Source organism: Pistacia vera, unplaced genomic scaffold (genome assembly GCF_008641045.1).
Source record: "Pistacia vera cultivar Batoury unplaced genomic scaffold, PisVer_v2 Contig246, whole genome shotgun sequence".
Classification (NCBI taxonomy): domain Eukaryota; kingdom Viridiplantae; phylum Streptophyta; class Magnoliopsida; order Sapindales; family Anacardiaceae; genus Pistacia; species Pistacia vera.
Genome location: NW_022196053.1, coordinates 341,555 through 410,758, shown reverse-complemented (window position 1 = coordinate 410,758; position 69,204 = coordinate 341,555). Strand labels below are relative to the sequence as shown.

General features: G+C 37.0%; 7 protein-coding genes and 1 non-coding gene across 9 annotated transcripts; 1 reads left to right on the top strand and 7 right to left on the bottom strand.

Moving 5' to 3' along the window:
• Nucleotides 1–12,389: 12,389 nt before the first annotated feature.
• Nucleotides 12,390–13,502, bottom strand: LOC116131881 (disease resistance protein RPM1-like). Its single transcript, XM_031417542.1, has one exon. The coding sequence runs from the start codon at nucleotides 13,500–13,502 to the stop codon at nucleotides 12,390–12,392; it is 1,113 nt and encodes a 370-aa protein (XP_031273402.1).
• A 7,918-nt stretch (nucleotides 13,503–21,420) lies between these two features.
• Nucleotides 21,421–24,231, bottom strand: LOC116131879 (disease resistance protein RPM1-like). Its single transcript, XM_031417541.1, has one exon. The coding sequence runs from the start codon at nucleotides 24,229–24,231 to the stop codon at nucleotides 21,421–21,423; it is 2,811 nt and encodes a 936-aa protein (XP_031273401.1).
• Nucleotides 24,232–33,122: 8,891 nt separating this feature from the next.
• LOC116131878 (disease resistance protein RPM1-like) lies at nucleotides 33,123–35,936 on the bottom strand. The gene has a single exon (XM_031417540.1). It carries the CDS (start codon nucleotides 35,934–35,936, stop codon nucleotides 33,123–33,125), a length of 2,814 nt encoding a protein of 937 aa, XP_031273400.1.
• A 5,178-nt stretch (nucleotides 35,937–41,114) lies between these two features.
• LOC116131877 lies at nucleotides 41,115–41,753 on the top strand. The gene is made up of 2 exons (XM_031417539.1): nucleotides 41,115–41,194; nucleotides 41,287–41,753. The coding sequence occupies exons 1-2, from the start codon at nucleotides 41,115–41,117 to the stop codon at nucleotides 41,651–41,653; spliced, it is 447 nt and encodes a 148-aa protein (XP_031273399.1). The 3' UTR covers nucleotides 41,654–41,753.
• Nucleotides 41,754–46,988: 5,235 nt separating this feature from the next.
• LOC116131997 lies at nucleotides 46,989–47,094 on the bottom strand. The gene has a single exon (XR_004128344.1). It is a non-coding gene; the product is annotated as a small nucleolar RNA R71 (small nucleolar RNA).
• A 13,461-nt stretch (nucleotides 47,095–60,555) lies between these two features.
• LOC116131876 (probable chaperone protein ClpB 1) lies at nucleotides 60,556–61,048 on the bottom strand. The gene is made up of 2 exons (XM_031417538.1): nucleotides 60,837–61,048; nucleotides 60,556–60,724 (listed from the first exon to the last, which is right to left on the bottom strand). The coding sequence occupies exons 1-2, from the start codon at nucleotides 61,046–61,048 to the stop codon at nucleotides 60,556–60,558; spliced, it is 381 nt and encodes a 126-aa protein (XP_031273398.1).
• Nucleotides 61,049–61,239: 191 nt separating this feature from the next.
• On the bottom strand, nucleotides 61,240–63,566 carry LOC116131875 (chaperone protein ClpB-like). Its single transcript, XM_031417537.1, is given in 9 exon segments — nucleotides 61,240–61,283; nucleotides 61,286–61,334; nucleotides 61,417–61,619; nucleotides 61,622–61,634; nucleotides 61,727–61,831; nucleotides 62,050–62,121; nucleotides 62,211–62,311; nucleotides 63,244–63,301; nucleotides 63,435–63,566. Coding segments are annotated over 9 exon segments (777 nt in total).
• On the bottom strand, nucleotides 63,328–67,952 carry LOC116131979 (type I inositol polyphosphate 5-phosphatase 8-like). Of its 2 annotated transcripts, none has more exons than XM_031417667.1 (10): nucleotides 67,834–67,952; nucleotides 67,624–67,708; nucleotides 67,459–67,527; nucleotides 67,077–67,182; nucleotides 66,726–66,830; nucleotides 65,866–66,340; nucleotides 65,577–65,773; nucleotides 65,374–65,482; nucleotides 65,073–65,221; nucleotides 63,328–64,106 (listed from the first exon to the last, which is right to left on the bottom strand). In XM_031417667.1, exons 1-10 carry the CDS (start codon nucleotides 67,834–67,836, stop codon nucleotides 63,827–63,829), a joined length of 1,578 nt encoding a protein of 525 aa, XP_031273527.1. In that variant the 5' UTR covers nucleotides 67,837–67,952; the 3' UTR covers nucleotides 63,328–63,826. The 2 variants fall into 2 exon arrangements, with proteins under 2 accessions (XP_031273527.1, XP_031273528.1); XM_031417668.1 differs by having other exon boundaries at nucleotides 67,077–67,164.
• Nucleotides 67,953–69,204: the final 1,252 nt, after the last annotated feature.

Genomic DNA, 69,204 nt, shown 5'->3' with positions numbered 1-69,204 from the left:
CCAAAGAAGCTAAGTTAATTGATTACTATACTGGATGATATTTGAATGTGATCTAAGAAATAGCACTGCTTCTTCTTTGTTTATAAAAGCCTTTCAATTCAATAAAAAAAAAAAAAGTTAAAACTTAGTACATTGTCAGAATAAAAAGAAAAGATAACAAAATAAATAAATAAATGCGAGAAAACAGCAGAAAACTGACCCTTTTAAATTTTCTGAGCCATTAACCAAAATTCAGACTATTAACTTAGAAATATTGAATGGTTCAGAATTGTAGTTGAGACAGAATCCAGTTGTATAAGCAACATGAAGCAGGAGGGGACTTCCTTTGGCCTTTATGTACCCGTTTTCAGAAGGTGGTAATTGGTTGGGAACTTGGAAGGGAATTTCCGGTCATTACAAAAGGCAAAAGTACCATGAAGATGTTCAAAATTGGACGGATAATTTGAACGAAATGGGAGAAATTTTTGAGGCTTTGGTGAAAACAGAACAGAGGAAAACGGTTACCCTGTTTTTTAGTGGCAAAGCTTTCCCCAAAAGGTGTATACTTTATTGGAGAAGTTTCAGTTTCAGCATGGAGATGAAGGTTTGAAATTTTCAACTACTTCATCCAATGTACATTTCAAATGTGCACGCCTTGATAATGTTAACATAATATCAATATTAATTGGAAAGCACAATATGATTTATTAAATTATTTAAAAATTTTCTATCATATATAATTATTTTCAGTCATCAGGTTTGCTCAACACAATTTTAAAAAAGCATATATCCCTATGTCCTAAACTAAAAACAGAATTAAAATTCTAATCCAATCTAAAATATATCCTACCTAATCTATTTCTACAAACCTATAATAGATGATCCAATAACTAACTTGCAGTCAGTTTTGAAACAAATTCATCGTAAAAATCTTATTAAACTACAGTGATTTGTTATGTGAACATATAGCTGTCAAATTCATATTTCTTTGGTAGCGATAAATAAGCATATGGTTAACAAAAATAGTTTAAATATCTGCCATGAATTAAACTACCAAGAAGCTAGTTAATTGATTACCTGTACTGGATGATTTGAATGTGATCTGAGAATAGCACCCTGCTTCTTCTTTGTTATAAAAGCTTCAATTCAATAAAAAAAAAAAAAAAAAGTTAAAAACTTAGTTACATTGTCAGAATAAAGAAAAGATAACAAAAAATAAATAAATTGCAGACAAACGCAGAAAACGGAACCTTCTAAATTTTCTGAGCCATTAAACAAAATTCAGACTATTAACTTAGAATATTGAATGGTTCAGAATGTAGTTGAGACAAGAATCCAAGTTGTATAAGCAACATGAAGCAGGAGGGACTTCCTTGGCCTTTATGTACCAGTTTTCAGAAGGTGGTAATGGTTGGACTTGGAAGGGAAATTTCCGGTCATTACAAAAGGCAAAAGTACCATGAAGATGTTCAAAATGGGACTGGATAAGTTAATAACGAAATGGGAGAAATTTTTGAGGCCTTGTGAAAAAGAAACGAGGAAAACAGGGTACCCTGTTTTTTAGTGGCAAAGCTTTCCCCAAAAGTGTATACTTTTTTGGAAGAAGTTTCAATTTCGCATGGAGAATGAAGGTTTGAAATTATCAACTACTTCTCCAAGTACATTTCAAATGGCACGCTTGATTAATGTTTAACACATATCAATATAATTGGAAAGCACCAATATGATTTTAAATTATTTAAATTTTCTATCAAATATTGAATTATTTTTCATGTCATCAAGGTTTGCTCAATACAATTTTATACAAAGCAATATCCCTAGGTCCTAAACTGAAAACAGAATTAAAACTCTAATCCAACCTAAATTAATTTCTACTTGATTCTATTTCTACAAACCTATAATAGAATGATCCAATAACTAACTTGCAGTTAGTTTTGAAACAAATTCAGTAAAATATCTTATTCAAAACTACAATGATTATTTGTTATGAAATATATAGTTTTCAAAATCATATTCTTTGGTGTGATAAATAAGCATATTAGTTTGACAATAAATTAAGTTTAATAACTGCTTCATGAATTATAATACCAAAGAAGCTAAGTTAATGATTACCTATTATTGGAGATCTATTTGAATGTGATCTAAGAAAAAACACCTGCTTTTCTTTGTTTATAGAGGCCTATCAATCAATAAAAAAATAAAAAATTAAAACTTAATTACATTTTGTCAAAATTAAGAAAAGATAACAAAACCAAGAAAAAAAAAAAAATTGCAGAACAGAAGAAATCTGGCACCTTCAAAATTTTTTGGGTCTCCAAACAAAATTCAAACTATCAATTGTTTAGCTTTTAGAAATATTGAATAGTTCAGAATTTAGTTGGACAAGAAGCCAAGTTGTATAGCGACATCAGAGGGGACATCCTTGGCCTTAACATATTAGTTTTTAGAAGGTGGGAATTGCTTGGATTGGAAGGAAAAGAATTTCTTATTTACTTTTGGCAATTTGAAGTAAAGTACCTATGCTTTGTTTAATTGCAATCAAACACTATCTTATTGATACCTGTTACTGGATGATATTTGAATGTGATCTGAGAAATAGCACTGCTTCTTCTTTGTTTATAAAAGCCTTCAATTCAATAAAAAAAAAAAAAAAAAGTAAAACTTAGTTACATGTCAGAATAAAAGAAAAGTAACAAATAAATAAATAATTAAGCAGAAACAGCAGAAAACTGACACCTTCTAAATTTTCTGAGCCATTAAACAAAATTCAGACTATTAACTTAGAAATATGAATGGTTCAGAATTGTAGTTAGTGAGAAAAGAATCCAAGTTGTTAAGCAACATGAAGCAGGAGGGGACTTCTTTGGCCTTTATGTACCAGTTTTCAGAAGTGTGGTAATGGTTGGAATTGGAAGGGAAATTTTTTTTTCTTTATTCATCTTTTGGCTATTTGAAGTAAAGTATCTGCTTTCTTAATTGCCAACCAAACTCTTAACTTTGGGTTTGTTTTATCCTTGCTTGATTCTCACTCTTTCATTTGAATTAGTCCGGAGAAATGATTGTGATTAACAACAGAGGAATTTATCTACAAACATTACAACTTAATACATTTGTCATTTAAATTTTAAAAACTTTTAAACTACTAGAAAACTTAATTGATATATTAGAAGTAGATAACTTGTCTTTAGTATTCAATGTCCATCTTTAAGCATATTTAAAAGCAAGTGTTTTAAGGGCAATGTTCCATGGAACAGAGGCAAAGCAGGTCAATGTTCTTAATGGAAACTGGAGAAAGAAAAGAATTAAAGTCTTCAAGTCTTCAGATTTAAAAAATAAAACACAAACCAAATTGCTTAAAAAAAATTTACAAAGGCAAAAGTACCATGAAGATGTTCAAAATTGCACTGGATAATTAATAACGAAAGATGTGGATGGAGAGAAATTTTTAGGCCTTTGTGAAACAGACGAGAGGAAAACAGGGTACCCGTGTTTTTAGTGGCAAAGCTTTCCCAAAAGGGTATACTTTTTTGGAAGAGTTTCAGTTTCAGCATGGAGAATGAAGTTTGAAATTATCAACTAACTTCATCCAATGTACATTTCAATGTGCACGCCTTGATTATGTTTAACACAATATCAATATTAATGGTGGAAAGCACCATATGATTTATTAAATTTATTTAAAAATTTTCATCAATTATGAATTTATTTTTCTGTCATCAAGGTTTGCTCAACAATTTTAAAAAAGCATATATCCTATGTCTAAACTAAAAACAGAATTAAAATTCTAATCCAATCTAAATTAATTCTACCTAATCTATTTCTACAAACCTATAATAGAAGCATCCAATAACTAACTGCAGTCAGTTTTGAAACAAATTCATCGTAAAATATCTATTCAAAACTACAGTGATTTTGTTATGAAAACATATAGTGTCAAAATTCATATTTCTTTGGTAGGATAAATAAGCATATTGGTTTAACAATAAATTAAGTTTAAATATCTGCTTCATGAATTATAACTACAAAGAAGCTAGTTTAATTGATTACCTGTTACTGGATGATATTTGAATGTGATCTGAGAAATAGCACCTGCTTCTTCTTTGTTTAAAAACCTTTCAATTCAATAAAAAAAAAAAAAAAAGTTAAACTTAGTTACATTGTCAGAATAAAAGAAAAGTAAACAAAATAAATAAATAAATTGCAGAAACAGAGCAGAAAACTGAACACCTTCTAAATTTCTGAGCCATTAAACAAAATTCAGACTATTAACTTAGAAATATTGAATGGTTCAGAATGTAGTTGAGACAAGAATCCAAGTTGTATAAGCAACATGAAGAGGAGGGGCTTCCTTTGGCCTTTATGTACCAGTTTTCAGAAGTGGTAATTGGTTGGAACTGGAAGGGAAATTTTTTTTTCTTTATTCATCTTTTGGCTATTTGAAGTAAAGTATCTAGCTTTTTAATTGCAACCAGACCTCTTAACTTGAGTTGTTTTTATGCCTTGCTTGATTCTCACTCGTTCATTTGTATTAGTCCAGAGAAATGGTTGTGTAAATAAACAGAGGAGTTAATTTATCTACACATTACAAGTTAATACATTGTCATTATAAATTTTAAAAACTCTTTCAACCACTAGGAAACTTAATTGATAATATTAGAAGTGGATAACTTGTCATTGTTTGTCAATGCCATCTTACAATATAATAAAAGCAAGTGTTTTAAGGGCAATGTTCCTGGAAACAGAGGCAATGGAAACTAGAGAAAGAAAAGAATTTAAAGTCTTCAGATTTAAAAAATAAAAACAAAAACAAATGCTAAAATTTGTTAATCAGTAGTTTAAGTAGTAAAATTTTCCCATTTCGGTCATTACAAAAGGCAAAAGTACCATAAGATGTTCAAAATTGGACTGGATAATTTAATAATGAATGGGAGAAATTTTTGAGCCTTTGGAAACAGAACAGAGGAAAACAGGGTACCCTTTTTTTCATGGCAAAGCTTTTCCCCAAAAGGTGTATACTTTACTGGAAGAAGTTCAGTTTACAGGGATGGAGAATGAGGTTTGAAATTATCCCATACGTCATCCAATGTACATTTCAAATGTGATGGTTGTTGATTAATGTTTAACAAAATATCAGTACCAAGGGCTGGACAGAAGAAACTGTAAGAGGGTAAAGTTCAATTCTGTGGCCACCAGTAATCTTAACGGATCCTCAACGAAGGAAAACTTTCACCACTTGTCTACACTAATATACTCAACCGTTCAAGGTTTTCCATATTCTCGACAATAGAAAACAGATCCTTCACATCTCTATATCCAAGCCTAATGCCCTACTTTCTCAACTGCTTTAGCATACTAAGCTCATTAAGTACTTCAAAACTTGCATGCACTTGAAGTAGTTTCTGCAACTCCGTTAAAGCCCCAAAACCCTCTTGTATTTTTGCTCTACTTCCATAAGGACCAAATGAGCTTAGGATGCTAATTCAAGCTCAATATCAGTGAATTACTGTTATTACAAAATGGTGCCAAAAGTGGTTGGGTATGGATCATATGACAGTGCTTCATGAATAGGATACTGTCTCCTCTTTCTTCTTCTCCTTTTTCTCCTCCGTTGGATAGAGTGTATCTATTATACTTAATTTTCTTGTACAATTGTCTTAAGTGAATTTTTTTTTTGTGCATTCTTCATCGACAGTGATCCAAGCCTGGAAATCGAATAACCTTTTTACAGCTTCAGTATGGCTTGTCGTTGTGAGCAAAGGTTATACTTTTGGGTGATATGTAGTTATAGAAGAGAAGCCTCGGCTATCTAAGATTTTACAATTAGGAAATCATCCTTATGGAACAAATTAATTTTGAAGTTTAATTAGGTATAAAGCTATTTGACGTATATGCAGGTTCACAGAAAAAACCAACCAAATCCATGGAAACAGGGGAGCTGTTTTTGATTGGCAGAGTTGTATTCTCAAAAAGGCCTATACTTTCTTCAGCTTCCAATTGAAGTAGCCATCAATAAGCATCTATTGAAAGTACTAAACAATCCAACAAAAAGAAAAAAATGCATCTGACATAGAAATTCAAATTAAGAATGCTTTACTCTGATATATCCAATAACCTTTTTTCTTGCTCACTCCATCTTAATTCATAAGATGTATATTTTGAACACTGCATAAGGCTACTTGATGCTCACTCATGCATTCGCTTGCACCTGATAATGATTTACGGGATTTTATTAATATCAATATACATTGATGATTAACTCGAGGAAATATTAATGTTATTGCCTAATTGCCCATGAGATTGATTGGAACATGAAATTTTGTTCATTAATAAAGTTTCTTTTCTACAAATTGTTCATCTACGACAATCAATAATGAAAGAATATCATATATTGTGAAGAGTAATTCACCTAAAGAGCTCTACAATGATCTATCAAATTAATTATCAGAAAACCTGTAAAATTTCCATTAACTTAAACCAAAACAAAGTATATTCAATCCATCATAAGGAACCTGCAAATCAAAGCACGCTGCCAAAGAGAAAATTGGTGTCCCTCCCTCTCAGTCCCTAAATTAACATCTTCTATAGTTTCCAGGAAAACAGGGTGATGATGATGATGATGATAATACTAAATGTTCAACCCCGTTACTACAAATTGATTCTGCTTCGTTTGTTTCCTCCACTGATGACTTTAGCTTCTCCATTAGAACCTGCATGATCACCATTAATTAAAGCTTTAAGTTCATCACTAAAATATTAACTAATTAATACTAACAAAGGTTTGTTAATCATGTCGAGCATTAGTCACCACAAGTTTTCAATTATCAGACTAAAGATTCAAAAGCAGATAAACATACCAGAAATGAAAAGGAAACTCAGTAATTGAAGGTTTAATAATTGAATACCTCCATTGCACAAAGAGAATGTGAAACTTCCATCATTTGTTCCTCAATCTTAGCTTTCTTATNTGCAACCACTGAACGGTTGGATGGTCCACTTACCAACAAATCAATCAATTGGTCTATCGTAGATTCAATGCCCACAACTTCAGCATCTGGGATGAAAAAGGAACCAACTCGAGAGTCATGCGGTATAACATCTTCTTGATCTATGCGCTTGAAGTTGTAGTCTCCAACTCTTCTCCGTATATCAGCTAGTGATAGTTTGATATCTTTAATATCAGTGGCGATTCCATGTCGTAGTTTTAGAATCTTTATGAAGTAGCATGCTTGATGAATGTAACCAACGAGACCTCTGCCATGAAGAAGTCTCGCCGCGTTCATTGTGTACTCATCAATGACATCTTCAATCCGGAAAGCTTCTTCCCTCAATTGTTTCACCCAAGTTTTGATGCCTTCATTGCTCCCTGCTACTCCTCCTTCTTGTGTAGCTCTTGTATCAGCATCCTTGAGTAAAGATCTGATGCTCTCCAGTTCACGTTGGATGTCTTCAACTCCTTTTTTTGCATTTCCCAACAACTTGATTCTTGGACAAGCAAAGAACTCAAGATTTGTAGTACAGAGTTCACTGCACCCTCTGCCATATCTCTTATCTCACCTTTTTCTTGTTACTCACTGCATTGATATCAAAAGTTTCTAAAATTTCAGCCCCACTAGTATTATTATTATTATTATTTTGCCTTTTCTGTTTTAATTCATAACATATCTTGTAATTGGGAAAGCATAATATGATTTATTAAATTTATTTAAATTTTTTCTATCAATATATGATTTTTTTTTCATATCATCAAGGTTCGCTTAATACAATTTTAACAAAGCATATATCCCTATGTCTTAAATTAAAAATAGAATTAAACATCTAATCCAACCTACATTAATTTCTAGCTAATCTATTTCCAGAATACTTATAATAGAATGCATTCAGTAACTAACTTATTCAAAACTACAATGATTTTGTTATGAGATATATAGTTGTCGGAATTCATATTTCTTGTAGTGATAAATAAGCACATCAGTTTAACAATAAATTATAACTACCAAAGAAGCTAAGTTTAATTGATTACCTATTACTGGATGATATTTGAATGTGATCTAAGAAATAGCACCTGCTTCTTCTTTGTTTATAAAAGCCTTTCAATTCAATAAAAAAAAAAAAGTTAAAACTTAGTTACATTGTCAGAATAAAAGAAAAGATAACAAAATAAATAAATAAATTGCAGAAACAGCAGAAAACTGACAATCACAGGTCAACACGTTGTCGTATGTGAGATGCATACGATACATTTACATATACAAGATCAAAATAAAGCATTAGGATATGGATTTCTAGTGAAAATTAGTTTTAATTGTTCTGGGAAGAAATTTTTTGTTTTGATTGGTTTTGTGGAATTAGGTGTTTAAATAGGCAGGAAACGGTTACCTTTCTGTTAACAATAGGGGCATTTTAGTCTTTTCCTATTCTTGTGCCAAATTTGACAAAATCTTGAGTTATTTACACTTTGGTTCTTAAGGTTTGGAGTATATTGTACTTACCTCAAATACTATGGGGTATGAACAATTTAGTCCAGTCATGTAAAATTTTTCAATTAAAAGTCGATAATACCCCTATTGCCTTATTAATATATAATTAGGAACGAATGAAATATAAAAAAGAAAGTAAAAAGTCAAATGTTTTAAATTTATGTTACTTGTGTTTTAACTTTGATGATTTATTGAATTTATAATTGTAAAGAGTCATTTTTAACTTTTTTACTCTCTTCGTTTCACAATCATGCACACTTTTTAATAAAACAATTTTCTCTCTCTTCTTATTGACTTCTTCCTTTGAAATTGCAGGTTGGAAATTTTTGGTTTTCTCGCTATATACAATTGTGAAAATGTTATTGAATTTAAAGAAAAAGAAAGAGGAGATGAGGGCCAGAGAAAAAATGGAAGAGAAGAGACAGGAACCATCGTCGAGAAAGAGAGAGAGGGTTGAATTGATTAAACGTCTTTTATTTTAAAAAAGATAATAGTCTTAAAACGACTATTATTGTAAAACGAAAGAAGTATATTTTATTCATTTTAAAAAATATATGAATAAGATAACAGGGATATTATAGACTTTTATTAAAAACATTCACCTGATTGTTCTAAACAGTTTGTATATATACTCAAGACCTAAAGGATGAAAGTTTAAATAACACGTAAATCTCTCAATTGAGTTCTAGGGGTATTTTTGGGCTTTACTCCTTTGTCACCGTCACTAACAGATGCCATAAATTATAAGGGCTCAATAACGTTAAGGGGGCGTTTGGTTGGTGGTAATGTGTAATGTCAGATTATTGGGATAATGTCATCTTATATTACTTGATTACCACATTTGGTTGTCAAGTAATATAAGATTCCGGTAATCTTCAAATACCAATAGTAGTTACTATTGGTAATATTGGAGGTAATATAATTACCTCTATTTTCTTAGGTATTCTGAGATTACCAGGGTTATCTTTTTTTGTTACAGTTTTATCCCTTATTAATGAAAATTTTGGACAATAATGCCCTCATTTTAAAATAAATTTACATTAATATCCTATTTCAATTTTACCATTGTTTAACTAAAATTTTAGACAATAATGTCCTTACATTTAAAACAATTTACAGACCCTAAACTGCCACCCAGCCACCACCGCCGACAGCGGCCAACCATCACGAACCGTCACCAAAAACTCGCCGGAGTCCCTAAAAAAGAACGAGTTTGGGTGGTAGGCTTCGATATGGCCGTTTCCGGCCATATCAGGCCAGATCTGGCCGTTAATGGCCAGATCCTGGCCATTATTGGCCAGATCTCGCCGTTAACGACCACGGACCTGGCTGTTAACAGCCAAATCTCGCCCAGATCTAGCCGATAATGGCCAAATCTGGCAAACGGCCATATCGAAGCCTCTTGGTCACGGTGAGTTGCTGATGGGGACTTTCGGAGACTTTCGACGGTGATCTGCGGTGGCGGCAGGAGGTGGGGGTGATTTCGTAATAAATTAAAGTTTTATATAAGCAGGGGTGTTTTAACTAAATCTGAAATATTGGGGGTTAAAAGAAATTATTCAAAAATTAATAATAAAAATAATATTATATTAATATTTGTAAAGGGGACAATTTAGTAATTTAAATAACATACCCACCAATTTATTCCCCATAACCAACCATATTAATATAACATACCCACCAACTAACCAAACACATTTTCTTAAAGATTCCCAGTAATCTTTCAATGTAATCTATCTTTCCAGTAATCCAACATTCCTAGTAATCTAACATTCTTGAACCAAACGCCCCCTAAGAGTATCTTTTGTCATTTTTCAGTAACTCAGGGGATATTTGTTATTAGATTAAATATCAGGGACGACTCAATGGATGCATATTTCTACGTCAGCTGTAGATATCTCCTCTTCGTTGTATTTACGGCAAGTGATAGTTTGATGTCTTTGATCTCAGTGGCGATTTCATGTCGCAGTTTTAGAATCTCTTTGAAGTAGCACGCTTTATGAAAGTAACCAACGAGACCTCTGCCATGAGGAAGTATCGCTGCCTTCATTCTGTACTCATCGATGACATCTTCAATCTGGAAAGCTTCTTCCCTCAATTGATATGGTCGACTTGATTCAGACCTCCAGATGATAAGAGTACAGATATGGGAAATATCTTAGCTAATTCATTTATTCCCTAATATATATGGGGATACATTTCCAATCTGAAATTCAGACTAAAAGTTGTTTGGATTGAAGTTTTGGTTTCTGTGCATGCAAATTGCTAATCTCCCCATGAATCCAAGATAAATTCCGTGATGCTTCAAATCATTAAATTTACTGCTTGAGAAAGATAACACCAGGTACACGTCTCTCACATCTGGTAAGCCATCTCAAACGGGAAGATGTTACAAAAGCAGCACATATGAAGGGCAGTAACATGTTATGTTGAATTCGTATTTTGGGTGGTTAGTAGTTTAGCTAGAATAAACGGGGATTTAGTCAGTGTTAGATCCTTACTCTTAAGGCTAGGATATCTATTTGTTTGTTTTATTAGTTAAAGGCAGTGCATAGAAATGAGCTGCTGTACATGAATAAAACCATCTGAATTTTCCAAAGTTTACACTTGTGTGTGAAGAGGCAGGTTTCCCTCAACAGAATCCAACCGTTCCGTTTAAACATCTCAATATAGGTCGCAAGATAAAGACCAAGATAGGTTGCAAGGCGAAGACCACGTTCGTACCAAAAGATGTTCAAAATGAAATATGTGGATGAGAGAAATATGTGAGGAATTTGTTAAAGGGGAATAGAGGAAAACAGGGGACTCTGTTCTTGATTAGCCAAGCTTTCCACCAAGGTTTAAACCAACAAAAGGAAAATGGAATAGGCAAAACGCATAACATGAAACAAATAAATCAAGTACATGCAGGTTCATGGAATAAAACTGTGTTGGGACTTTTCAATGGAAGTTTATTGGTGGCTACTTACAATTGAAGTTCAAGAAAGTACTTGATTTACCATGTTTCCATTTATTTGGTCATGGTAGATATAAATTAACAAACAAAACAACCATTACATTAACATGAGCAAATCAAATGTATTTTACATATTACACAAGGAAATTGATGAACAATTGCAACTAATACTTCATCTCTACTAGTGTTACCCGTACAATACAACAATCACACATTGCTAGATACCGCCACCAAGACTACAAATTTACAAGAAAGAAGTACATAAAATCTTAGAATGACCTGGTTTATTCAAGTGGAGGAGGATTTAATCATGATCTTCTCACAATCCAAGATACATCTTCTGTTCATGATAATAGAAAAAACACAAGTCTTAGTTATTTATAGGATAACAAAAAACTCATACTTCACTTGATATTATGTTCTAAAGCGTTAATATGTGTAAGAATTTCATTAGCTAGTCGCACGTATCCAGCGGCAGTGGGTGGTTTCCGTAACCGGAGATTTTTTTGGCATGTTATGGTAACAAAATTGATATTAAAACGAGCGTCTCTAAACGATCTATCTATTTATATAATTTTAAACTAGAAAAATGATTGCGTTTGGCCGAGATCTGACCAAGAAAGTGTGGCCACACGAAATATCTCCGTCATATCCTGGCCAAACGTTGCATATATTGCTAAAATTAATTGTAGATATAGATAGATCGTTCAAATTGAATTATTTTGATACGAATATTGTTACCTAATATCGCCAAAACAAATTTTGGTGATGGTATCCTTGGCTACCGGTACCAGATTCCGACAACTGAAGCTTAATCAATTAATTAAGGTAATTTAAAAAAAAAAATGTTTTAAATAAAATAAATTATAAGATTTTTCCTTTTGCAATTTGACAGAAGATATAAAATCAAGATCACTGTAAGTTTTATATAATTTAAATAGAATACCTGTTGTTCACAGATGAAATGACTTGTTACTTCACACCCATTTTTCAATAAATTGCTCAAAATTCACGGGTGAGAGAGACAAGAAATACTTAGTAGTGACATGAAATAACTCTCCTTCCTTTTTGAAAGTGACACGGACCTCCGGTATATGTTGGGTAACTTTCTTCCACTTCTTGTCTTTTATCATATAACAAATTTCTTTCAACATAAGACAAAACTTAAGAATCCTTAGGTTTCTCAGATGTTCAATTCCAATTGGAATCTCTTTCAATCGAGGGTATGGTCCAATAAGTAACTCTTCAAGGTTAGGCTTTGCACCTTTGTCTATTATCATCAATTCCACTTCTTTAAAGTCAACGAGGAGCAAAATTTTTAGTTTTGGAAACCAACCTTCTTTGAAATGTAATTGCTCACCATGGCATGTCTCGCATAGCCTAAGCTCCAATAAATTAGGTAGGCCTTGAAGGACTATCATGGGATCATCAGTTAATCCTGACAAATCCAAACCAATTCTGACAATATATTCAAGTTTAAAAATCCAATATGGTAGCTTCTTCATATTTCCTGTTAAGTAGAGGCGCTGAAGACCATGAGGAGGAGAAATCGATTCTATATCAAGAATTTCTTCTCTACTTGTCAACAGTATAGTCAGAGATACAAGTTTTTCCAAATTTCCAATGCAAGCACATAGATCCTTCTTGTTTCCATTTGTGAGCCTAATTCCTAACTTTCTCAATTGCCTTAGCTTTGTAAGCTCTTTGAGTTCCTTAAAGTCAACTTCCACCAAAATTAGCCTTTGCAACTCCATTAAAGAACTAAACCCCGCATGTATTTTCACATCTCCTTCATAATTACGATTCAAGCTCGAACTGTATGCTGCTAGATAACGCAATTTCTTAAGATTCTTGATCTCAAGAGGAAGCTCAGTGACAAGAGAACACTTCAAATTCAATGTCTCCAAGTTGAGAAGCTTACCAAGGGACTTGGGAAGTGCATTTATTTTTGTATTTTTCACACTTAAGTAGTGCAAACGGAAGAGGTTCCCCACTCTTTCAGGAAGATGCTTTATAGGACTATCTTCAAAATCAAGTACTTTTATAAGTTTGAAATCCACAACAAGTGTAGTCAAGAAAGAGTTTGGCATCCTATCAACATTGAAAAGAGAAACAAAACGTATCTTTGAGTCCGTGATGCTCTCAAGAACACCATCAGTACTTCCTCGTATTGAAATGTGCCGAATTTTACTAGAGATATTTGAGTGTTCTCTGTTCACAAAATGAGAGAAGTGTTAGAATTTGAGGTTGGCCTAACTCCTCACCCAATAAGGCCTTGTTGAATGGGAGGATTACCCCCTCTTATAACCTAATAGGCTTGAGCGTGCCTAGTCAATGTGGGACTCCAACACTTCCCCTCACGGTCAAGCTCATATGTTGGGTCATGCTTGGTATTGGAGGTAGTTGTTGGCTCTAACTCCTCACCCGCTGGTCAAGCACTCAGCTCAACTAAACCTGGGCTCTGATACCATGTTAGAATTTGAGGTGGGCCTAATTCCTCATCCAATAAGGCCTTATTGGGTGAGGAGTCAGGCCCACCTCAAATTCTATCATGGTATGGGAGGATTACCCCTCTCTTATAAACCAGTAGGCTTGAGCGTGCTTAGTCGATATGGGACTCCAACACTCCCCCTCACGGTCAAGCCCATATGTTGGGTTATGCCTGTTGATGGAGGTAGTTGCTGGCTCTAACTCCTCACCTGCTGGTCAAGCACTCAGCTCAACTGAACCTGAGCTCTGATACCATGATAAAATTTGAGATGAGCTTGACTCCTCACTTAATAAGGCCTTATTGGGTCCTTATTGGGTGAGGAGTCAGGCCCACCTCAAATTCTATCATGGTTTTAGAGCCTAGGTTCAGTTGAGCTGAGCGCTTGACCAGCGGGTGAGGAGTTAGAGCCAACAACTATCTCCAATAACAGGCATGACCCAACATATGGGCTTGACCGTGAGGTGGAGTATTGGAGTCCCACATCGATTAGGCACGCTCAAGCCTATTGGGTTATAAGAGGGGGTAATCCTCCCATTCAACAAGGCCTTATTGGATGATATTTGAATGTGATCTAAGAAAAAACACCTGCTTCTTCTTTGTTTATAGAGGCCTATCAATTCAATAAAAAAAAAAAAAAAAAGTTAAAACTTAATTACATTTGTCAAAATTAAAGAAAAGATAACAAAACCCAAGAAAAAAAAAAAAATTGCAGAAACAGAAGAAATCTGGCACCTTCAAAATTTTTTGGGTCTCCAAACAAAATTCAAACTATCAATTGTTTAGCTTTTAGAAATATTGAATAGTTCAGAATTTTAGTTGGGACAAGAAGCCAAGTTGTATAAGCGACATCAGAGGGGACATCCTTTGGCCTTAACATATTAGTTTTTAGAAGGTGGGAATTGCTTGGAACTTGGAAGGGAAAAGAATTTTTCTTTATTTATCTTTTGGCGATTTGAAGTAAAGTATCTTAATTTTGAGTTCTTGTTTTGTGCCCTGCCTGATGCTCACTCTTTCATTTGAATTACCTTGGAGAACATTATATGAGTTTTATTACACTCAAAATGCATGATTCTTTAGGGAATATATACAAATAAAAAGCTCTCTATGAGGATAGAGTAAAACAGAAGTGCTATAGAAACCCAAAAGAAAGAAAAGAATTCAATGAACAACATAGTGGATATAAATTAACAAACACAACTATAACATCAGAAACAAGACAATCTCAGTTCATATTACGAGTGAATTTAAATGTTAACTCCCTGTCTTGATACCAGATCCCATCATACTAGTTCATATTAAAATTAATTATGGCAAAAGGCAAAAGTACCATGAAGATGTTCAAAATTGGACTGGATAATTTGATAACGAAAGATGTGGATGGAAGAAATTTGTGAGCCCTTTGTGAAAACAAAACAGAGGAAAACAGGGGACCCTGTTTTTTATAGGCAAAGCTTTCTCCAAGAGGTGTATACTTTACTGGAAGAAGTTTCAGTTTCAGCAAGGAGAATAAAGGTTTGAAATTATCAACTACTTCATCCAATGTACATTGCAAATGTGCACGATTTGATTAATGTTTAACAAAATATCAGTACCAAGGGCTAGACAGAAGAAACTGTAAGAGGGTAAAGTTCAATTCTGTAGCCACCAGTAATCTTAACATCATCAATACACCCAACGAACAAAAACTTTCACCACTTGTCAGCACTAATGTACTCAACCGTTCAAGGTTTTCCATACTCTGGACAACATAAAACAGATCCTTCACATCTCTATATCCAAGCCTAACGCCCAACTTTCTCAACTGCTTTAGCATTCTAAGCTCATTATGTACTTCAGAATTTGCATGCACTGGAAGCAGCTTCTGCAACTCCGTCAAAGGCCCAAAACCCTCTTGTATTTTTGCTCTACTACCGTAAGGACCTAATGAGCTTAGGATGCTAATTCGAGCTCAATATCAGTGAATTACTGTTGATTACAAAACGGTGCAAAAGCTAGTTGAGTATGGATGCCACTGCTTCATGAATAGGATATTGATAGTAACTTATGGCTGGCCACGGCGTTAGAGTCACTGTCTCCTCTTTCTTCTTCTCCTTCTTCTCTTCCATTGGGTAGAGTGTATTTAGGATATTGATAGTAACTTATGGCTGGCCACCAACAGTGATCCAAGCCTGGAAATCGAAGTACCTTTTTACAGCTTCAGTTTGGAAAACATAATACTGGCAAGAGCGGTCTTGCCTAGTCTTTCTTGGCTGGTCCAAATTTTTATTAGATCTATTTCAAGCTACACATTTTTAGGTTTTTGATGAAAAACTAGACGTGGCAGTTTTTTATTCATAATAAATTTCAGTTACCATATTCTGTATTCCAACTCATATCAATGGGATTGAGTTCTCGCAGGCTTCATGGTGGTGGTTTATGGCTTGCCGTTGTGAGCAAAGGTTATACTTTTGGGTGATATATAATTATAAAAGAGAGGCCCTCAGCTATCTAAGATTTTACAATTGGGAAATTACCGTTATAGAGCAATTTTGACACAACCCGTCCCGAATTTCCTCATCCCGTAGGATCCGGGCGCTCCCACAAGACTCGGATACCCGAGACGTGCCATGTAGAAAAACTGCGAAACCTGTTTAAAGCCATACTTTTCCTGAATAACATCATAGTATTTCCATCTCCAAACATCTCAAAAAGACATGCATCATCTTTCGTTTTACAAAAGAAAATAGTTAGGGAAACTTTTGGTATCAGGTTTTCCACTTATACTACACATTCCAAAATATGAAACAAAAGGAAATACATCATGGAAAACATGAGTTCTTGAAACGAAAGTCCAGATTTACAATGCGACATAAATATAAGACCCACATAAAAGATGTCAACGCGTGGCACAACCCTGAGCGGAGGCTCACTGCTCGGCACGATCTCCGGGAGGTCCTGGTGGGGGGAAAAACATTTAAAAAGGGGTGAGCTGAAATACTCAGTGAGTGGGGAAAAAGGGGGAGGTTTATAAAAGTTCTTAAAAAAAAGAATAATGCTAACATACAACAATTTTCAAGCAAATCATGGCAACAATGTAACTTTATGAATATGCAATAGAACAACCACCCCGTTCTCGCATACAATATACAATTTATTTCTAATCATCCTGCACTCAGTAAACTGTACTCTGACTTACTTCCTTTAACTGTATCGGATTCTGTATAAAACCTCAACATTTATTATTAAAACTCTCACCACAACTAGTACCCTGGGGGAAATCTGTCATACCTGGTGGGCGTCCCACACGCAGGCAGAGCGAGGGACGTACCTGTCATACCCGGCAAGGTCTATCATCGCGCGGGCAGAGCCTCAAAAACTGTCATACCTGGCGGACCACTCAACGCCCAGGCAGAGCCAATAAAATCTGTCATACGCATGCGCAGAGCCAAAATCTGAAACTGTCATACCCAGCGGAATCCTGCATCGCTCGGGCAGAGCCAAAAATCTGTATCTCTGGGGGATGGGTACTTCGTAGGGTGGTTTTAGCACCATAACAATCTCATGCATAATCTCAGTAACATATAAGTCAATAACACATTACCTATGCGCTTATAAATCATGCATATACGACATAATATTCAAAAATCACATATAGGGCTGAAAATGTAAACTGTAAAACATGTTTCAACAGAACACCAAATGCACCTTTATACACCTATATGTGTATATATAAAAAAAAGAAAAGAGTTAATTATATGATAAAGTCTCATTCTAAATAAATATATATATTCCATTCAACAATTTAATAAGCCAACACCAACATTTCCCGTTACCAAACTCTGCATAATATGATTTTCTCCACCCTTCAACATAAGCCGAAACCCAACTCTCTCTATAGTGCCACCACACCCCAAATCAAGCAGCCATCAACATCAAATTTCATGGGACAGACATATACATATATTTAATTAACATGCAGCATGAAAGCTTATTAGTTTGGAACAAGATCTAATTCATTATCACCCAAAACTTTGCTCAGCCGAAACATGCAAGATAAGTTTTAGCAAATAAAACACTTAACTCAAGATTTTGCACCCAAAACATTATAATAGAAATAGATAACTTGACATGCAAACCGGAATTAAGTTTTTTTTTTAAAAACACTTTTTGGTTGATCCACTCACTCTTCTATCCTATAATTGGCTGCCTATTACAGTGCTTAGATTTCGATCTCCACCGTTCAGAATGTAGAGCTGTGTTTCATGAACAACATATCCGAAAATCAGCACGATCGGACGGCGAATGAGCTCCAGATCACGATTTGATGATCCACTGTTCACAGACTTAAAACTAATAAACTCTCCCTTTCTCTTTGTTCTTCTCTTCTTCTCTCACTCTATCTCTCGGCCAAACCACTCTTTCTTCTCTTCTCTCCCTCTTTTTTTTTTTCTTTTCTTTTCTTTTCTTTCTCCTTTCTCTCCTCTCTTCTTTCTTTCTTCTCCTCTCGTTTTCTTCTTCTTCCTTTGGGCGAACTGCCCAGTTCCCTTCCCCTTTTAAACAAACATTTTTCTAAAATTTATTTCTGCCCCCCAATTCCTCTAAATTTCAGTTTAACCCAGCCACATAAGCTTTCCTTAGCAAAAATGTCCAAATTTTTCCCTCTTGATACATGCAAACCCATCAGGATTTATTTCTTCGATTTCACCCCCTTAACACAGCTTTAAAAACTGACAGAAATACCCCTATCTTACCACAATACCAAAAAATCAAATAAAAAAAGAATTAATTAACTTAAATACAATTCATGATCTAACTAAAATCAGGAATGGGGTTTTACAAATTTCATTTGAAGTTTAATAATGTATAAAATTATTTTACGTATATGCAGGTTTATAGAAAAAACCAACCAAATCCATGGAAACAGGGAGAAAAACAGGGGAGCTGGCAAAGGTGTATTGAAAGTGCTAAACAATCCAAGAAAAAGAATTTTGAACAACATAGTTGATAGAGATTAACAAACACGAAGTCACAATAACAGCAGCCACAATAATGAAAAACTCTGTAGAAAGTACAAACGAATTTTACTAGAAAGTTGATGAACAAAGTGCCTGCAGGGACACTGCATCTCTACCAGCATTTTCCAGAAAAAAAAAAAAAAAAACATTCTTAATTCATGTTCAAATATAATTTAATATTTAAGATGAGACTTAGCTTTTCAAAAGGGCTTGTTTTTTATTGGCAGAGGTGAATTCTCAAAAGGGCTTATACTTCGTTGAGCTTTCAATGGAAGTAGCCACTAATAAGCTTCCGTGGAAAGTGCAAAACAATCCAAAGAGAAAGAGAAGAGTTTATAATCTATTGAACGACATAATGGATATAAGTTACCAAACAAAACAACTATTACAATAACATAAGCAAACAAACAAACAATCTCAATAAATTATACAAGGAAGTTGATGAACAACTACAAGTAATACTGCATCTCTATTGGGATTACTCGACATTTGAACAATAACACAATAACACATGGACACAACCACAACCAAATCAAATAATACATTACACATTGTTTGTGATAACAAATATCGCCAATAGTACTACACCATTTACTAGAAAGATTTCATCATCAAGTTCTCACTATCGAAGATATGTTGTTTGTTCACGATAATAGGTGAAACACAAGACAGTTGATTATTTATGGGATAAACCAAAAAAAAAAAAAAAAAATGCTTTATTTCATATTAGAAGAGAAAAACTTACACTTCAAATTACTATTATTATTATTATTATTTGGAAACATAAAGCAAAAGCAGAAGGGAACTCCACATTGAAATGGTTACATTTTATGTGATAAACAATCAAAGAGGAGAATTCAACTGTAACTAATTTGTAAAGCTATAACAAATAATACTTACTACTGAAGAGGATTTATACTAAGCCATTGCCATGAAAATATTATAAGTTTTTTTCACTCTATATTTTTTATTTTATAGCTGGACAGAAGTTATAAAATGAAGAAGAAACTTTCCAAAGTCTTATAAATTTAAGGGGAATACTTGTGTTCAAAAATATTACACAAGGAAGTTGATGAACAATTGCAAGTAATATTGCATTTCTACTGGCATCTCAAATGAGAAGATGTTCAAAATGAAATATGTGGATGAGAGAAATTTGTGAGGACTTTGTTAAAAGGGAACAGAGAAAATAGGGGACTCTGTTTTTTATTGGCAAAGCTTTTCACAAAGTTTTACAATTCATTGACCTTTCTATTGAAAGAGTAAACATAAAAGCCATTTTATAATATCAACCAATAAAATTTGTAGAGCTTGGAGAACTAGCTATAGTGGGGAAGAAAATTTTATCATTAACATATACTCTCGCCTGAGCATATTATATTGGAGGGCGAAATTTAAGCTTAAAAACAATACTTTTATGAGGTGACATACTTTCTTGAACTTCAAATGAAAGTAGCCACCAATAAACTTCCATTGAAAGATAAAAATCCAAGATAGGAAGTTAAACAACCATTACAATAACGTCAGCAAATCAAATGTATTTTGCATATTACACAAGGAAATTGATGAACAACTGCAAGTAATACTTCATCTCTACTAGCATTACCCGGATAATACAACAATTATACATTGCCAGATATCGCCACCAATACTACACCATTCACAAGAAAGTACATAAAATCTTGGAATTACCTGGTTCTTTCATGTGGAGGATGATTTAATCATGATCTTCTCACAATCCAAGATACATCTTCTGTTCATGATAATAGGAAAAAAAACACAAGCCTTAGTTATTTATAGGATAACAAAAAATCATACTTCACTTGATATTTGGATCTAAAGCATTAATATACATTAGAAATTCATCAACTAGTCGCTGGTATCCGGCGGCAACGCACGGTTTCCAGTAACCAGAGACTTTTTCAGTGTGTTACGGTCACAAAATCGATATGAAAATGATTGTCTCTAAATGATCTATCTATCTATATAATTTTAAACCGGAAAAATGATTGCATTTTGCCGAGATTTGAAAGAGAAAGTATGACCACCCGAACATTCTCTGTCAAATCTTGGCCAAACGTTGCATATATTGGTAAAAATAATTCTAGATATAGATAGATCGTTAAAATTGAATTATTTTGATACCAATATTGTTACTTAAAATTGCCAAAAAAATAAAAATTTGATGACGGGATCGGCAGTTGCTGATACCGAATTTCGGCAACCTGAACTTAATCAATTAATTAAGGTAATTTAAAAAGAATAAATGAAATAAATTATAAGAATATATTTATTTAAGTTTATATTTATGATCATAATTAGACTTGTGTATTTATAAAAAAAATATTTTAGATTTTAGAAGTAAATTACAAAATTATACTTTTTCTATTAAGTGAAAAGTCAAAGCACACCCCAAGTAATTGCCATGAAAAAATTATAAGATTTTTCCTTTCATAGTTTGACAGAAGATATAAAATCAAGATCACGCTAAGTCTTATAAAATTTAAATGGAATACCTGTTGTTCACGGATGAGAGGGCTTGTTACTTCGTTCCACTTCTTCAATATATTGCTCAAAATCAACAGGCGAGAGAGATGAGATATACTTAGTAGTTTCATAAAATAGTTTTCCTTCCATTTTGAAAGTGACACAAATTTCCGATATATGTTGGGTAACTTTCTTCCACTTCTCATCTTTTATCATATGATAAATTTCTTTTAACATAAGACGAAACTTAAGAATCCTTAGGTTTCTTAGATGCTCAATACCAATTGGAATCTCTTTCAATCGAGGGAATGGTCCAATACGTAAGTCTTCAAGGTTAGGCATTGCACCTTTGTCTATAATCATCAATTCCAATCCTTCAAAGTCAATGAGTTGCAGCCTTTTTAGTTTTTGAAACCAACCTTCTTTGAAAAGTAATTGCTCATTGTGGCGTGTGTCCCATAGCCTAAGCTCCAATAACTTAGGCAGGGCTTGAAGGACTATTATGGGATCATTAGTTAATCCTAACAAATTCAAACCAATTCTGACAATATATTCAAGTTTAAAAATCCAATCTGGCAACTTCTTCATATTTCCTCTTAAGTAGAGGCGCTGAAGACCACGAGGAGGAGAATTCATCGATTCTATATCAAGAATTTCTTCTCGACTAGTAGAATATATAGTAAGAGATTCAAGTTTTTCCATATTGGCAATGCAAGCACACAGATACTTCTCATTTCCATTTGTCACCCTAATTCCTAACCTTCTCAGATGCCTTAGCTTCCCAAGCTCTTTGAGTACTTCGAAGTTAGCTTCCACAAAACCTAGCTTTTGTAGATCCAATAAAGAGCCAAACCCCACAGGTATTTTTACCCTTTCGTAATTACCACCATTGTCCCAACGGTATATCAATAAATAACGCAATTTCTTAAGATTGTTGATCTCAACAGGAAGCTCAGTGACAAGAGAACACTTCAAATTCAAGGTCTCTAAGTTGAGAAGCTTACCGATGGACTTGGGAAGTACATTTACTTTTGTATTTTTCAAACTTAAGTAGTGCAAATGGAACAGGTTTCCCACTCCTTTAGGAAGATACTCTATAGGACTATCTTCAAAATCAAGCACTTTCATAAGTTTGAAATTCACAATTGTAGTCATGAAAGAGTTAGACATCCTATCCACATTGAAAAAAGAAACAGAACGTATCTTTGAATCCTTGATGTTCTCAAGAACACTATCAGTACTTCCTTGTATTGAAATGCGCCGAATTTTGCTAGAGAGATTTGAGTGCTCTCTATTCACAACATGAGAGAAGCTCAAATGTTCGGTCTTTCTAATGATAATCTCGTGCATCAGATCATGGACTCGACAATATCTAGGTCTTCCAATGAAATCCGTCTCTACCACTTGAACCAAGCTTCTATTAATGAGATCAATCAAGAATTCTTCAGCAACTTGTTCACATGTGCTGCGTTTGGAGTTTGGGACAAAGCCCTCAGCAATCCATAGGCGAACCAGTCTTGCACAACTGATTGAGTAGCTTTCTGGAAAAAAACCAAAATACAAGAGACAAGATTTGAGATGGTGAGGCAGACCATAATAACCTTCTAATAGAACTTTGTTGCAATCTTTAAGATGAAAATCGCTTCCCAACTGTGACCCCAAGTCATCAAGTAACTTTTTCCATTCAAAAGCAACCTTGTTCTTGTTTGAGAGAAGACCACCTATGGCAACAATTGCTAGAGGTAAACCTCCACATTTCCCAAGGATGTCACGAGACAGTTTCTCCAACTCGGGGGGACAACAACCCTGAGGACCAAAAGCCTTTCTACAAAAAAGTTCAAAAGCCTTATCTGAAGGCAAGGGTTGTAGCCTATGGACATTAATAAAAGGAATCAGATCAACAATGCTCTTGTTTCTGGTTGTGAGTATAATCCTACTGCTTTTGTCGTTCTCAATTAAAGCATACTCTATATGTCCCCAAAAATCAGTTTTCCACACGTCATCGAACGCAACCATGTAACACTTGTCTTTTAATTGTCTCACCAGTGTGGCGAGCAGATCCTTCTCTTCCATTTTGTCCATCTCTCCATGAGTAGATCCTGTCACACCGTCAAATTCTTGTATAGTTTTCCTTAGTATATCCATTTTGGTGCATTCTTTCCCAACCGTGATCCAAGCTTGGCAATCGAAATGCTTCTTCACTGTATCATTCTCATAAATATTCCCGGCAAGAGTGGTCTTGCCAAGTCCTCCTTCGCCCACAATTGCAACCACTGAACGCTTGGATGTGCCACTCACCAACAAACCAATCAATTGGTCTCTAGTAGCTTCAATGCCTACAACTTCAGCGCCTGGGATGAAAAAGGAACCAACTCGAGAGTCGTGCGGTAAAACATCTCCTTGATCTATGTGCCTCAAGTTATAGTGTTCTGCTCTTCTCTGTATATCAACAAGTGATGATTTGATATGTTTAATCTCAGATGAAATTCCATGACGCACCTTAAGTTCATTGATGAAGCAACGCATTTTACGAAGGAAACCAGTGAGACCTTTGCCATCATGTTCATGATGCTTCGCCTCATTAAGTATGTACTCATCGATGACGTCTTCAATGTGATAAGCTTCTTCCCTTACTTGTTTTACCCAAGTACTTACGACACCTCCATTGCTTTCTCCTTCTTCTTCGGCTGCTGCCCTTGTATCTGCATCCCTGAGGAATGATTTGATGAACTCCAATTCTCTTTTGATGCTTTCAACTTCTTTCTTTACACTTCTCAACAACGTGCTTTCTTGGACAAGCAAGGAAGCCAAGGTTTCTATAGCAAAGTTCACTGAAAACTCTGCCATATCTCATAAACCTTTTTCTTGTTCACTACATCTTAATTGTTAAGATGTATGATCAAGTATACAATGTTTGATTGTTGTGTTAAGAAACCAGTGGGTTGGACACGATGGTTTTGTTGACTAGCTAGTAACACTTTTGGGAATTGACGACAAGAATTGAACGATGGTAGAGAGTAGAGACTCCGTATAACTTAGTTGTAAACAGCTGGTGTGAAATAGGCTTATGAATTAAGTCTCTCCACATAAACCATTAAAATCTTATCGTTTGAATTGTGGAGCACCGAGAAATTTCATAAAGAGAGGTTGTAGGCTTGTAGCTTCCTGTTGCCATTTTGTGAGTTAATTATTGTTAAACCCTTCACCCTGCATATATCAAATCAACAAAGCTGCTTTATGATCATTCTAAAGAGACGGAGTCCACATGTGCCCAAGTCCCAGCTCTTGAGAGAGAAGAAAGTGGTTTGCACTTTATTCCATAACATTTTGAAGTTATTTATTTATAAACAAAAGGTACGGTTCACAAACGTGCCTGCTTTCTTTGCGAGGATTCCGCCGTTTTCTACTCTTAACAATTAATACATTTCGGTCCCTCAGATAAAATACCCCTAATCTTGTGTTTTGTAACTATTGCTAATTTTAATAGTTGATAACTAATAAGGACTTAAGTGTTACTTTCTCATTATATCGGACTTTACTCAGTAGGACAAACCTTAGAGGTGAACATGTAATTAAGTAAAGGAGGCAAAGTGGGAATCTAATGGAGGGTTATAGTGTTGGGAGCAGAATGCCCTCGTGCGTGACGGATGCACACAATTTGATACCACACTCACCTAATCCTTTTAATTAATCAATGCACACGCACACTTAAATAGGATACATAATCCCACTCTTTGCCATTGCCCTTGCTCTATATAATTACTGATATTACAAGAGTCCTGGCGGCCTTATCGTCTCTTTTCTATTTTTAATTTCATTATCTTCTACACACACTCTACACTTGGCAACCTTTTATTTAGAGGACCTCCTATTTTTTTAAATGACTTCAGTTATTACAAAGCAAAGTGGTAAGAGTCAAAATTAAGTAGGTATCATTCTCATCAATACAATGTCGTTTCATTAATTCCTTTGTTAATGGTTATCTTATAGACACACTCTACACTTGGCAACCTTTCATTTAGAGGACCTCCAATTTTTTTAATTAATAATGATCTAGATATTTATTTACAATGTCGTTTCATTAATTCCTTTGTTAATGGTTATTCACTTATTTTTGGTGTGTCCATATCAAGAAGTCGCATCTTCATGATCTTGTGTTTCACGACATGGCACTTGTTTCAATTTGATCAGAAAAAGTGTCTTCGAAGTCTGTTATGGATGGGAGAAATTTGAGGACTTTGTTAATTCATCAGATCTATGCTCATGGATACAATGTTTGATTGTTGTGTTAAGAAACTAGTGGGTTTGATAGAAGTGCTAACCCAAGTATTTAGTTGCTTTTGTTGACTAACAAAAATGGTGAAGTCCACGCGGCTATTAAAAGTGTATGGGAAAAGGATTTTAATTGATAAACAAAGGGAATTAACTAATCTTGAAGACATGCTTCTTCCCAGAGGCTACACGGTACAGGTTGGCACATTTTTCCTTTTAAATTAATTAGTCTTGAAGGATTTATGATTCTCCATTAAGGAAGAACTCCAGGAACTAGTAGCTAACGCAGTTTCAATTTGATTAGGAAACGTGTCTTCCAATTCTTTCATTTTCTTGACCTTTTAGTGATGGAGTATGATACTGCTTGTATATATTAAACTTTGGCCTCTTTGAGCCAGACAATAACAGTCACCAAAGTATCTGGTAATATCAAATAGCTCTTATCTTCTCGTTTAAAAGTTTGATTTTGTTTCAGGAGTTCCTATGCTATGGCTATCTATTTTTGTCTTCTTTCGAGCTGGATGTTGACAATGTTTGATTGTTGTGTTAAGAAAGCAGTGGGTTGGAGAGAAGTGTGAACACAAGTATTTTATCTTTTTGTGATCACATTCATTACTACCAGAGCGTCTACAAACGAAAACTTTATCCTTTATTTTCCACACGCTAATCTCTTTTGTCAAGGTCTGTCAATAAAGAGAATCTGGTTGTCCCCTCTCAGGAAAAAGAGGCCTAAATTTTCTTTCTTCCAAGGAAAAAAGTGATGGTCGGGAATAATTGTCTCTATCCTTGGATCTTCATGATCTTGTGTTTAATGACAGGGCACTTTGTTTCAATTTGATTAGGAAACTTGTCTTCCAATTCTGTCATTTTCAGGTTAATATTAAGTTTCCCACTGCGAGGATAAGAATGACTTATTTTAATCTTAAGCTGGTGTTGAGTCATGACATTGTTGGTGTACTGCAAGCTCAAACTATATCAAAATACTGCTGGATTGAAGAAGCAGAGAATTAGTTTACCAGAGAAGATGATCAAAATTAGACTGATTAAATATAAATGTTGGATATCCAAGTCTTGTTTACCAGAAGAATGTTTTTTAAGACAAAATTTAGATTGGAAGAGCTATTTTAATAATTGAGCGAGCAATAGCTCATGATCACAGGAGATATCAGGACTTTTTTAAAAGGGAACTCTGTTTTTGATTGGCGAAGCTGCTCCCAAAGTTTACAATTCATTGACCTTATTATTGAAAGAGTAAACGCAAAATAAAATTGCAGAGCTTGGAGAGATGGCTTAGTGGCCAAGAAAATTTGATCATTAGCATATACTCTTGGCTGAGAGTATTATCTTGGAGGGAGAAATTTAAGCTTAGAAAGAATACTTTTTAGCAGATTCATAGAATAAACAGACCAAATAAATGGAAACATGGTAAATCAGGAGAGTTGTTTACTGTTGGCAGAGATGTCATACTTTCTTAAACTTCAAAGAAGTAGCCACCAATAAACTTCCACTGAAAGAGAAATTAAGCAACCATTACCATAACAATTCCAATGTATTTTACATATTACACAAGGAAATTGATGAACAATTCCAAGTAATACTTCATCTCTACTAGCATTACCCGGACAATACAACAATCACACATTGCCGGATATCGTCACTAATACTACACCATTGATAGTAACATAACCACTTGACACCCTCCCTGTACAAGCTGATTTGTTGAAGTATCATTTTTGTTATGTGATCTATTTGGTCTAAGCTACTGCCACGCTTTATGTTCTTCAAGCAAGTAGAAAGCGAACTCACATATTTGTTTATCAAAATAATTCCAACAGAAACCAGGAAATTGAAGGTCATTGCCACAGCTGGTCCACAAAATCTTTGCTGTTGGCTCTTGGCTCCTGCAGCAGATCGAAGGTCATTGTGTATAGCACCTCTGAGTTCTTCCAATGCTCGACCTGATAACTCGAAAAATGAGAATTAATGAATACATTCAACAGCAGAACACATGACAAATTGTTATCAGTCAGCAGGGAAATTTTGCTTCTTCATTTACATGTACAGCTTCAGAGTAAAATGCCACTAAAGAAAACATAAAAAGTTTCAATCTGCCAAATGGTTTTGAGTCTTTCTAAGTCTGGTGAACTGAACAAAGTATGAATCTTATAGATTTTAACAATGTTCTGAAATTTTATTGATCTAGATAAAGAGCAATTCATGAAAATAGCATTTAAACTGTTTTCCTGCGCTTCATGATAGCAATGTGAAAATAGTTTTGGTTAAATCAAACAAATAACAGAATCCCACCATGGATTACTCATCATAAGCCTTGAAAAACCAACAAAATTTCGTAAAAAGTAAAAACCCTTACTGAAAATTATGATTTAAAAGTGATTCCACACCCACCAAACCAAATACTGAACAATCAGCATGTGAAAGCATAATCTGAAATGAGAAAAGAAGATGAAAATAACCCAGTAAACTCAGAACATTCACATTCAAAGAACAAGCATTTTAGTAAATAACAATGTAGCTTCTGAGTTTCATTAACTAAGACGATAAGTACATTAACTGTGGATTATATCAAAGATTGCGGGATAGATTATGGAGATAAATATGGAGAAAAGCGTCTAGTTGATTGATTAATATCTTTGATAAATAAAATAATAACGGGGTTTTGGTTATATGTGTTTAACACTACAGATGGAGTACAAAGAAGAGCCAATAAACGATGAGTTGAGTGCCAAATGTCTTGATTAATGGATTTGGAAGTACTTTTAAAAAGGTTTTTTTTTTTTTTTTTTTTTTTTTTGTTTAATTTAATTGCAGGGTTTCCTGAGCGGAGAAGTTAAGGAAACATCATGTAGAGTTTATCTGCAACAGTCAACACCTCATGTGATACTGTTACCCTTCACTACTTTTGTGAATTGTAGATGAGAGATACTATCTCCTGTGCTTGCGTACATGATTACGGGGTGTACCGAAAGAAAGAAAGCACATTCTTCTTATATGTTATTGGAAATATAAAATTATTTTTTTTGGTGACCAGGGTGTTCGCGCCAACTTGGACGACCGGGTAATCCTTTAATGACCGTAATAAAGGCCGAGGGAAATTGAATTCAGGATCTCTTGAATAATACATCTAAGAGTTCCTATTTGACCACTCAGTCATCCAAGAGTTGATTTCAATTGCCCTGTATTGTGAAGTTTAATTTCAATTCATTATATGAGTTCTAGTCAATTATTCAATGAGTCCCCAATATAAGTCCCATTAGGTATCTACTTAGGTAGACCTAATTTGATTTGATTGCTTAATAAACCAGTAAATTAGTTTTTTATTTTTTGTTTCTTCAATCAATCATTGAAACTTATTTGATAAACATTTTTTTTTTTTTAACCAAGATGTCCGAGTCAGCTTACTCATATCACGACTAATCCTGGAAGAAGATTAGTGCAGTAACCCATCGCTATGACCCCCCACTTGAATCAGGATGCCCAGATAGGGAATCAAACTTGAGACTGTATGTCTATCCACATCATCCCCAATTCATCCTAACCATCTAAGCACCCACGGATGAGTCTTATTTGATTTACCATTTCTACTTTGTTAACTAATCTAATACTCAGACAGCAAATCTAGTTTAGCATTAGGGATTGATAATACCTAACCAAATGCCATAAAATAAGACAAAACAAAAGCACAAATGCATTGAAACCTGCAGCAATGAAAGTGTTTTTATCCTTATAGCCCTTAATGTATTTCTTAATTCTTGTGGGTTGGGGCCCTTTGGAGATGGTGGCTTCTGAGGAAAGATATTATTTGCTTAACTAATTGGTAAAAGGTCACTTTACACATAGAGGTCTAAAGAGTCCTCAAAAGCATCACCAGAACAACTTATACGTTGCTCCTAAATGTCTGTTTCTATTTCTGTTTCAACCACTTTCTCAACAACCAAGCCCTTGTGGTAGTTTCGAAACTACTCATCTTTATTTTTATGAAATTGCTGTAAACTTGTATCATCATGTACCTGAATTTGGACGCATGAAAACCATTGTGTCAAGGCTAACACGTTATCATATGTGAGGCATGATACATTTACATGTGCATCTGACCAATGAAAAAAAGACACATCTACGAATTCTTACATGGCCTATTTTCTCAGTTTTTAGGGTTTTATGAGTAATTAGGTAACCAAATTAAAGTGCGTTTATGTGTTCATTGTTTTGTTAATTAGTTAGTTTTGATACTTTGTGATTTTGATTATTTAGGGTTTTAGGAGTTGGGCTACTAACGAGATTCTTGTTTTTATTTTTACTTTAATTTGATAAGTTTTCCCCTTTCACAGAGCATTCCTTCGTTTCAACCTTTCTATACAAGATCAAAATAAAGCAATAGGTTTTAATTGTTCTGGGAAGAAATTCTTGCTTTTGTGGAATTAGGTGTTTAAATAGGCAGGAAACGGTTACCTTTTTGTTAACATTAGAGGCATTTTAGTCTTTTCAATTCTTGTGACAAATTTGAGAAAATCTTGAGTTATTTACACTTGTTCTTAAAGTTTGGAGTATAATGTACTTACTTCCAACACCATGAGATACGAACAATTCCAGTCAAGTAAGATTTTTCAATGAAAAGTCTATAACACCCCTATTTTCTTATTCACATATAATTAGGAATGAATGAAATATAAAAAAGAAAGTAAAAAGCCAGATGTTTTAAATTTATGTTAATTCACTTGGGTTTTAACTTTGATGATTTTTTGAACTTATAATTGTAATGAGTCATATTTTTAACTTTTTTATATTTTATTCATTTAAAAAAATATATGAATAAGATAATAGGGGTATTATAGACTTTTTATTAATAAAATTCACATGAACAATTTGTACCCTACAGTATTGGAGGTAAGTGCAATATACTTCATACCTAAAGAATGAAGGTTTAAATAACCAGAAAATCTCTCAATTGTGTTAAGGGGTATTTTTGGGATTCACTCGGTCACTAACAGATGCCATAAATTATAAGGGCTGAGAACGTGCAATGGGTAGACTGGAGATCAGCAGGTACTTGGACCGTCGATTCCGAGTAGGAACTTGGACCGTCGATTTCGGGTACTGACCCTTAAAGGGTCGGTTGCGGTTCTAAATCTGGTGGAACCAGCAATGTGTCTCCGGTTCTGGTTCCACCACTTTAGGAACCGGAACCGGAAAAAAAAAAAAAAAAGATAATAGAAAATAATTTAAATCAAATCCACAATCACTGGCTTGCTGGGGCTTAAGAGAGTTGGCTGGGGAATTTGGTCGAACAGGTGGTGTGCCAAAAAACTGCAAATATTCAAAACTTTAACACCCAAATTCAATCCAACCCAAATCAACAGCTCAACACAAACTATTCAAATTCAAGCACAATCAAACTCCAGTCAACCAAAATACACAAACTCTTTGTAAAAACCCAAAATCAACCACCAATTAACCCAATTTCACCAAAGTTGCAAAAAACCGCAAGGCAGTTGACGGACGGCTAACGGCGGGTAACTAAGGTTGCGATAGTTAGGGGGATTATTAGGGGGGATGCCGGTGAAGCTTTTGGTAATGATGGGGTGGATTTCTAACGTCGGGAGCAACCAGAAAAATGGCTCGAAGCGCGCGGATTCGACTAAAGGCGGTGGTCGTCGATTCGGTGGGTGGTGGTCGGAGGGGGTGGGTGGTGTTTGACGATGAGGTTAAGGGGGAGCTGGTGGGCCTTGCGGCAGCTAAGTGAAGTGGTGGAACAAAGAGAAAGAAGAGAAGAATTCACAGAAGAAAAGACAGAAAGAAAGTTTTGAAGAGAATGAAAAATGAAAGAGAAAAGAGAGGAGAGAGAAAAATTATCAGGGGGGCCTATAGAACTCCTGATCTCAAAGACTCAATGGACCAACATTTCTAAGTCAGCTGTAGATTTCTCCTTTTCGTTGTATTTCGGCAAGTGATAGTTTGATATCTTCAATCTCAATGGCGATTCCATGTCGCAGTTTTTGGAATCTCTTTGAAATGGCACGCTTTATGACAGTAATCAACGAGACCTCTACAATGAGGAAGTCTCGCCACCTTCATTGTGTACTTAGGGATGGCATCTTCAATCCGGAAAGCTTCTTCCCTCAATTGATATGGTAGATGGATTCAGACCTCCAGATGATCAGAGCATAGATATGGGAAAGAGCTTAGCTAATTCATTTGTTCCCTAATATATGGGGATAGTTTTTCAATCTGAAATTCAGACTAAAAGTTGTTTGGATTGAAGTTTTGGTTTCTGTGCATGCAAATTGCTAATCTCCCCATGAATCCATGATACTTCAAATCATTACATTTAGCTACTATAACCATCTGGCATTCACCATATCTGGCGTTTTCCATCCTAAACGAGAAGATGATTGAACGAGTAACAGCGCATGATCACTGGAGATATGACAAGTTTCTTCAAATAATTGTGGTTCAAAAGTCTCATAACATTACCATCAGAACATGCTTTTTAAAAAAAAAATTGGCATTTACTGCTCGAGAGAAATAACAGCAGGTACACGTCTATCACATCTGGCAAGCCGTCTCAAATAAGAAGATGCTCGAAATGAAAGATGTGGATGGGAGAAATTTGTGAGGACCTTTTTAAAAAGGAATAGAGGAAAACAGGGGAGACTGTTTTTGATTGTCGAAGCTTTCCACAAAGGTTTAAACCAACAAAAAGAAGAGGGAATAGGCAAAACTCATAACACAAAACAATTAAATCAAGTACATGCAGGTTCATAGAGTAAAGCTGACCAAATAAATGGAATCATGGTTAATCAAGAGAGCCGAATTAAACAACCATTGCAATAACATCAGCAAATAAAATGTATTTTACATATTTCACAAGGAAATTGATGAACTACAAGTAATAACTTATCTCTACTAGCATTACCTGGACTATACAACAATCACACATTGCCAGATATCGCCACCAATACTACACCATTCATAAGAAAGAGTTACATAAAATCTTGGGATTACCTGGTTTATTCAGGTGGATGCTGATTTAATCATGACCTTCTCACAGTTCAAGATACATCTTCTGTTCATGGTAATAGAAAAAACATAAACCTTAGTTATTTATAGGATAACAAAAAATCATATTTCACTTGATATTCAGTTCTAAAGCATCAATATATGTTAGAAATCGCAACCGGAACTTAATCAATTAATTAAGGTAATTTAAAAAAAAAATGTTTTAAATAAAATAAATTATAAGAATACTTTTATTTAAGTTTACATTTATTATGATAATTAGACTTGTGTATTTATATATAAAAAAAAAAAAAAAAAATCAGATTTTAGAAGTAAATTACAAAATTATACTTTTTTATATTAAATGAAAAGTCAAAACATACCCTAAGTCAAGAAGATATATAATCTAAATTACTCTTAGTCTTACATAATTTAAATGGAATGCCTGTTGTTCACGAATGAGAGGACTCGTTACTTCGCTCCACTTTTTCAATATATTGCTCAAAATTCACAGGCGAGATAGACGAGAGATACTTAGCAGTGGTATAAAACACTTTTCCTTCCATTTTGTAAGTGACATAGACTTTCGGTATATGTCGGGTAACTTTCTTCCACTTCTCGTCCTCCATCATATAATAAATTTTTTTCAACATAGAATTAAACTCAAGAAACTTTAGGTTTCTTAGATGTTCAATTCCAATTGGAAACTCTTTCAATTGAGGCCATGGTCCCACATTTAACTTTTCAAGGTTGGGCATTGCACCTTTGTCTATAATCATCGATTCCACTCCTTCAAAGTCAAAGAGTAGCAAAATTTTTAGTTTTGGAAACCAATCTTCTTTGAAATGTAATTGCTTATCATGGCATGTGTCCCATAGCCTAAGCTCCAATAAATTAGGCATGGCTTGAAGGACTCTCATGGGATCATCAGTCAATCCTGACAAATCTAAACCAATTCTGACAATATATTCAAGATTAAAAATCCAATCTGGCAGCTTCTTCATATTTCCTCTTAAGAAGAGGCTTTGAAGACCATGAGGAGGAGAAGTCATCGATTCTATATCAAGAATTTCTTCTCTACTTGCCAACCTAAGACTCAGAGATATAAGTTTTTCCAAATATCCAATGCAAGCACATAGATCCTTCTCGTTTCCATTTGTGATCTTAATTCCTAACTTTCTCAGATGCCTTAGCTTCCTAAGCTCTTTGAGTACTTCCCAGTTAGCTTCCACATAACCTAGCTTCTGCAGATCCAATAAAGAGCCAAACCCCATAGGTACTTTTACCTCTTCGTAACGACCACTACTGCCCACACGGTATATCAATAGATAACGCAACTTCTTAAGATTCTTGATCTCAACAGGAAGCTCAGTGACAAGAGTACGCTTCAAATTCAAGGTCTCCAAGTTGAGAAGCTTACCAATGGACTTGGGAAGTACTTCTACTTTTGTATTTTTCAAACTTAAGTAATGCAAGTGGAAGAGGTTTCCCACTCCTTCAGGAAGATACTCTATAGGACTATCTTCAAATTCAAGTACTTTTATAAGTTTGAAATCCACAACAAGTGTAGTCATGAAAGAGTTAGGCATCCTATCAACATTGAAAAGAGAAACAGAACGTATCTTTGAGTCCTTGATGCTCTCAAGAACACTATCAGCACTTGCTTGTATTGAAATGCGCCGAATTTTGCTAGAGGGATTTGAGTGTTCTCTGTTCATCAAATGAGAGAAGCCCAAATATTCGGTCTTTCTTAGGATAATCTCATGCATCAGATCATGGACTCGACAATATCTAGGTCTTCCCATGAAATCCGTCTCCACCACTTGAACCAAGCTTCTGTTAATGAGATCAGCCAAACATTCTCCAGCAACTTGTTCAGAAGTGTGGCGTTTGGAATAAGGGACAAAGCCCTCAGCAATCCATAGGCGAATCAGTCTTGCACAATTGATTGGGTAGCTTTCTGGAAAAAAACCAAAGTACAAGAGACAAGATTTGAGATGGTGAGGTAGACCACAATAACCTTCTAATAAAACTTTGTTGCAATCGTCTAGGTGAGAATTGCTTCCCAACTGTGACCCCAAGTCCTCAAGTAACTTTTTCCATTCAAAAGCAACATTGATCTTGTTTGAGAGAAGACCACCTACGGCAACAATTGCTAGTGGTAAACCTCCACATTTCCGAAGGATGTCACGAGACAGTTTCTCCAACTCGGGGGGACAACACCCCTGAGGACCAAAAGCCTTTGTACTAAAAAGTTTGAACGCCTTATCTGAAGGCAAGGGTTGTAGCCTATGGACATTAACAAAGGGAATCAAATCAGCAATGCCCCTGTTTCTGGTTGTGAGCATAATCCTACTGCTTTTGTTGTTCTTTATTAAAGCATGCTCTATATTACCCCAAAAATCATTTTTCCACACATCATCAAAAACAACCATGTAACACTTGTCTTTTAATTGTGTCTGCAGTGTGGTGAGGAGATCTTTCTCTTCCATTTTGTCCATTTCTCCATGAGTATACCTTGTCACACCCTCAAACTGTTGTATAGTTTTCCTTAGTATATCCATTTTGGTGCATGCTTTCCCAACCGTGATCCAAGCTTGGCAATCGAAATGCTTCTTCACTCTATCATCCTTATAAATTTTCCCAGCAAGAGTGGTCTTGCCAAGTCCTCCTTCGCCCACAACTGCAACCACTGAACGATTGGATGTTCCACTTACCAACAAACCAATCAATTGGTCTATAGTAGATTCGATGCCCACAACTTCAGCGCCTGGGATGAAAAAGGAACCAACTCGAGAGTCGTGCGGTACAACATCTCCTTGATCTATCTGCTTCAAGTTATAGTCTCCTGCTCTTGTCCGTATATCAGAAAGTGATGATTTGATATGTTGAATCTCAGATGAAATTCCATGACGCACCTTAAGTTCATTCATGAAGCAACACATTTTACGAAGGAAACCAGTGAGACCTTTGCCATCTTGTTCATGATGCTTCGCCTCATTAAGTATGTACTCATCTATGACGTCTTCAATGTGATAAGCTTGTTCCCTTACTTGTTTTACCCAAGTACTTACGACACCTCCATTGCTTCCTCCTTCTTCTTCGGCCGCTGCTTTTGTATCTGCATCCCTGAGGAAAGATCTGATGATCTCCAATTCTTCTTTGATGCTTTCAACTTTTTTCTTTACACTTCTCAACAGCTTGGTTTCCCGGACAACCAAGGAACCCAATGTTTCTATAGCAAGGTTCACAGTAAACTCTGCCATATCTCGTAAGCTTTTTGTTGTTCACTCCATCTTAATTGTTAAGATGTATGATCAAGTATAAAATGTTTGATTGTTGTGTTAAGAAACCAGTGGGTTGGACACGATGGTTTTGTTGACTACCTCTTTTGGGAGTTGACGATAAGAATTGAACGATGGTAGAGACAGAGACTCCGTATAACTTAGTTGTATACAGCTGGTGTGAAATAGACTAATGAATTAAGTCTGTCCACATAAACCATTAAAACCTTATCGTTTGAATTGTCAGAGAACCGAGAAAATTCATAAAGAGAGACAGGTTGTAGGGTCGTAGCTTCCAAACTAAAATATGCTTTTGTTAATTACTGTTAAACCCTTCACCCTGCGTAAGGCCAAGGGTGGAGATGGTTCCCCATGTGCCCATGTGCCCAAGTCCCAACTCTTGAGAGAGAAAGTGGTTTGCACTTTATTCCATAACATTTTCAAATTATTTATTTATTTATAAACAAAAGGTGCGGTTCACAAATGTGCCTAATCGTTTGTTTTGTAACTATTGCGAATTGTAATAGTTGATAACTAGTAAGGACTTAAGTGTCACTTTTTCATTATATCCGACAAACTTTAGAGGTAAAAATGAATGAATTGAATTTTATCCTTTATTTTCCACACGCTAATCTCTTTTGTCAATAAAGAGAATCTGCTTGTCCCCTCTGAGGAAAGAGAGGGCTAAATTCTCTGAAATTTTTTTGGGATGATTAAAAAATATTTAAATATCAAGCAATGTTTTGGTTACAGTTCGCCAAAATGCTTATCAAACACGACCAGAACAAAAAACCTATCCACTAAATACATATACAATTTTCGACGATCATTAACGTATCTATGATACTATTGCAGCACATTTATGTTCTAATTAATTAATTTTATGTATTATGTTATTCAAAAAGTAAAACCAAAATAATTGTTTCTTACCTTATCAAAGTTGTATCATATAACTTTTTGAAAAGAAAACATTACAGAAAATTTTCCATAATTAATAATTAATCAACTTTTAGGAGATGGTGTTCTTAATTAATTTGCCTAAGGTTATGTTATGCCTTAAGAAAGAAGGGCTGACGTAGACCGAGTCAGCATGCAAAAGTCAAAACCTGCGAAAACTACAGCCGAGTCACGTGATGAAGGAGCAGCCTGCTTCTGTCAGTGTAGTGGACGCGTGCCAGACCAGCCAAGAGCTGAAGAGCTTACACGTGTCCAATTGCATGCACCAAATTGCGCAAATCACTCTGGAAAACGGGCAATAGGACATAAAGGAAGATTTGTACGGATAATCCCACCAACTCACAAATTCAGCAATCATCACCTTAATGCATCCCACTATAAATTGAGAGTTCCTCTCTCAATTTCGGGATTAGCTAATCTCTCAAAGAAACAGCATATACTGTATCCCTCTCTCTCTTGTAAAATCACTTGTAAAGTCAGCTCGCTTACCGCGACCAGGTGGCTATCATTAATATACATCAGTGGACGTAGGATTTGCATCTTTAAAGCATCCGAACCACTTTAAACACTGTCTTGTCACTCTTTTATCCTCTTTTTATCATTCACGTGTGTCTTCTAGGCCAGCTCAGTAGTTCACACGTGCGTTTGGTTGGTGTCAAAATCAAGCATCAACAGTTTGATGCTAGAAGGAGGGCTTGATTTAGTGTTCATCCTTCATCAGGAGAATCTCTAACTTACCGGTCCCACAACAGCAAATGGCTCGCCGATTTGAACCAGAGCGAACCAACCAGAGTACTGAGGGGATCCCCCAAATGCAGGAGGGCACCTCTCCCGGGGTACCCTCGGTCTCGCAGACCACCGCGGGAGATATCCCGTCAAGTTCACAACTTGACCCCGCCATCCTAAGCTACCTGGAGAGGTTCAACAATACTCTCCAAACGGTCACGCAAAGATTAGACCGTTTGCACCAGGGTGTACCACCTAGATTGAATGAAGCGGTGCAACCACCAAAAACGCTTACGGGTTGCGCGAAAGCACGGCAAAGGGCGATAGCCCGTGCCGCGAGCACTGCTACGCGTTTAAGAAAGGGTAAGCAAGTGGCGAAAAATGGGCCTAAGAACTCTAAAGGTCCAGCGAACACCGACCACATCCCGAGTAGAATACCCGTAACGTTGCGACTCGGTGAAAGGGTACAGCTCAAACCATCCCATGCCACTTCGCGTGAAAAACCCCACAAAAGTGATGGGCGGGGCGATTCTCATCACCGTTAGAGCAATCTTGATCGCAGCCATGCAGAAGGTTCCCCCGTTCGTACCACAGTGGAGGTCGTGAAAATTCCCCGCACCGTTCATCGCCATCACACAGCTCTAGCTAGCGTGTGTCAAGAGCAGCCAGAACAGTTGGCCGAGGCGAAGTGGAGTCTGACCTTCAGACTTTCCTCAATCGCCACCGCGAGGGTCAAACCCGTATGGGCAAAAGCAATCCCCAGATGGCTCCAATGCCCCAGATCGAGAGCTGCAGCGAGCTCTAGACTAACTAAAGGCCTAGCAGTACGAGCAAGGGCAGGTCGTATCGGTGTCTCCATTTTCTTCGACATGAGCACGACGTTCCTCAGGCACTTCCAAGCGAACAGAAAGTTCTCAATGCCTTTGAGCTACCTCAGCAATATAAGGCAAGAGAGGGACGAATCCCTCCAATCGTACATAGATCGATTCCACAGAGAACTCAACAAAGTAGCTCATACTCTTGAGGAGTCTGTTCGGACTCTCATCATTACAGGAGTTCGTCCACAGACCGACCTATGGAAAGAGCTACAGGCTGAGGATGATGTTTCCCTCACCCATTTTTACAACCTTGCAGAGAAGCACCTTCGTATTGAAAATTCAGTAGCGGCGCTCCACCGCCGCGACTACGACACCTCAGATAGTGCGCCTGGTCGGGAGGGAAGTAGGAGAGTTGATCGTAGATGGGCCCTGACGATCAACGAAAAGAAAAGAAGCCGCGCTATGAGCCCAAAAAGTCTTATGCCCCAGTTCCTCGTTGTGATCGCGATAGGAACCAATATACGCCCTTGAATGCGTCCGTATCGGCTATTCTTGACAAATCAGAAGAGGCTAGCCTGCTCGGAGAACCTGAGCCCATGAAAAATCCCCCATCGGCCAGGAACAGTAAAAAATACTATCGCTATCATCGAGATAATGGGCACCATACCAATGAGTGCCGAGCTCTCAAGTAGGCGATCGAAGACCTCATTAAGCAGGGACACTTCAAGGAATATATTGACAACTCAACTCCCTCACAAGAGAAAAATAAGAGGGAATCAAGTAAGAAACGTCGTGATCGCAAATGGGTGTGCACCCTCAATTTGATCTTCGAGGGATCGCACTTTGTGGGGAACTCGTGAGATGCCCAGGAAAGGTATGCTCGCGAAGCCCACCATGACCCTATTAAAGTGATGAGTGCGACGCAACGACCACAAAAGGTTCACAGGGAGGAGGAAATTTCCTTCTCCTTAAAGGATGTAGCTCGATTGCATCATCCCCACGACGATGCCCTTGTGATCATGCCCCTCATAGGGCACCACAACATCCACAGAATGTTGGTGGATAACAGAAGTGCTGTGAACATCCTGTTTGCTTCAACTTTCGAAAGAATGAACTTGGACGAGGCCGACCTGAAGCCTGCCTCGTTCCCTTTATATGGTTTTACAGGGGACCACCTGATCCCCAAAGGAACGATCTCACTCCCAGTCACACTGGGTGATTTTGATGAAGTGACCAAGGTAACGGAGTTCCTGATAGTGGATTGCCCATCCACTTTTAATGGAATCCTCGGGCGACCTTTGTTGAGAAACTTCAAGGCAGTCACTTCAATATACCATCTGAAGATGAAGTTCCCCACCCCGACAGGGATAGGGGAAGTCAGCGGATCACAGCGCACATCTCGCGACTATTATATGAAGGCAGTGCTAATGGCGTGCAAAGGGAAAGACATCTCGTGCGGCATTCCCAGACAGGCGATGACGATCAGCCGGATCGAGCCACAGCCTGGCCTAGCCGAGGATAATATGGATCCTCAAATTCAGGAATGCCCTTCCGAAGTACTGGTTGACTAGAACGAACCGAGCAGGTCGACCAGAATGAACTAAGCAGGGTGTTAAGGATTGGGAACAATCTGAACCCCCAGCTCGCAAGCGACCTGACTAGCTTTCTCAGGGAGAACATCGATGTGTTTGCATGGTCGCATGCAGATATGGTCGGGATCAGCCCATATATTGTTTGCCATGCGTTGAACATCAACAGTGAAGCCAAGCTAGTTTGTCAAAAGAGAAGAGCGATGGATCCAGAGCGATATGCTGCCTTGAAACTTGAGGTAGATAACCTCCTTCGGAGTGGATCCATCCAAGAAGTGCTTTACCCGACCTGGGTTGCCAACCCGGTCCTAGTAAAGAAGCCTAACGGTAAATAGCGAACCTGCGTTGACTTCACCGACCTCAACAAGGCTTGCCCTAAAGATAGCTTTCCCTTGCCAAGGATCGACCAGCTCGTGGATGCCACCTCAGGGCACGAGCTGCTGAGTTTTATGGACGCATACTCGGGATACAATCAAATTTCAATGTACGCATCGGACAAAGAGCATACATCCTTTGTTATAGACTGGGGACTGTACTGCTATAGACTTATGTTAGAGTCATGAAAGTGACTCTATTTTGGTGATAAAAATACCCCATTTGTGATTAAATTGAAGTATATTGAGACAATTAAAGAATTTATGAANATCTTTCGCATGTGATCACATCAGCACGTGCTTAAATTTAAATCTAAGTAAACTTTAAATATTTATCTTAATAAATTAGATTTAAAAAAAAAAAGAAATAGAATAATAGTAGATAAATAATTAGAAAAATATCGTTGGTTTGTCAGGTGGAGTACAGTAGTACATAATGGACATGTGTATATGATCGATTCGACACTCAACAGAAAGGCATTTCCAACACGCGTCCCCAAAGAGAAAAATGTGGCAAGAGACGGCCAGCAATAGCAAACAGGTGCCGTAATTGGAGGTTTCAACTCACAAACGGCCACCGTTCAGGTCCTCTTCATCAACTACCGTAATCTGACCAACCACTCTCTGCTCTCTGTATATATATATATACGCATAGGAAGTTAATTTATATTAATAGAGTCAGAGATCAGAATCTTCATGGCCATTATAACAACTAATTGCTGCCTCCATCTCTCTAATCCCCCGTCTCTCCCTTCAAAACCAACTCAACTTCCACGGTAATATATAATCAACCATTAACAATCTTCATCAGCATCATCACCATCTCCCTCTTCAACTTGTTAAAATATTTTTAATTTTATGTGTGCAGGCATGGCGTGAAGAATGAGAAGTGGAGAAAGGCGTGCGTGGTGGGCATGGCGTGCTGCATGATAATCGGAATAGAAATGGGAAGTTTAGAAGACACAAGTATTGCTCTTGCCCAACAAGACATGAGGTTACCATTAGTCATTGAAGAAGTTGCAGATTCAGAACAACAAAACAATAAGGTTCCAAGATGGAGTGATAAAAGAATGTGTCCGCCATGGCATCTCAATTCGCTAGAGACTATTGTGCCTGAGAATCTCCCAAGACCAGCTGCTCGCAGAAGATGGGAAACTGTTCGTTACTCCAAAAATGCCCCCGTAGTTAAAGTGACTACTCTTAGAAGTAGCAGCAACTCATGCTTTTCCATGTAATTTCAACGTATTATTTTCTTTCACCCCATGGCTATTACTGCTATGTATATATAAATCAATCGCAAACATCATGAAATCAATATAACGAAATATTTATTTTTATTATTCTGAAAATCGGTTTACATTATGTAGTACAATAAGGAAGAGAAAGAAAGCAAAATAATGGTAGTACTAGATTGGTATTATTTGAGTTTGGAGTTTCAGTACAAGTAGTACAAATGGGATGTTTTTAGTGAATCATATGGACTACACAAACTGTCCTGCTTTCCATGTGTGGCCTGGCCCAATCAGCTTCTTCGGCTCTGACTCTTTCGGCCCGTTTAGTAATTCAATATTTTATTTAACAAATCCAATTTCATAATTAATCCAGTATTATAAATAAAAATATAAAATTTATTTAATTTAAAGCTTTTGTTAAGAGACCACAGTCCAGTATTAATTTTTTTTTTTTAAAATTATAAAATATTGAATACCATTTTCATCATCTTAATTTTACTAATTATTATTTTAAATTATTTATATTAATAATTATAATATTTATATAGTAATTAATTATAAGAAGCTTGAACAATTCATCATTATTAATCCAACGGTAATAGTGGCAGTTAAAGATAATTTAATACTAACTCAACATCTCTTATCATCGTTGGATCAACAATGATATCACAAAAAGTGTCAAAATTTGTTTTTGCTTTGTCAACATCTCTTTCACTCTGAGGCGCTATAAACCATTTGCATAAAAAAATACCAGATGTTGCATCAAGGAAGTCTCAGATGTAAGTGTCTACTACTGTATTTTCTATTTAATTTTAGTTCATTGTACTCTCTCTGGCTCATAGATAAATTCTTTCCAGAAAATATGAAAACTTGATATTTATGTTACATTGCATCATTTTCAATGATGCGGGGCTCTTCAAACACCAGAACTACCAGATTTCACTTTGTCACTAAGACCTCATGACTCTGAATTCCCTGAGATGGATCAACCTAGGATCAGAGAAAAAGGGGATATCAAGAGCCAAACCCTAATATAACAATGAAATCCGTTGTAATCTAGTCTGAAAATACCATCTTAAAAGAATTGTTTTCTAGTAGTGACAAAATGTTTCTCAAAATCAAATCGACTAACAAGATAAGATAAAAATCTCTCAACGAACAAGTTCTTTTTTTGTTTTTTAATCGGCCAAAGCTTCGCTTTAACGCTTCCGCTAAATGCCGTTTACCGATCACAAACCCACAAACTAAATATAAGACACCAACTAAACAAAACCATCTTTGCAGACCTAACACCACCTCCCAAATCACTCAAATCTGGGATGCAATAAAGCCAAAAACTTATCAAGTTCCAACAATAGGAGTGGGACCTCGCAGCCCATGTTAATCATCATATATATGATGTAATATCACTATCTATTGTTGTTATGCTTGAGAAAGTAGGGTTGACGTCGAGCCTTGTCAGCAAGACCAGTCAGAGCTTGAGAAGGTTTTACAACCGCTCAGATGCAGCCATGTCGTGTGATGACGTGAGCAGCATGCTCTTGTCAGTGCAGTGGGTATGCGCCAGGTTGGCGAAAGGCTAGAAAAGGTCCACGTGTCCAATCTCTGTACAAGTCGAGGAAATCACTCGGGCAGGTGAGCAATGGGACGCAGAGAAGGATTTGCATGGCATCTGCCCCACTCATATATTTAGTAGTAATCATTACCTTAATTCATCCCACTATAAATAGAAGGCTCCTCTCCCGTTTGTGGGATTGGCTAATTTTACTCTGAAATAGCATATTCTCTCTCTCTCTCTCTCTCTCTCTCTCCCTCTTGTATTCTCCAAGCTATAATTCAGCTCGCTGAACGTGACCTGACTTCATACATTAATACAATACCAGTGGACGTAAGATTTGCTTTTTGGGCATTCGAACCACTTTAAACATTGTTTTTCACCCCTTATTCATTTAAACACCCCCATACTCACGTGTAACTTCTGAGTCCGCTCAGCATTTCCCATGTGCGAATAGTTGGTGTCAAAATCTAGCATCAACAATTGGCGAATAGTTACTGGCCTCTACTCCAAGAAGACACCTACAACTTTGTTAAAAAGTGTGACAAGTGCCAGCGGTTCGCGAACATACTGCGAGCTCCTTCCTACCAACTGGTAACCATGACCAGCCCCTGACCATTCTCCATGTAGGGAATCGATCTTATTGGACCCATGCCAGTTGGCAAAGGAGGAGTCAAGTATGCGATGGTTGTAGTGGATTACTTCACCAAGTGTGTCGAGGCTGAACCTCTGACCACAGTCACTACCAAAAAGCTCAAGGACTTTGTTTTTAAAAACATAGTGTGCCGTTATGGAATTCCTTATACCCTTATCTCTAATAATGGGAAGCAGTTCGATAACGAGGAATTCAAGCAGTTTTGCGACGAGTTGGGAATCCACAAAAATTTCGTCTCAGTCACAAGACCGCAAGCAAATGGTTAGGTTGAAGCTGTCAACAAGACCATCAAGCACACTTTGAAAGCCAAACTTGACGCTACCAAGGGTAATTGGGTTGACGACCTCCTTGAAGTCCTATGGGCATACATGACAACTCCAAGAACCTCTATCTCAGAAACACCTTTCTCGCTAGCATATGGCTGTGAGGTGATGATCCCTGTGGAGGTAGGAACTGGTTCACTTCGAAGAAACCTGTTCAACGAAGCAGACAATGAAGCGCTTATGCGCTCAAGTTTGGATTTAGTTGAAGAACATCGCAACAAGGCTCAGCTAAGAATATCAACCTATCAACAGTGCGCGAAAAGGTTCTTCGACTCTAAGGTTAGAAAAAGAGACTTCCAGGTCGGTGACCTTGTTTTGAAGGAAGGAAGTCCTTCTCGATACGTGAGAACTGAGTACAGGAGTATTGGGGCCGAATTGGGAAGGCCTGTACCACATCGCCAAAATAATAAGACCGCGCACTTATCACCTCAAAAGGCTAAATGGTTCCGAAGTACTGCGAGCTTGGAATGCTGAACATCTCTGCCCATATTATCAGTAATTCCGAACTCATTTTGTAATTCTCCTGTAAAGACTTTACTTTTCTCAAGACTTGTAAATAACACAAGTTCTTTTGTAGTATCTTTTCCCACGTGTATATAGTTCTGTTCGCATAGATATTACCGTACAAATACTATTGTAAACAGTTAGAAATCGACCTCGTGTCTGCATATGTAATGTTTGTGGGGTACGTTAAATTATGAGTACTCACAAATGATTAAGGAAATGGTCTCTTTATTTATCAAAAAATAAAAAAGTACATATTAGCGAGCATAAGAAAAGCAGAGGCAATCATTGGCCTTCATCCCCAGGTCTCGGAGGTGCAACCTCAACATCCCCAAGCTGGTCGCTAACTAATAATCCGAGGATTATGCTAGTTTATTTAAGCTTTTAGGCCGGATTTTAGATATTTCTTAGTCTATTTTTGCCTGAATTGCTACTTAATTCCTTACATTTCGTGTTTCAAGTTAAAATGGACATTTTGAGCGAATAAAGACAGATTTGGAGTTTCTGGACTCACAAGCAAGCTTAGGGCAATTCTGTAATTTTAGAATTCTTCAGGAAGCTTCGCCGCGGCGAAATGGGCCAGTGACGCACCAGATTCAGCTCCTTTGTCGCTGCGGCGAGATTCCTTCTTCGCCGCGTTGAAGTCTGCGTTCTCCAGTTTTTGTAAAACGCACAGTTTCTTTATTAGGCTAAGTTTTAAGATTTTGAGCGAGGTATAAAAGAGATACTTAGTCTTTTGTTTAAGGCGTTCGTGGAGAAATAGAGAGCAGTTTTACATTTTCTTAGATTAATATTTGAGTGATTTTTGGATTAAACAAAGTGTGAAGATTCGAGGTGAAATCAGTGGATTCGTCAATTGGGAAGATTCTTTTCCTTTTCTCTTGTGTCCATGATGTTGAACTTGGAATTTTTTGTTTCTTTTAATTGTTTGATCGATTTAGCCATGAACTAACTTATTTTGGGTTAGGGTTTTGATGTAGTTCAGATTCTTATGAGTTAGAGAGTTGATGATTATTAATTTCATATGATTTTGCTTTGATTGTGTGGTTATTCTGTATTTATTGTTTTTATGTGATGAACATGATGAAGATTGAGAGATAATTCATGTTAAGCTTTTTGGGTAATCACCATTGTATTATTGGATGCTAGAGATAGATTCAAGAACCAATGAAATCAATATAGGATTCTTGTGCTTAATGAGCTTAGATTTATTAATTAACTTTCAATTTGTTGGGTACGGAAGGTTAATAGGGAAGAGTAGGAAAACATAGCTTGAGAAGGTATGTTGGACACCTTAGAGAGTTCAATTTACAATCAATGCATGTGAATATGAATTTAGTTTGATTCTTTAGGTTTAACCCATAGAGTCCGAATGAAGTCAAAACCCTACCCGTTTGTTTGAATTGATTTTATCCCGTTTTAAATCTTGCTTTCATAGTAAAATTTTATTTTAGTAAAATTTTGTTTTAGTTATAGTTTAAATTGCTCCCTTAAATCCAAAAGAATTCGATTGCTTCAACTTGAAAACGGTAGAAAACTTAGTGCTTAGCAACAATCCTCGTGGGAATGATATTCACTCATCACTCTATTACTTTGCGCGATTAGTGCACTTGCTATTTTTGCATGTTGTAGTAAACACGCATCAAGTTTTTGGCGCCGTTGCCAGGGATTGAGTTTTAAGTTAACATTGAGTTTTTCTATAGTTAGCTGGATTGAAGTTTTAATTTTTGTTTTCAATTTTCAGTTGGTTTGTGATCTCACTTTCTTTCGTTTTGTTTTGTGTAGTTTATGCGAAGAGCGAGATGTCAGCCAGTGGTTCCTGTTGATCTTGAGATTGAGAGAACTGCCAGACGACTTAACAGAGAAAAAAGAGAAAGAGAGGACATAGTGGTTGAAACAGAAAAAATAGCTGTTGAAATGGTAGAACCAGAAAATAGGACACTAAAGGAATTTTCAGTTCCCACGGTTAATGGCAATGGTTCGAGCATTACGAGACCAACAGTCCAAGCCAACACATTTGAAATAAAGCTGGCAATCATCCAGATGATCCAACAGTCGGTAAGGTTTAATGGTGATTTGAAGGAAGATCCGAATCAACATATTGCGAACTTCTTGGAAATTTGTGACACCTTAAAGTCAAACGGAGTGTCAGATGACGCCATTAGGTTGAGGTTATTCCTATTCTCATTGGGGGATAAAGCAAAGGGGTGGTTAATTGCACTACCATCGGGGACTATCACGACTTGGTATGATCTAGCACAGAAGTTCCTGACCAAGTTCTTCCCTCCAACAAAATTAGCAAAACTGAGAAATAATATCACATCATTTCTACAAGATGAATTCGAGTCATTGTATGAGCTTGGGAGAGGTACAAGGAATTGATGAGGAAATGTCCACACCATGGGTTGCCAGTTTGGCTTCAAGTCCAAACTTTCTACAATGGACTCATGGGTAATGTGCAAACCATGGTGGATGCAACATCAGGAGGAGCCTTGCAGAATAAGACACCAGAGGAGGCTTATGAGTTGCTTGAGGTTTTGGCAAGCAACAACTATCAAAGACCAAATGAGAGAAAAATAAAAAGAAAATATACGGGTCTTCATGAAGTTGATGCCTTCACAGCCATCTCAGCCCAACTCACGGCACTTCAGAAATAGTTGGGAAATATGTAAGTAAACTCTACTCAAGCACCTCAACTAACTTGTGATTTTTGTGCAGGGAACCATGTGAGCAGCGAGTGTCAAGTGGGGAACACATTTGCTTTGTCATCTTCATCATCGGAGCAAGTGAACTATTTGGCAGGAAATCAGAGGCAACCAAACAACCTGTATTCCAACACATACAATCCGGGGTGGAGAAATCATCCAAATCTGGCTTGGGGCAATCAGAACAAGCAAATTAATCAATGGAACCAAAAGACATTGCCAAATAACCAACCAGAGGTAAATAATCAATCAGGAGATCCAAGAGTGACAAAGTTGGAGGACATGTTTGGGAAGTTCAAGCAGGAGACCACAGATTTTATGAATGATACGAGGACGAATTTTAGAAATCAAGGGGCGTACATTCGGAATCTTGAGGTGCAGATGGGCCAGTTGGCCGAGAAGCTAAATGAAAGACCGTAAGGTTCTTTACCAAGCAACACAGTGACTAACCCACGTAAGCAAGTAAATGCAATTTCATTGAGAAGTGGGACAGTTTTAGCAGAGGTGGCAAAATCAAGGAAAGAGGAAAATCCATCAAAGAAAAATGAAGAATCTGATGAGGAAGTTGATGAAGAAATCATTGCTGAAGAGAAACCACCCAGCCCAAGGAAAGATGAACAGAAGCAGGAAGAGGGGAAAAAGAAAAGGAAAGAGAAATTTCCATTCCCCGAGATACCACTAGAGTTGGCGCATCACACACCACCCGTACCTTTTCCTCAAAGACTCAGAAAAGAAAATTAGGATAAGCAGTTTATTAAATTTCTTGATGTTTTTAAGAAACTACATATTAACATTCCTTTTGCAGATGCATTGCAGTAGATGCCGAGCTACGTGAAATTTCTTAAGGAAATCTTATCGAACAAGAGGAAGTTAGAAGATGAGGAAACGATGATGCTCACGGAGGAATGCAGTGCCATCTTACAGAAGAAGTTACCCCCGAAGCTCAAAGATCCAGAGAGTTTTACTATTTCTTGCACTATAGGAGATATCACATTTGATCGAGTTTTATGTGACCTAGGTGCTAGCATTAACCTTATGCCTTTTTCTGTTTTCAGGAAATTAGGAATTGGTGAAGTGAAGCCGACAACCATATGCTTGCAACTTGCAGATCGATCAATAAAGCATCCGAGGGGCATTGTGGAGGATGTGTTGATTAAGGTGGACAAGTTTATTTTTCCTACAGATTTCTTTGTGTTGGATATGGAAGAAGACAAAAAGATTCCTCTTATCTTGGGATGACCATTTCTGGCGACTGGAAGAGTTTTAATCGCGTTCAAGAAGGGAAGTTGATCATGAGGATGCAAGATGAAGAAATAACATTTAATGTCCTTGAATCAATGAGAGCTCCACCTAAACAAGAGTCATGTTTAAAAATCGATGTGGTGGACCAGGCAATGATGGAAACCTTCCAACTGAACAATCCAAATGTGGAAATTAAGAGCTGCATTGTCAAACCGAATCAGTTCGAGAGTGAGGACCATAACGGAAGGGGTTGCACAGAATTCCAAGATAAGCCAAAGTTGAGATTGTGTTTTCACAAGGACTAGATCTCTCAGCTCAAAAAGGGTGAGGGAAAGTCAAGAAAACGGAAAGCAGTCAGTGAGAAAAGTCGAACCACCAAAGTAATGACCAAGGGATGGAAATGGGTGGTGAAACTCTCAACAAGGACTCTGGGTGAAAAAGATCATCAGCAAAAGAAGCTCGAGCACAAGGGAAAATTCTGGGATGTGATGTACTTGGATAATCCGGACTGACGTGAAAAATTGAGAGAGTCGAGCTTACCGACTATAAACAAGCGCTTCTTGGGAGGCAACCCAAGTGTTTTAATTTTTGTTCTTCTATTTTTATTTCAGTGTGTTTGAATGTGTTTGATTGTCTGATGAGTTTGAATTTTTTTTTTTTTAATTTGTGTGTTTTTGGGTGTTTCAGGTGAAGTTTTCAGCTAATGCAAGGAAAGAAAATGCTCCAGACTTCGCCTGGGCGAAGAAGTATTCTTTGCCGCGGCGAAACACGTTGTGTAAAAATAAGTTTTGAAAAGTCCCAGACTTCGCTGTGGCGAAGATTGTTCATCGCCGGGGCGAAGCAACCTGAAAATATGTTGCAGCTATTGTAATTTTTCGCCCCGGTGAAGAATTTTTCTTCACCGCAGCGAAGCAGGTTGGACAAAATTTCTCTAAGGCAATTTCGCCGCGGCGAAGATTTTTCCTCGCCGTGGCGATTAGCCACTGTAATTTTTTGCCCCGGCGAAACCTAGGTTTCAAATTAGGGTTCTATGAACGAAGAATTTGCCACGGCGAAGACTGTTTTCTATAAATACCCACTTTGGTTTTTCATTTTTCACGCGACTTTTCAAATCCATTTGAGAGAAAAAATTTACAATTTCAATCCTTCGCCTTCCAAGTGTTTTCCCAACCAAAGTTTTCAGTCCTTAACCCTCCTAAACACCAAAACAACTCATTTCAACAACAAATTTTTCGAAAATTTCACGAAAATTTTAGGTTCAAGAAATTTGGGGCTTTCCAATCTGGGCTGATTCTGGGTAAATTGGTGGCGAATAATCCTTCGTATTGGTAAGATCTCAAGTTCCCTAAACTCATTTTCGCACAATTTCAAGTTTTAATTTGTAGATCTGAAAAATTGATTATTGGTTGACTTGCGAATTTTTGGGTGATTGTGAGTTCGATTTTGTTGAGGAAGGGTTGATTGTGCATGTTGTGGTATTTAGGAGTGTGGGTTTTGAGTTTTGAAGTGTTTTGTTGAATTTGGAGAAATCGTAGTTTGGGGGTCCAATTGCGAATTTTTGGAAGTGTTTTCAATTTTCTTTTCCAGGTTTGAATTGTTTGTTGAGGGGAACCTAGGCTTGAATTTTTGGGTTGCGCTATGTAGTTGAATTATAGAAAATGGCACTCAAAGTTAAGGTTTCATACAAGGGCAAGGGAAAAGGAAAGAAAGTGGACAACCGCTTTGTGAATGAAGAGGCCCATAAACAATATCAAAGGGCTATCCAAAGAAGAGATAAGGGCTTAATTCATGAGCGTGGATTAACCGCGAGTTAGGCTTTGGACTGGAGTCGAGGGAGACAATGGGAACTGTTTATGAGTGCTCCTGCACAACCGGCTGTAGAGCCACTAGTAAGGGAGTTTTATGCCAACCTCCCGGATTGTGAGGAGGGTACTGCATTTGTGAGAGGGGTTGATGTGCCATTTACAGAAGATGTGATCAATAAGTTTTACAACCTACTTGGGATTGATCCGGATGAGTACGAAAGGTTTAGGGGGTCACAGTTTCAGGATAGTATCATTCTTCCGGTCATTGCAAAACCGGATGCAACTTGGTCAGTGTCTAAGAAACAAAAGAAAACCATTAAGAGAACTTATTTGACACCGATGGCTCGACTATGGCAGTATTTTGTTAGTGCGAGGTTGATGCCGAAAACGCACTATAGCACGGTAACTTACGAGAAAGCATTATTGCTTTATTCTATTGCCACAAGGAAGCGTATAAATGTGGGACGAATTATCTTGAACAACATTTATCATGCCGCCAAACCAAGGCGATCAAGTTACTCTTTCTCGCATCTCATTACAGCCTTGTGCATTAGAGCTGGAGCCAAGGTGGATGCTAATGAGCAACGTATCCATGCTGCCCCCATCCTCGATTCATATTATTTTCAGAAGCATCTTGAACGTCTAGAAGCTGAGCAACCAAGAGCAGGAACAAAATGGCAAAGAACCACACAAGGCCCTGTCACATCCTCCAGCTCCACAGCTACACAGAAGGAGATGATACAACAGATGATGGGTATGATGAAACGTATGGAAAAACGTCAGGATTGGTTGGCTGAGCAAACCCAGATGATGTAAGATATGCAGAAGAGTAGCTTCAACAAGCTCAACGTTGACACTTCAGGATTCCAATGGGCTGACTAGGATTCAGATGAGTGGATGGGCTTCGAGTCGGAAGAGGAAGACGAGGGAGGCGAAGAATGAGCACCGGAACACCTATTTTGTTATTCTTTATTTTTATTTGTTTTTAGTTGATTTTGTTTTTCATAACATTAAACTCAGTTTATATTTTTGTTTTGGATTGTTGTAGTTGTTTTCATTGTTTCATTTTTCTTTTAATTTGTAGTTTGTGCAAGGACGAGATTAGGTTGTAATACTTTCATATTAGTCAGTGGATTTTTCTAACCTAGTGGACACCATAGTTTCAATTGTTTTGACAGATGTTGGGTGATGCAAAGGTCACAGATCGGGTGTGCATTGTGGAGCGAAACTTCATAGATTAATCAGGGAACTATCTCGTACCTTTGTTATTTTTGTTTTTCTATTCCTAATTTATGCGTAATGGGACATTGGGGACAATGTCATCTTTTGTTTGGGGTAGGAAAATTAGAAAATTTTTGATTTTGTTTATTTTACTGTGGTTTGATTGTTTTTGTCGATGATGAATTGTATAAATCAATGATGCGAATTGGATTGTTGCGTTTTTATTGTTGAGAAATGTTAAGCATTGCTTCAAGTTTAGGTTTATTGACTGAATTTTGATTGAGGTTTGTTGAGTGGTTCAACCACCATTTTCACTTTTTCGGCATGCTTAGATTCATTTTATGTACTTAGGTAAAGTTTNCTTTCAAGCCAACCCTTGTTGTTGTCATCGCTAGTTAGCCTGTTGAGCCCTTTAAACACAATTTAGCCTTGTTTTTCGTTCTTTGAACTTAATGTCTACTCTATCCGGATTTTTAGCCTAAAACACAGTCCTACCTGTTTTATCATTAAGAGACTTTATTGTTCTTCAAGCTTATTACGAGTTTTGGTAGAAAGTGTGGTTGTCACAACCCACGCGTGCGAAGAAATTGGTTGGGGGTTGTGGAGTGTTGGTAAAAATCAGTGGGGATGTGCATGTGTGCATGTTTCAGCTTTCTTATTGATTCAAAAAAAAAAAAAAAAATCTTTTGCCAAGTTTAAGGGTATTTCGGCTGGAAACCAGTAACTGCCTTAAAAACTGTCTAGCAATACTTGACGACCTCTGGTTTAACAACGCCATGTATACCTTAGATGCACTTCCCAGCTACGCATTTAGGGTATCAGAAATAAGAAAGATACAAGTTTGAGGGTTGTAAATTAGTGGACATGTTGATTGGTGGTTGAGAAGAAGTGGAGTTCGATTTGATTTGAGTGTTTGCATGAGGAAAACCAAGTTCTCTTACTTTGTTATTCTTATCCTGTTTCTTGGAACCCACTTCCCGAGCCTAGCGTTACAAGCTTGTAAAGACCTTTTGATTCTTATCTTTATCTAGTCCTCATTAGTGAAGAGTAGTTCGATATTTAGGCTTATGGAGTCTGCCACCATTTGATAAACTTTGCATTCCTACATAAAATAATCCGGGAAGTCGGAAGGTGGATTGAAGTGGGGATTACCTACTCGGGGGACCAATTAAGAAAGAAAGTCGATGCAACTTATAACTTCTTGGAGTGTTAAACATTTTTCTATTAATAATTTTGCAACAACTTTTGAGATTGTTATAAATTCTAGGCAATTGTTTTGTGAGTCGAGTCTTTTGTTTCTCTTATTTAATTTGTCTCATTTGCTATTTTGTGTTTTTGAACGTTTGTGTTTTTCTTTTATCTTGTTTTATACCTGATGCTCGGGGACGAGCATGTCCTTAGTTTGGGGGTATTTGAAAATCCGAGGATTATGCTAGTTTATTTAAGCTTTTAGGCCAGATTTTAGATACTTCTTAGTCTATTTTTGCCTGAATTGCTACTTAATTCTTTACATTTCGTGTTTCAGGTTAAAATGGACATTTTGAGCGAATAAAGACAGTTTGCAGTTTCTGGACTCAAAAGCAAGCGGAGGGCAATTCTATAATTTTAGAATTCTTCAGGAAGCTTCACTGCGGCGAAATGGGCCAGTGACGCACCAGATTCAGCTCTTTTGTCACCGCGGCGAGATTCCTTCTTCACCGCAGCGAAGTCTGCGTTCTCCAGTTTTTGTAAAATGCACAGTTTCGTTTTTAGGCTAAGTTTTAAGATTTTGGGCAAGGAATAAAAGAGATACTTAGTCTTTTTGTTTAGGGTGTTCGTGGAGAAATAGAGAGCAGTTTTACATTTTCTTAGATTAATATTTGAGTGATTTTTGGATTAAACAAAGTGTGAAGATTCGAGGTGAAATCAGTGGATTCGTCAATTGGGAAGATTCTTTTCCTTTTCTCTTGTGTCCATGATGTTGAACTTGGAATTTTTCATTTCTTTTAATTGTTTGATCGATTTAGCCATGAACTAACCTATTTTGGGTTAGGGTTTTGATGTAGTTCGGATTCTTATGGGTTAGAGAGTTGATGATTATTAATTTCATATGATTTTGCTTTGATTGTGTGGTTATTCTGTATTTATTGTTTTTATGTGATGAACATGATGAGATTGAGAGATAATTCATTTTAAGCTTCTTGGATAATCACCATTGTATTATTAGATGCTAGAGATAGATTTAAGAACCAATGAAATCAATCTAGGATTCTTGTGCTTAATGAGCTTAGATTTATTAACTTTCAATTTGTTGGGTGCAGAAGGTTAATAGGGAAGAGTAGGAAAACATAGCTTGAGAAGGTATGTTGGACACCTTAGAGAGTTCGATTTACAATCAATGCATGTGAATATGAATTTAGTTTGATTCTTTAGGTTTAACCCATAGAGTCCGAATGAAGTCAAAACCCTACCCGTTTGTTTGAATTGATTTTATCCAGTTTTAAACCTTGCTTTCATAGTTTACTTTTAATTTAGTAAATTTTGTTTTAGTTATAGTTTAAATTGCTCCCTTAAATCCAAAAGAATTCGATTGCTTCAACTTGAAAATGGTAGAAAACTTAGTGCTTAGCAACAATCCTCGTGGGAACAATACTCACTCATCACTCTATTACTTTGTGCGACTAGTGCACTTGCTATTTTTGCATGTTGTAGTAAACACGCATCACTAACCACCTGGCCGGCCGCGGGCTCCTCTAGGACATACTCCTCTGGATGCTTCTCTTCCAGATCAGGTACCCGAGTTGTCTCCTCATCTTAGGCCTGCGCCATGGAGGTGAGGATACTCTAGTAATCTTTCGGGAGGTCGGTCAGGTCGATGGTGGGATTCTTTGGGCGAAGGGCAGAGGATCGTCCACTCGGCAGCCCTCCTCTCAATCTCTAACTCTTATCGCTGCATCTCTTCGATCAGCGAAGCGACACGACCTTGAGCGAATTAGAGTTTGGCCTTAAGCGCCAACCTTTGCTTCTCGGTGGTCTCCCATAGTTGTGCCCTTTCTTGCTCTTCCCGCAAGGGCCGCACAGAGTTCATTTGTAGCTCTAGCTCTTTCTCGCCAGCCTTCTTGGTAAGTCTGGCCACTGTCTTTTGGAGCTCTTTAACTTCCTCTCCTCGCTTCTCCAGCTCGGCATTCTGGAAATCCACCATGCGAAGTGCAGCGTTCCTCTCAGACAGGTATTGATTCGTCTGAACGATGGATAGGTTCTTCTCTGTTTGTGCAGCTTTTAAGTCCCGTTTAAGCCGCATGTTTTCTTCTCTCAGCTCGACCAGCCCCTAAATAGCCCCCAACTGAACCTTCTGCAGGGACAAGTGCATGGCGAGCAGGGCTTGTGTAACGAAGAGAGTAAAGAGTTAATTTCCTTTCTATTGAAAAAAGCAAGGAAATGTAAAAAAAGTCCTCGCCGAGGATAGTTCGTTTTACCTAGACCAGGTGCTAAAAGGACGTGGATATCACATCCATGGGGTTAGAGGCCACGAACTGCTCGAACGCTTCCACGAGCTGGCACTCCAATAGGGTAAACACCACAAGCTGCAAATGATACGGAAGTTGCCCCATTACGCCCGTGCCTTTAGCAGGTAGCGTCTCGCCCGTTGTTTCCTTACCTGGTCTCCTCCCAAGATCTGCCGGCTCCCTTTACCTTGTTCACAGACCTTCCGAAGGGATGGTAATACTAGTCATGCCCCCTGGAAGTCTTCCCGACTGGAATGTCTGGTAAGGCTGCGACTTTTTGGGTTGAATGCCTAAACCCTCCAGCTCGGATTCTGACTCCTCAGCCCAACGTTGCTTCCTCTTCTTGGACTTCTAGGCCATTGTCTTCTGCTTGAGGCGAATAGCTGTAGGTTGAGAAGCACCTACAGGTTAAACCGGTGCACCCATCGGAGTCCCTCCGATGGGGGGACCATTGAGGGCCTCCCCGACTGGTCCAATGACACCAACTTAGGGGAAGGTGAACTCCCTCGGTCGCAATGACCTGGGCATTTTAGAAGGCATGGCCACTGCATGCGAACATCGTTAGCAAAACAGTTTGCTGCATGCGAATAACAAAACTGGCTAGGGTAATGGTACTTACTCGGTAAAGTTTCTATGGTCGTTTCGAGATTGAAGAAACTGTATTTTCGCAGGTTCGCAGTTGTCACGAGCAGCCTCGCATCGCGACTTTGTTCCGGCAAAAGACCGAAAGCAGTGATCCTGTCGAAATTAGCAAGTGCCAATAACCTGGTCGTCTTGTTGACTGCGAAGAAACAAAGAAAGTTAAAAACAAAGACAGAAGGAAAGAAAATTTGCCAAGAAAATGAAAGGAAAAAACCTACTCGGCTCCCTTAATTAGTAAATGCCATCATAGTGAAAAAAGAAAAAAATTGTCTCATATGCCCCAACGTTGCTGGGGTAAATGTGTATTCCTCCCTCGATCGTAGATTGCTTCAAGAGGTAGAAAGAATCTTTGTCTTTGCTTTTTCTTCAAATAATACGAGCAACCGAGCTCTAGCGCGATTAGCTCGCCTAAACCGTTCTCGCCGTATACGATATACATAACCACAGCTATCATATACGCATTTGGCATAAGCTGTAATGGTGCGACCCTAAAATGATCGAGGACCGACCTAATAAAAGGGTGGAAGGGGATCAGCGCTCCACACTTAAAAATGATCTCGGAGATCATAACCATTCCTTCTGACGGATTCCAAGCTGTGTACGTCCTATGTTGGTAGACCTCCACGCTAAGTGCGTATTGGTCTACCGCTTTTTGAATCTCCTCTACGGTGGCTATTGACAGAATCTCCTGAGAGGGACCCGCCGGGGCATCCTGCACTGGCAAGCTCATTCCCTCATCTGTCTTGGTCGCTAAGGGGTCCATTTTTCTTGCGGTCTGAAAAAAGCGACATGCAGGAATTACTTAGTCGTCGTACACTATTTCATATGATGACGTGGAGGAAAAAGTAAACACTATCTTCCTCAAACCCTAGAAAAAACCCTAAAGAATCCTTGGGGGCCACCCCTAAAGACTCAAACCCTAGGAGAAAATGTACTCTCCGATCAAGCACTAGCAAGTGCTCACCGTTACCACATGGCTGCTGTCAAAAACAAAAAAAGGAAAGTGATAAAAGAATCATTCTTACCTCTTGAGTATGAAGATTGATCTTTCTGCTCTGAATGTCAAGTACGCACCAGTCTAAAAGACGAAAAATTGAGGCTCACGAAAGCTTATTGTTCTCTCTGAAGAAGTGAGTATTGTGACATTGCTTAAAGTGAGCATAAGGTTTTATAGTGAAAGAAGTGGCACTGGTTTTCCCGAAGTCAAACGATGTTTGAACGGAAATAGTCTCTCACTGTTGATCGCAACCACGTGTCGTCAATCAATGGGAAAGAGTAACTATCACGCTTCGAGAAATCAAATTGTCGTTTCTCTCCGTTGAAATACTCGACCGACGGCTCGCTTCCCTCTTCCACATTAAATGCACTCACATCCGCATTTAATGTTCTGATAGGGAATGTCGTTTCAGCATGGATCACATTTAATACACATGGCTGTCACTTATTGCGCATAGGACACGTCTATCAGAGCAAAATGTGTTTCATTAATGTATCAGCTGTCAAAGCGTAACGGATAATATCTGAAGAGGTTGTTAGATAAAACACTCTTCATCATGTATCAATTACGAAACGACGTGACCTTTCGCTTTCAACAAAAAATACGCTAAGTGTAAGCAGGTCGCGAACCTCGGTCAAGGCCGTAGTCGTCGTTATGGCATTGGATAAGGTCTGGTACAGGTCACAGACCTTACGAAGAAAAGATTATTTCAGATAGCCTCCATGGAAATGTCTCGCGACCTTCTTGCAACCAGGTCGAATCGACCAGCGATCACTCGACACATCAAATCAAGGCATGATTGTGTAGTTTTCAAGGTTCGATCCTCAAACCTTAAAAATTAGGGGACTTCTGTTATGCTTGAGAAAGTAGGGCTGACGCCGAGCCTTGTCAGCAAGAGCGATCACAGCTTGAGAAGGTTCTACAACCGCTCAGATGCAGCCACATCGTGTGATGACGCGAGCAGCATGCTCCTGCCAGTGCAGTGGGTATGCGCCGGGTTGACGAAAGGCTAGAAAAGGTCCACGTGTCCAATCCCTGCACAAATCGAGGAAATCACTCGGGCAAGTGAGCAATGGGCCGCAGAGAAGGATTTGCACGGCATCTGCCCCACTCACAGATTTAGTAATCATTACCTAAATTCATCCCACTATAAGTAGAGGGCTCCTCTCCTGTTTGTGGGATTGTCTAATTTTACTCTGAAATAACATATTTTCTCTCTCTCTCTCTCTCTCTCTCTCTCTCTCTCCAAGCTATAATTCAGCTCGCTGAACGCGACCTGACTTCATACATTAATACAATACTAGTGAACGTAGGATTTGTTTTTTGGGCATCCGAACTACTTTAAACACTGTTCTTCACCCCTTATTCAATCAAACACCCCCATACTCACGTGTGACTTCTGAGTCTGCTGAGCATTTCCCACGTGCGAATAGTTGGTGTCAAAATCCAGCATTAACAATTGTGAGCTACGTTAACGACCTTTCATATCAAGAATCATCCAAGTCACCTGTGTTGAACAACGTTAATGCCCTTTCGTATCAAAGAATAATCATCACCGCGTTTATCCCATCCATTTGGATCAACTGCCAATCGACAGCCACTTAATTTTGGCGTCGAGTTAACTTGCGTTTGATAATGCTCTACGAGAATTCTTATCTTAAATTGGTATTACTGTCACAAGCACAACGCTACTGGAATCTTTGATTTCAACTTGTTATCATTCTTAAAAGCAAAATTTGACCTGGAACCTCCCGAAGAAAATTGTGCTTGTATTATTTGTATTATTTGTCTCTACGTAAAAGAAGAATTCAAAATTTTCAATAATTAAAGAAATTAAACTGCAAGTTGAAACAGCCAAATATATATATATATATATATATATACACACACAACTTTTAGCTTGTTTTATCAGTGAACAGAGTAAAATGGGGCATTTATTCGGTAGAGTTGTCTTGCTAAAGAACGAGACCGACCGCGTGATAGAACTCAAAGAGAGCCGCCGGTCTGCCCCTCATGGTCTTTATTCATATAAAATCCGCCTAGATCCTTTTCATGAAAAGAAGATCGGTGCCACCATGTTTCACCGACGCACCAAACTAGCAGCAAGACCGACTGTGATCAGAATATTTGTTGATGGTGTTGATTTGTTTGATAAGGTTCTAACTCCTCAAAACTTTATTGATTATTTTCGAATATCGTTTAGAGCAGGTGAAGACGAAAAAGTGATTGTTACAGGTGTTAGAGCAACACGGAGTGATCAGTTTCGCAGTACCAGGTATTTTGATTAATTTTTCTTTCCAATTGAGTTGAGGACAATATCAGAATACACTGATGATCATAACTATATAAAATATGAATATCTTTTCCTGGATGATATTAAATTTTTTTTACCTATGTTTGTCAGGCTTGTAGGTAGTTTGATTAGTGGCTTGCGCTTTCTGATTGGAAATGATGAACATGGGGGCCAAGAGGAAGATATTGTCTAAAAAATTGTTACTTGTATTGTATATATGGACTGTAGTAATATAGGGTAATACACAAGAAGCCTGTATCAGTACCTTGATATCCTATTGGAACGAAAAACAAAGATACATGTATATACGTACTGTTTATATAAAACATTCAGGCATGCCAGAATAAGGGTTATTGTACGTGGTGTAAGTATATTAATCTGTATTTGTATATACTGAATATGTGCTATTCTGTATGAGAAATTTAAGTACTGTAAATTCTTGTTTTATTTAGCTGTTCAAAAATGAAATTCAATTGGATTATCAGTCCATTAGACAACCTGTATTAATCTATTCCAAACCACGAACTAAGTATATATTACATCTTCCTTTCGTTATATATATAGGTATTAGTAGTTATATTCTTTGAGAGAAACCTCATGATTAATGAAAAATATTGTTCTTTATTACGGTGTAATTGCACCTATTTTTCTTATCCTGCATCATATATACACTTTGTTGGAATCTCACACCGTCTAGGTGCACTCAAGTCTATTAGTTTATAAGAGAGGGTAACCCTCTCATTCAAAATGTCTTATTAGATGAGGAGTTAAACCCACTTCAAATTCTATCATATTATTAGAGTTATGTCTAATCAAGTTTAGTTTTTGATTAGCATATAAGGAATTAGAATCAGTAACTATCTGCATCAACAGGCATGACCTATCATATGGGATATTAAGATACATTTTTGCTCATCTTGCAGGTTTCTGTTGTAATTGTGCTGCAATACAATCCGCCACTAGATTGGATATATCTATCATGTATCAATTTTCTGCTCTGTTGAAATTTTGCATTTTTTTTTTTAAATCCTTATTTTGCTGTAAACTTTGAATTCAGTTTATTAATTAACACAAACTTAGATGACGTTTTCCTTGTACAAATCTTCTATTAGGAGACCAAATTTAAGGTATTTGAGTGTAGTTTAATTACAAGTGAAAATGACTAGTTTGCAATGTGAGAATAACAATAACAAATGCTAAAACAAAAAATCCGAAAGACCCAAAAAAACCATCAATTAAACAAATCCCAAAGTCGGTCATTGTAAATCATCTTTTTATAAGAGTAAGAGCTAATTAAAGTAGAGTTTATAGAAAGAAAAAAAAAAAAATAATAATAATAAAATATAACTTTTATGAAAAATTAGTTAATTATTTGATTAAAAAAATTTAAAAGAGCTTTTTAATATTAATTTATTAATTTTAGATTATTTAACATTAAAATATTGAANGGATTATAACCTTCTTTCACAATTTCTTCCTTAAATCTCTCTGTAACTTAAACCATTATGTTCTTTTCTCAGCCTTTCGGACACTTGTTTCAGCATGATCTCCACGGTTTCTTTCAGCTGCGAGTTACTTAATGACCCGAAAACAATCACTTCATCGATTCTGTTCACAACTCTGGCCTGAAATTCTTTTTCAGCTCCTCTGCAACTTTCATCTCCAAATGGTCAAACCCCAAATGAATTTCTTGGAAATCAAATTACCACCGATATTTGAAGTCATCATTAGAATGGTGTTTTTGAAGTCCATGGTCTACCCTTTATTGTCTGTTAAACGACCATCATCTAAAACCTGAAGCATAACATTCAATATATCACAATGAGCCTTCTCAATCTCATTGAAGAGGATCACACTGTAAGGCCGGTGGCGTACAGCTTCTGTCAGTTGGCCACCATTTTCAAAGCCAACATAGCCCAGAGGCGAGCCAAAAAACTTGGAAACAGTACGTCTCTCCATGCACTCGCTCATGTCGCTTCTTATCCAATCCAATTAGAGACCATCTCCTTTATCTTCAGTTATCAACGTTTTTGTTCCTGGTGATCCCTTAATTTGTTTGATGTGTATAACCAATTTGGCGCCAGCTTCGTCAATCAAGTCTATCGATTTGTCGGGATTAAACCGATCACTGGATCACATTTAACACACAAGTTATTACAGGATCATTCAGGCACTAAAACCTGCTGAAACCGCCTTTTCAAGGAGCATTCTTCTCAATATACTTCTTGTATTCATCAAATGTTGTGGCACCAATGCACTACACCAAGCAAATTGCAAATTATAATGATATTTAAGAAAGAATTGAGAATCATATCAGAATTCAAAGTCAATTAATTCACCCTTAATTCTCCTCTTGCAAGGGCAGGTTTCATGATGTTAGCAGCATCTAGTGCTTGTCCTCCAGTACCAGCACCAATAAGAATCTGAACCTCGTCAATGAAGAAGCTGATGGATCCTTCACTCAGTTTTACTTCATCTATCAAATTTGTCAACCTCTCCTCATATTCTCCTCGATTCGATGCTCCAGCTATAAGCCGCCCATGTCCAAGGCATATATCTGAAATTATTATCAAGTCAGTAATATTCTGCCAAACATTATCACACAAAAGACTAAAATATTTAAAACATTAATTATTAGCTAGAATTAACCTTCTTTCCCTGGAGTTTAAATGAAGAAGTATTATTTGTAATCCTCTGTGCTAAGCCTTCGACTATTACAGTTTTTCCAACACCAGGATCGCCAATCAGACATGGCTTATATTTTTATTTTTGGTAACTGAGGTGTCCAGGCAAGTTTACGTGCACAGTAACTCAACTAATCATCAGGGTTCATTAAACACCCTACAAACCTAAAAGACTAGATAAGTCATAATGTTATTATAGTAGGTGACTCCAAAGTTTGAACCTAAGAATGTAAAGAAATGAGCAAACCTTCTTAACCGTCACGTCAATCCCTTGGGGTTTAGACATGGGCTATTCTTCCTTCTTTTACACAGTATTTGGATGACACATTCAAGTTCCTGTTGCAGAGGATCCAACTTGCCCTAAACAAGAAATTATATTTCTATCAGCCACTGAACAGGAGAGAACACCATTAAATTATTGAATACTAGGCAATGAAGGATGGGTTTACCTCTTTTGCCATTGGGGTCAAGTCTGTAGCATATTTGTTTAGCATTTCCAGCTGAACAGGACCTTGTTTCTCAAGTTTCTCCATTTGATTTGAGTCACTGCCTAGTAATAGTTTTATGGAATTATATCGTTATAAAGATAAAGAAAATAAATAAGTCCTTTTGCAATAACTTTAAGAGATGGCAATAGGCCGCGCGAGAACCGAATACCCCTTGGCCTGGGTCCGACCCCATGACCCTGGCCTGGGCTCAGCCCAAACCCATTACAGGGATGTCGGGTAATGTCCAGGCCTGGCCCGAGCGGCTTTTTGTGACTCTCAGTCTCGGCCCATGTTAATCTATAATTAATTAATAGTATCTCTTATTTTAATCACCATATTTTTTTTGTGTATAAATTAATATGGCGGACAAGTGACATTGGATTTAACTAAAATTACAATCGATTGTTATCATAAATTCATTTCAAAAGTATAATCAAATAAAATTTAATTTAATTTTTTTTTAAATGATAAAAACTCGAGCCAGGCTAGGTGCTGGTTGTCCCGGACTCCTGTACATGGGAGCGGCTTTAAAACCATATCCAGGTCCGTGCTCATCCCTGCAAATAACGGGTAATGCCCAGCCCGTATGGGTCAGGTACCCAAAAATCCAGGTACAATTGCCATCCTCTAATGACTTAATAATAGCAAGCCTATAATGATAATAATGGGCTTAACAGAAAGATCGCCAACCACTTATCAATTATAACTCGAGGGCCAAGAAGGCAGAACCTTGCCTTGTAAACTTGGACTTCACAGCCAGGACAATGCAGCTAAGTCATTACTTTAAAGTCTTTGAGTTTCTTCCTAACTCTTCCTCTAATTGTTGAAATTATAGGCACAGTGAAATAATTTTAGTTTTGTCATTTACTTTAATTTCAGTAGGATGATCTGAATCATGAATTTGCAAATTGCAGCTCATTCAGCTCAAAATCCAAATGAACAACAACAAAAAAGCTGATTGATTAGAAAATTGCAAAATTTTCATTAACAAAACTGGCCAACAAGGCATTCACATTTCCTTCAGCAGAAACTTTCTCTAGAAAGCTGTCCTCCTTTTGATTTACAGTTTAACTTTAATTAACAGAATAAACAAATGAAACAAGGAAGACACTACCCTGCAAAATGCTGAGCAACATTCTCTTAACCAAAGCATCATTTCCTTAATGTCTTCTGCTTCACATTTACCATCTTCTCTACTTGATCACCAAGCCAACTAATCATCGTATTTACAGCATCCCCATCCTCCACTTGTCCAAAATCAAGCGTGCAACGATTATGCACGCCAAACCCACATGTAGTTCTAATCATGTTCCCCATCTGATCCCTCACATTGCAAAAAACAATGAAAACAACAGAGAAATATGCCTCGTGCTAATAGGCATATACATATCCAATATGAACATAATCACCCACCCAACACGCTGTCCCAAACTGTAAAAAAATACCGGGGACACTAGAGGTGTCAGGTGATGCTCATCGTTGCCTGTGTTAGTCTGTAGTTACCGGACTATTCCAGCTGTAACTTCAACATTCAAGTTTTACTTTTTATATGTTTTAATCATGTGGACGGTGAGGCCTCAAAAGCTTGATGTCTCCTTCAGGCACCTTTGTGCATTGGAAAATATCAGGAGTTCTTCAGCTTGAACCTTGGCCACACAAGAAGATGTCAAGGCAGTATTTGTTGAAATTTTTGACGGGCAGGATCTGGGGCCAATCGTGCGAAACTTAGGCTTGTTTGCTAAGTTGACTTGGACAGAAAATAGGGAATACACTGGTCTGTGGTCTGAGAATCTGGACTCTCCTCTTATATAACAAATTTGTTTAAGTCCTTCCCCTTTCCACAATATCCGATCACACCTGAAATTTTTTCCGAAAAATGGATGCAATATTAGCTTCTAAGCCCTTAATTTTAAGCTATTACATATCACAAAACAGAATTCTCTTGGTATTCAAAGTTCTAGAACATAAGAACATCTTTTACATTCTAATATTTTTTTAAGACTAACGGCACTAAGAATTTCCTTTAACTTGCGACCTTAACCAAAACCGGAGAATTAAAAAAAAAAAAAAAGTTACTTGAAACTTAAGAAAGAAAGTATTAAACAATGGAGATTTGTTGAAAAATGTATTCTAATTAGTGCAACAAAAACATAAAATGGTCGGTTTGTGCATGTTGCATATCAAATTTAATATTAGAAGCAAAGACAAAACTCTTTCCTGCCGACTTAACTATATAATTAACTTAAAAACCTTAAACTAATGTGAAACCAAGAAGGATAGTGCTTAATGATATTAAATTCACTTGGTTTTTCTCTCGAACAATGTATGTTAAGATATAATTTTCACATGATTATTGATTAGTTTTATGGTAATAATTCAGGCTAATCACTTCAGCTTTATAAAAATGCAAAATACGAGGATTAAAAAAATACAAATAGTAATTGCATCCACAAGTCAGCTCAACACTTGAATGAATTGATTGATACTCATTGTCCCCAACATAACAACTTCGAACATGATAATACTAATTAATTAATGATAGTTGGCTTTTATTTACATATTCTTCACAATCATAGATATGTTCAACTGTTGAACCAGCCCATGTTAACGGATGGTTACTCTCAGACAACTGACAAGTTGCATAAAGAATTGAAAAAGGTAATAATATATAAGTAAGAGATTTGTTTAAAAGATAAGATGATGAAGGCAACTTCTTGCTTGTGATGGATAAGAAACCTCTAGAACCCACAATTAGGAATTAAATAAAATTCTGATTCATCTTCTCAATTAATAGCAATAATGCAGGAGGATTTGGAATCTCACCAGGCAGGTGTTCGTCGCTTTTCTTTAGATTTTGATGTTTGAACCACATAATGATCCGAATTCATCAGGTATTTGTAAGTTGGAGGAAAATATATCCTCCCTTCTTCCCACCCTTCAAATACTCGACCGGCTCTCTGTTCAATTTTTAACTGCCAAGGCAAAATCAAAAGGTTATAATCTTTATATTTAACACAATGCAGATATATAGTATTAGTGGCCTAAACATTAAGAGCAACCACTAAATTTATTAACTTTTTTGGCAACATTATTCATGTTCAGTGGCAAACATAAAGCTAATTACCTGATCTCTCTTTAAAAGTGCTTGCCAATCATTTCTCTTTAGCAATTCGTGCGTGTCACCACGACCAGAAGCAAGCCGATAATTTAAATCCCCAAGCCAAAAAATTATGCTGAACACGAACAAAAACAAAAAAAAAAAAAAGTTTTATAAAGTTACCTTAAAAACATTAAACATTGCTGAATTGAAAAGGAAAGAATACTTACTCATGCTCCAATATGCTTTCAGGAGGAAGTGGTTGTCGAAGATCTTTATATGAATGAGAAAACCTTGTTTTCTTTAAAATTTCTGTAACGTCTAAATTTCTTCTGATCTCATCACCTTCTTTCTCTCCAGAGGTCAAGTGTGTACAAACCAAGCAGAAAGTTGTCTGGTGCAGTGTCATACTAATGGATATTGAACCCTGTAAACGAAATAAAAGAAAATTTAAACGTCTGTTTCACTTCAAACAAAAATATTTATAATATACGACCAAAGTTAAGCACGATGAATGACCTTATTTCCAAGATAACCCATAATTCCACGACCAACGCACGAGACCTTCAAGTTGTTTACATGTTTAGAAAGATCAGCTCGAACCCACACACACAAGAATATCCCCACCATCTGTTTGCTAGCTGCAAGACAGTAGCGGCGCTGCCGTGGACTGCCAGCCATGGACGGTGAGTCAGGGGAATCTTCTTCAACAGAGCTCGAATTCGATTGCAAACTTGACAGTCTTGCAAAATCCTCTTGGCCGAGTTCATCTTCTAGAGAGAGGAGATTGGAGAAGCTCAGTCTGGGCTTCAGGTTTGCTTGCTGGTCAGCCTGTTGGGAAGTGGCATCGTTGTAATATTGAGGAAGTTCTTGGTCAGTCTTGTTGTTGTTGCTGTTCAACGCTTGACGAATAAGAGAAAGCCACTTGGCAGCTGGTCCGTTGTCTTCCGCTCCTAATACGTTGCCAGCATTTAGAGGAACAATTTCTTGAAACCTAATACACAGTAGAAAAAGATTGGCAAAAATCAATTACTACAACCGTTAAAATTTTAATCCCTTAAGTTTATATTATTATACATAAAGTCAAATTTTAAAAGGTAAAGATATTTTTACAACTTTATTGTCAAACCAATAAGATATGTAATGTGCATAAGTGATTGGATGTATAGGGCATTAAAGAAATGCCAGTCCGCAAAAGTGAAAAAAAAGTGCACGTTATATACAAAATATGTGTATGTGAGCTGTGGAGCATGTTAAGGTGGCGTCAACCACGGTCCGATTACTCCACAGCCCTGTTTGAATAGTCGATGATGCTCAATCGGCACAAATTCGCATCCACAAACATAAAAAATATTAAGAAAAAAGCAAAAGGCCTTTACCCTAGCACGTAGATGTCCGCAGGGGCAGGCGACTTTAGCCAATCTCTCAAGTTTAAACCGTCGTGGGGCGACTTCCCTCCGACATTCCATGTCCCCACGAACATCCTGAATATTACAAAACAATGCCACCTTCATTATTACTTCTTCAGAATAAACTAGATGCCAATTAATTGGTTTAACTAATCTCATCCCCTTTTTAGATCTGCAAACCTAATCTTCACCCATCTCAAAATCTTCTCAATTAATCCTCACCAACTATTTTTTCAAATAATTGCCTAGCCTTTACAAAAATTAAATCAAGTTAGTCTTTTTATTTCTGAATAAAAATATTTAATTAGTCAGTATCCTTACTTGAGATTGAGATTATCGGTTGGGGGCGGCGGCGCCTCCGGCACGATCGTCGACTGTTTAAGCCCATTAGTAGCGGCCGACAACCACCCTTTAATCAAAAATAAAACTGTCAATTAAAAGAAAGGAAATAAAACAACTGAAAATCCAAAAAAAAGGAAAACATATAGGTTACTGCTTCACCATTGACCTAGTTAATATACACCCCTGTCTGCTCCGTCTAGGTGGCAGAAGCTCACACGGGGACCCAAACCGAAATCACTGCGGGGTGTTTCAGTTTTTGTCGTGGATGTCAAATCACTTAAATTAAACCCGTCTAATCACGGGTGAGGGGGTAAAATCAGTAACGAGTAGTAGTAAAATGGTACCGTTTCGGAGTAAATACCTGAGAAATCATCTCGTACGAAGACGTAATAATCGTCGTCTGAGCAGCTCTTCCTTCTCTCAGTTTTCCCTGCGTTACATTAAAACGCAAATCTGACGATAAATATCAAATATCAAACGATACAGGGAGAAATTATTGAAACACGATATGAAAACATAATTTCACCTGTAATTGCATAATCGGAATGAAACTCATCGGCTCCACTCTGTATGTTAAGCCATTTTCGCGCAACTAATTTTGGCCACCAAGACTGCAAAAAATAAAAAAATAAAAATAAAAAAGAGGAAGAAAGAGCGTTTTAAATCTTAATACTATGCAAGCTAAAAACCGATATTAAGCCGAAAAATGGGGGGCTTGAGAATTAATGTAACGTACCATCTCTGTTCTGTTTCCTCCACAATTTGATTAATTTGAAGACTGCAAAATCAAGCCAATAAAAAGGACAGGATGGCCAATCAGAATAGTGATTGTGATTATCTTGCTGTATTTGCAGAGTATCTGATTATCTTGTGCTATTTTTGAAAGATATTTCTTATTTAAAAGGGAAATATGATTTAATAGTTAAAAGTCTTCGAGATAAACAAATCAAATAGTACAAGAAGAGTGACAGAAAAAAAAAAAAATATTTATCTTTTTATAGAGGCTGAGACGGAGTTTAAATTAGTGTTAAATGGAGTACTCGGCGAGATTATAAAAGAACCAGTTGCAGGGAAAATGGAGACAGCTTCTCAGTAAGTACCGTAGACGGAAGGAAAGGGACAGGAAAAAAAAAATATAATGTAATATACAAGAGACAGTGGTAGAGATGAGGCCAGGTTCATCCTTTTTGGTGATGAGTGAGATGATGAGCAATTCTTTTACAAGCTTCGGCTGTGCCCTTTACAGAGAGGAAGACAGAGTGGAAGATGAAGTATTAAACAACGAAAAGATTTTAGCTTTTCAGATCTTTATTCAAGGATCAAATCTCTACAATCCCATCTCAAAATTCAAAAAGTTGGCTATTCTTTTTTTAAGAAGGAAGGAACTATAAGATTTAAAAATTACAATGAAAAGAAATATTCACAGCTCAACACTCTTATGTCAGAAGTGAAAATCATACAACGAAATATCAAGATCTTGATGATAGGTGAAAATCTTGTTAAGTGATGTGTCCATGAAATATTCAGAGAGAAACGACATTGCTAATCAGAGAACAAAATCAAGAGAGACTGAAGATGAAATGAGAAAAGACGGTAAAAAGAAGCAATACTTGCATTAAAAGAAATAATAAAAGTGGAGAGAAGAGGGACTTACAGGGAAATTAAAGATATGAAGTTTCACAGAGAAGGACGAAACAGATTGTACACGCTTCAGAACGAAAAGATCCCTTTTTTATAAATGATTTTTTTCTTCTCTTTTCTCGAGCTTTCTTTTTCGTTTCGGGTGAAACCAGAGGGAGGGAGGAACGACAAACACACAAAGGGATGTGAGTTCTTGTTGCCTGGATTGGTTGGTTGGGGAGAAGAGAAAGAGAAATAGAAAAAATGCCAGAGCAAGATTTGGGGGCGTTCCTCGTAAAAGAAAAAAGGAGCGGTTGGTTCTCAAATTTATAAGTGCTATAAAGGCAGGAAAGAGAGAGAGAGAAAAACAAAAAAAAGGTGAGTTGAGAGTTTTGACGCTGTGAGTTAGGACGTTTGAAGTCAACACTTTCTGATTGGGGGCATTTTCGTCATTTTTCAATTATGAAACAATTCGTTCGCTGCAGCT

Bases quoted from the DNA above. Each gene is read 5' to 3' on its own strand.
- LOC116131881 (XM_031417542.1), bottom strand. From the start codon at position 13,502: ATGCCAAACTCTTTCTTGACTACACTTGTTGTGGATTTCAAACTTATA.
- LOC116131879 (XM_031417541.1), bottom strand. From the start codon at position 24,231: ATGGCAGAGTTTTCAGTGAACTTTGCTATAGAAACCTTGGCTTCCTTG.
- LOC116131878 (XM_031417540.1), bottom strand. From the start codon at position 35,936: ATGGCAGAGTTTACTGTGAACCTTGCTATAGAAACATTGGGTTCCTTG.
- LOC116131877 (XM_031417539.1), top strand. From the start codon at position 41,115: ATGGCCATTATAACAACTAATTGCTGCCTCCATCTCTCTAATCCCCCG. The intron at 41,195-41,286 runs GTAATATATAAT...TTATGTGTGCAG, and splicing joins AAACCAACTCAACTTCCACG to GCATGGCGTGAAGAATGAGA.
- LOC116131876 (XM_031417538.1), bottom strand. From the start codon at position 61,048: ATGAGCGAGTGCATGGAGAGACGTACTGTTTCCAAGTTTTTTGGCTCG. The intron at 60,725-60,836 runs GTAGACCATGGA...TGAAAGTTGCAG, and splicing joins CGTTTAACAGACAATAAAGG to AGGAGCTGAAAAAGAATTTC.
- LOC116131979 (XM_031417667.1), bottom strand. The intron at 66,341-66,725 runs GTAAAGGCCTTT...ACTGTGTATTAG, and splicing joins GCGGACATCTACGTGCTAGG to GTTTCAAGAAATTGTTCCTC. The intron at 65,222-65,373 runs GTAATTAGCTTT...TTGCCTTGGCAG, and splicing joins CACTTTTAAAGAGAGATCAG to TTAAAAATTGAACAGAGAGC.